Genomic DNA, 72,089 nt, shown 5'->3' on the forward strand with positions numbered 1-72,089 from the left:
AAATATGTAACCAAAAACTATTAGAAATTGCAACTTTTTATAGATCAAAAACTACTGAATATTGATAATTTTATTTGGCTCAGTCTAATAGGTCATTCTTTCTATCAGCCATCTTGTGTTTTATTACTTATATATACATTAATCAATTTAGCCTGTTTTTGTAAGGCATATTACCTTAGTTACAAGATTTTATTATGATAAAAGTCTGCATTGATAATCCTCTGCTCATTTGTTTTAATATAGTATTATTTGAGGAGGGAATTTAACTTTTTAGTCCACCTCCACCCCCCCCCCCACTTCTTTGATAATGGACAATTGAGAAAGGGCAAAGGTATATAAAAAACATGCAAATGAAACTTTAAGATTATTTCCTTAGCTTCCTATCCTCGGAATTATATTTTTCCAAGCTACACAAATGTCTAAGTTTTGGATTTACCAATGCCTTTGTTACATCTGCAGGTGGGATATTATTAGCTTAAAAATCATACGTTTGTCCATTAGTATTGTATGAAAGTGCCTATTTCCCCCCACTCTAGCTATTACTGGTAAAAATTTAAATGTATCCAAATTTAATAGACAATTTAGATTTTAGGTAGGGATCTAACTTCATATATTTATTTTACAGTAATTGAATTTCCAATTTTACTAATTGAATATAAATTCTTTTCTTTTTATTTCAAAGTATTAAAGGGATACAAATGTTTTACATTACATGAATTGTTTTTGTAATGTTCGAGTCCTGACTGTAGGTATACCTGTCACCCAAATAGTTTTCATATTACTCATTGAGTTGTTTTATTCTGCTACCCTGCCCTCCCCTCCCCCCCTTCCCGGTTAATTTCCACTGAAGTTTTACTTCCCTCTGTGAAAATGTGTGCTCTTTGGTTAGTTCCAATTTAATAGCGAGTACACGTGGTATTTGTTTTTCTATTCTTGAGATACTTCACTTAGGAGAATGGTCTCCAGTTTCATCCAGATTGTTGCAAAATATAGTGTTTAATCTTTTTTATGGCTGAGTAGTACTCTATCATATGCATATGCCACATTTTATTAATCCACTCATGAATTGATGGACGCTTGGGTTGATTGTGCATCTTTGCAATTGTGAATTGTGCTATAATAAACATTCAAGTGCAGGTGTCTTTTCAATGAAAAGTCGTCTTTTCCTTTGAGTAGATACCCAAAAGTGGGATTGCTGGATCCAGTGGTAAGTCTACTTTTAGTTCATTGACGAATCTCCATTCTGTTTTCCATAGAGGTCGTAATAATTTGCAGTCCCACCAACAGTATATAAGCATTCCTTTCTGTCTGTATCCATGCCAGCATCTGCTGTTCTTGGACTTTTTAATAAAAGCCATTCTACATAGGGTAAGGTGTTATCTCACTGTGGTTTTAATTTGCATTTTCCCTGATGATTAGTGACTTCTTGGAGGGCTTACTTATAGTCTTTTGGAGAATAATTTTCACAATTTGCCCCATAAAACGATAGAAAGTAGAAAATGGGAAAATAAATCCCACCAAATTTCAACAATGTATCATCTTAGGGATATTTTCTCCTGGAAGGATTTCAAGTATCTGGCATATTTGCATTGACTGTGGTTTCGATCAAATTAAACTTTCATAATCCAGCTTTTCCATATCGCATTTAGGAAGACCAAAAGGTGATTGTATATCAGGATTGCTTGGCCAGTGACACCTGCAAAAATTTCTTGGGGAACTATTAATAAGAAGTATTTCCTAAATATCTTACATGTATTTAAAAATAAGGGGCTGCGTACATTGACCTCCAGTTGCTGGTGGTTTCTGGAGTCCCTCACTCTACATGCCAGTACTAGGGGTCCAGTAGTCCCCTACCACCAGGTCATTCCGGTCAGAGCGGACGCTGGGCCCCCTGCACTGCGGCAAACCACCGCGCGTGCGCGGCCGTAGGTGAGGCCTGGCGCACATGCGTGGTTGGAGCAAGTGCTAAGTCTGCTTTTGCGGCGGCGACTCCTGCGCAGAGCCGTGTTGCCGCAGGAGATGCCTGACGCCTCACCCTGAGGATCGGTCAGTGACGCGATGGAGCGAGCAAGGTCAGCTGTGTGGTGGCTTTTCTGAAAAGATAACCTGGGGAGCGGTCATTTTTGTTCATCAGATATTCCAAGTTTTCAGGTTTTAGAGTATTGTGTAAAGAGGGAATTCGGGGCCCTAAAGTCCTTTGTTCCGGACAACTAGATCTGACAGGGTTTGGAGACTTGGGGACTCTGCCATCTCTACCCTGTGATATTCTGTCCACCTTGCATCACATCCCCCAATCTGTTCCATCCTATTGTAACAGGTTCTTTTACGAGTAGATCTTTGCCCTTCAAATCAAGGTGACTGCGGCCGGGAGGGGTCTTCGGCGTGATGGCGGCAGTGGGGTGACCGCTGCGCGGTGGGGCGATGGTATATCGGGTAATCGCGGGGGTGGGGGATTTGTTCTAGTGACTTCGGTGAGGAGGCTGTGGTAGCGGTCTGGAGGAGTACGTGGGTGTGACGGCCTGACTGTGGTCAGGGGTTTCCATAGCGGTGGCCTCGGCGGGAAGAGGGGTAGTTCGTGTGGCGGTAGTGATGGTGGGGCCTGTGGGGTGTCCGAGAGGGCAGCGGAATGATAGCTGTGGTGGGGAGGGGTCGGTGGAGAGGCAGTAGTGCAGTCCACAGCTTTTAATTTAAAGAAAAATGAGAACGTTAATTTTTCTGACCTGCAGTGGCCGTCAAGTTTGCATATTGTGGCGATTGTGTTTTTTTTTTTTTTTAAGCTGTCCAACACCTACAATGAAGCAATGTAAATATTTGGTTTTTTGTATTTTCTACGCCTTTATGATTCCTCACTATGGTATAAAATAGGGAAATGATGTGCAGACGTTACTTTTATGGATCTCCTGACAGAAATGCGAAGTGATGGTGGAGAGGGCTCTTGTTTTCCCCTGCGTTGAGAATTGGGTGTTTGAAGGCTTTTTGGGTTTAGTACAGGGGTCCGTTCCGCGTCACAGCCATTGTGCGGCACCCCAAAGATGGCCGCCACTGCAGCAGCAAAGGTCTGCGCAGGCGTGGCAGTGTGGGGGCAGTCGCCCCCTCCCCACAAAGCTGCAGGTGGGGAGGGGGGCTCTGTGTTGGTCTGCCAAGAATTTGAGCCACACCCTCTCCAAGGTGCAGTGGCGAGAAGAGGAGGCTGGCTAGAGTGGGTGGCTGCCCCCCTCCCCAAAGTGCCATAGTTGGGAAGGGTACAGGGTGCGCAGACGCAGCAGGGTGACAGCAGCCTCCGCTTCTGGTAGGGTGGCCAGCGGGGAGGGGGTTGTGCAGTCTCTGCCTGGAAGAGATGGCAGCCATTCTTTCACCTGGCTGCTACAGCAGCTGCTCCTTTCTGGATGTGGCGCTGTGGAGGGGGGTGGGGAGTAGGGAAGGAGATGGGTTGGCATAGGCTTTGCGTAGCCGGTTTGACAGCTGCCCACTCCCCATATTTCCGCAGTGGAGGACAGGAGCGGAATGAGAACGTGGCCAGGGATTTGTACAGCCCCTGCTTTTGTGGGATGGCAGCTGTGCTGCGCTTTTCAGTTCTGCAGTGGACTGTAGTGGTGGGTGTGTGGAGGTTAACAAATACGCAGCCACCCCAGGACCTGCTGTGTTGTTTCAGACGGCCTCCATCACTGGTAGAGAGTTTAAATTTGTTTTCTGGCTCTCTAGAAAATCCTATATTTTTGTTTTTCTAGATTCCCCCTTGGTTGTATTGTGCATAATTTATTTTTCCATTTTCAGAATGGAATCAGTAACCCGTTATTTAACTCTTCTTTCTGTTGCCTTTGATTCTCACTTTGTAGATTTGATAAATTAACATTTACGTCACCATTGAGAGCCAATTACCCTTCTTAATCTTGGGATATTCCATTTGGGCCCACCACATAGATGCTGTCCTTAAACAAGGGGTGAGGGGATCAGGTTACCATCCTGCCATGGTGAAGGGGTATGCAAAACACTGGACCCTGCTGGACTTCCAGGAGCTGAAAGCAGTAATTTCCATTTGTCTAATAAAGAGAAAAAAAGATAATCAAAATTGTGGGGAGAATCCTATTGGGCTGGGGTCGGAGTTACTGCCTTTAGTTGAATTTTTAAATTAATGCTTTTGATCATTTATAAAGTTGGAGCTACCATGAAGCTTGGTGAGAAAGGATAGTGAATGAAGTAGCTGAATTTCTGTATTCCAATACTTTTTTCCCTAAGAATTTTACGTTAAGAATTTTGTTTTCCTTTGCAGGATTTTAATGTTTGCCTTTTTATTTTTACATTTTTTCTCTTATAACCATTATGTCTGGTTGTGCTGAGTTGTAATTAATGGAAAGGTAAATCTAAGAAGCTTGAAAAACTTTGCTCTGGAATTGTCTCTTTCCGTGTAGTTTCAAAAATAAAAGGAGTCTGGGATTTTGTGTGATGTTTATCACTTACCCATTTTTGTCCTTTCTTGTATAAAGGGACATATATTTGGTTTAACTTCTGATTATTTGGCTATTTGCAAGCTGATTATTTATCCTGGTCCGCCATTTTGTAGATTTTCACTCAGGCTCAGGATCCCAATATGGCTGATCCCTTTGGAAACGCCTCATGAAGTTTCAGGGTCTCTGTCCTACCCTGTGAACTGGCTCAGTACTAGGGCTTTTTGAAAATGGGGAGTATAAGCCCTTCCTATGATTTAGAGCGAGGAAGGAAGGACCTTTCTGTTGTTCCCTGAGGCAGGGTGGTATCTGGTTTGGGTGTATTCACATAATTTATTTTGCTTTATCTTGATTGCCCTATTCTGACAATTGTTTTATTGCTGAAATATTTCCCCCACTTATGGTTATTCTGCATCTTTCTCTCTTACCCTCTTCCTTTTACTAATGAATAATTTTTTAAAGCGTTCCAGCAAATTTCACTTTTAAGATGTTAAAGCTTCTAAGTTAATTTCTTATATTTGTCACTGCACTCTGTTCATATAGCTATTATTAGGAAGAATCCTTGAAGTAAGCAGGTTATGAGTGCTGCCCTTCACACAACTGAGATGGTGAGGTTTTTAAAAATCTTCTTTGCTCCCTGTAGGACTATCACTGGTCCTATCTCTCTCCTCTACTTTGTGGCCCAGAGCCAGAAAGCTTGAATGAAAGTTGTTACTGGTTAAGGCAGTTTGACTCAATTATTCTTTATTTCTTTTTCTTTTTCTTTTTTCAAGAGATGGGATCTCTCTATGTTGCCCTAGGCTGGACCGGACTTGAACTCCTGGTCTAAAGTGATCCTCCTGGGTCAGGCTCACAAGTAGCTAAGAATACTGGCATACTCCATTATGCCAGGCTAATTTTTCTATTTTTTTTTTTAAGAGACAGAGTCTACAGGGTCTCACTGTGTTCCTCAGGCTGGGCTCGAACTCCTGGCTTCCAGCAGTCCTCCCACCTTGGCTTACACCCCGAATGCTAGGATTATGGGCATGAGCCATTGCACCCATCCAGAATTCTATTTTTGGTGATTCTCCCCAGGTTTTGTTTAGGAGGCACTGATTTTTCTTACATTTTTGGGGTGTAGACTTGCAGTATCTTATATTAACTTTTTGGTTTTTTAAAAATAATTTTAATTTCTAACATATTAGTTCAATTTTTATTAAGTTGTTTTTTGATATAAAGCATATTACTTTATAGAAAGGCAGTTAGGAATAAAAATGTAGTATCCTATTGTTTTCTGCTTTTCAGTGTATTCCCAGGTTATTATACCTTTTCATAAAAGTGATATTAGAGCAAAAAATTAACATTGTGTACATATTAACTAAATTTTTCCCCTTAAATGCTTAATTTTCTGAAATGTTGGTCTCTGGGTTGGGAATGCAGCTAGTAAGATTATAAATAAGTGTGGGAATGTGAATGTATCAAGAACATTCAGGAAACTTCAATGTTTTGATAAAAAGGCTCATAGATGATTTTTCTATGTAGTTTAAGAATAAGTAGATTCAGAAAATTGAACTAATAAATTTTTGTATGTTGGCTGTTTTCTTAACTGTACTCTGACCTTTCATCCTGAGCTACTGCTGCTGAAGGGGTAAAGCAACTGAGGATTTTTTTTTTTTGGTAGTGTTTGCGATTATGCAATATTAGATTAATTATGATCTTGATAGCTCTTTTTATTGTATTAAATTAATATAATTATTATGTTATCAACTATATGTATTCACCATTATGTATAGCATGAATCAGTACTTCATTTCTTTTTATGTCTGAATGACTTTTCCTTTGTATGGATATACCATACTATAACATATTTTATCCATTTATCATTTAATAGACATTTGAGTTATTCCCACTTTGGGGGAATTATGAATAATGCTTCTAGGGACATGTACAAGTTTATGTATTTTAATATCACTCCATCTGGGAGTGGAATTGCTGGGTCATGTGTTAAATTCGTAGTTAACATTTTTAAGAAGTGCTGGAAGCTATTACCATTTTACATTCCCACTAGCAGTTTGTCCACATCCTCCCCAACTTCTGTGGTGTCAGATAGTATCTTACTGTGGTTTTGATTTGTATTTCTCTAATGACTAATGATATTGAGCATCTTTTCATGTGCTGTCTGGCCATTTGTATATGGCTGGAGAACTGGGTATTCCTTTACCCATTTTTAAAATAGGTATTATCTTTTTATTGTTGAATTGTAAGAGTTCTTTACATGTTTTAAATACAAGACTTTAAAAAAAAACTTTATTGAGGTATGATTTACATACAAAAAGCTGTATGTACTTAATGTTACAAATTGTGTTAGGAGAGAAGTATAGACCCTTGGAACCATTATCACAGTAAGTGACATAAACTTATCCATCACCTCCAAAAGTTTCTTTCCTCTCCCTTTTTTTGTAGTTACTTTTTGATTGTTTTGGATGTTAAGACTATATGGTTTGAAAATATTTTCTCCTATTCTGCTAGTTGTCTTCACTTTCTTAGTGTCTTTTGGAGCAAGGACTTTGTTTTTACTTTTGATGAGATCCAGCTTATCCATTTATTTCTTACACTACTTGTACTTTAGGTGTCATATTTAAGAAACCATTGCCTCATCAAAGGTCACAAAAATAACAATGTATACAATTTTATCATTAATTTAATATATATATATTTGATTTTTAAATCATTTTATATGACTTGATTAGAACATTTAAATTCTTGAAGGAATAAAGCAATTGTGAGTTATTAGTAAGCTATTTTACCAATCTTAACCTAACATGGCTTTAAAATAGCTAGAGTTCAAAGAATTAGCTTTTGGAATGTGTCCTTTTAATTCTGCCTTTGAAATATTACTTGCATCACTTTTCTGAAAGCCTTTTTTTTCTTTCTGACTTAGCATTTTTAAATTGTAGGTTTAAGTGATTTCTGCAGACTCTGACATGGCCAGCCCAAGTTGTGGGGGTGGTTCATGCTCAGATCCTTTGAGCAGCCATTTTGTGAGGTGTTTTGCAGATCATAACCTGGTGGGTGGTATGTGTGTTTGTGTGTGTGTACTTGTATATATATATATATTAATATATGTTTTTGCTAAGTTGATAGTTTTTCACCTAAGCAATCCTCGGATTTTTTTCTTTTGGAAATTGTAAGAAAGCATTTTCATGAGGTTTTTAAAGTAGATATTTTGTAATTTAAACTTTATGTTCTACCATTCTACTGTACAAAAGCATCTCTCTATTATATTGTAAAAAATATTTTCCGAAATCATTTTTAGAATCAGCTTTGCTACTTTTAGGGGGAAGGGTGAGTAGGCAGTGGTGGTATGTTGTGTATGTGTTTGTGTGTGTATGTATGTATCTGTGATGGGCTCTTAAAAGGAAAAAGTGGTTGTAGCATAGATCCTGACTGGAAGATAAAGATCTTCTAATGTTTTAATTATAACTTGTTTTAATTAGATTGTAGATACTTTTAAAGACCATTATATTAAATATAAATATAACCTTTACACAGATAGTTGTTTCATATTTTGATGAAGTCTATAAACCAAATCTTTCTGTTTCAGGGATCGCTTACACCTGAGACGGACTACAGAACAGCACGTGCCAGAGGTGGAAGTTCAAGTCAAACGCAGAAGGACAGCCTCACTGAGCAACCAAGAGTGAGTATAGTTTGAGTTGAGGACCAGTTCAGGTCAGAAACTGTTTCAGTTGGGACAAAGTATCATGCAATGAGGGGATTAAAATGGACTTAATTAATTGAAGATCACATGTATATAATAAAAAAGACACAGGAAAAAAGCAATGAAATCCTTGTTTGTGTTGTTCTAATGTAACTCAAACTCTTAAAATACTAGTATTTTTGTCTTTTCTCACATACATGTGTAAGTGGGTTTTTATCTTTATAAAATTCTATATTTATCCTTCAACATATGCATACTTAAGTTATTTCTGCTATTAATCACTTTGTATACTTGCACAATGTTCTGTGCATTGAAATAATATTAATTTACGTACTCATTCTTGCTCTGAAATATTTAGGCTTTTATTTTTGGTTAGTACATTTATCCAGTTAAAAATTTAAAGTATATGTAGTTTTTCCTCTGTATTTAGGAGATATATACCTGTCACCCAGGATGATAGATGTGTGGAAACAGACACACACAGACACAAAAATTTTAATTTAGGTTTCTAGAAGGGCAATTTTAATTAAAAATATATGAACATTTTTAATGACATGATACATATTGAGTGTACATTGAATCTTTGGTATTTTTTCATTATCACCAAAATTTTGACAGAATCAGTAAGTAGGTGGCATTTTTTTCTTTCCTACGGTTATTTCATTATGTTATTTCTAAAAAAAATACAAGTATTAACAATGCTTGAATATGATCTCTTGTAAAACACCTATTTTTACATGAAAGGTTAATCTCTTCTTGAAGCTACCATCAATTAATTCCCTTTTCCTCTCCAGACATAATTCCTAAGTACTTTGGTCTCTACCTTTTCAGACTTGTCCTATGCTTTCTCCTGTGTGTTAGTGTGTGTGTGTGAGTGTGTGCGTGTCTGTCTCTGGTAGGGGGAGAGAGAAAGGAAGAAGGTGAGACACATTTGAGATTTATTTGCATATATGACACTGTGCTGTATGCTGTATGCATTGTAACGATATGTGATATGGGGGATATTTCCCTATTAGTTCATATAATTTTACTTTATTTTATAGATTACAGAATATGGGTGGTATAATAACATAATTATTTTAATCATTAGCCCACTGTTGGATATTAAGTTTGTTTGCATTTCTCAGCTATTAACAATAAAGATAAGAATGGTCACCTTGAAATTGCAGTGTGTTGATACTAATTATTTCACTTTTGCATATTTCAAGTTTTTTCCTCATTGCAAAGTGGGTAGCATTTCTAGTCTTGTTTTTTATATGTGAAAAAATGGTAAAATACCGGCACATTTTAAATTACTGATGAGGGTAAAGATTTTTCCTTGTTTAGTTTTTCTTTGTAAACTCTTGGTGTTATTATTTAATTACATTTTCAGAATTGCTTTGAAAGGGACATTTTATAAATGTTTTCTTTATATCATTTATTTATCTGTTTTATTGATAAGTATTTTATGGATATTTTGGGTAATATAATTTGTTTTTTATAATATGCTATTTTATTATGCATTGTATTTGCTATGGTATTATAATATCTTTTTCTCCTTTCAGTCTTTTGAAACTCCAAGGTTTTAACTTAATTACTTAATTAAATTTTTGGAGACAAGGTCTTGCTCTGTTGCCAAGGCTGGAGTACAGTGGCCCTGTCATAGCTCATTGTAACCACCAACTCCTGGGCCCAAGCGACCCTCCTATTTCAGCTTGCCATGAGTCATCGCACCCAGCTCCAAGGTTTTTAAAAGTGCCATTGGTATTCCCAGAGGGATAGTTTGGAGATTGTGGTGGAGGTAGGGTTGGGGTATATCTCTCAGGGGAAGATCGTGTTAGTGGGTGAAGTTTCCATCATATTTATCGTATTTTGTTAAGAGCTTTCATCCTATACAGCATCAGTGTGGACTAAAAACAACAGGTGATGTCATCCTCATCTTGTTTGGGGATGAGGTAAGCCTTCTTTAGGTGTCTGTCTTGTCCATATCTATGGAAACATTTAGATACTTTTGAAGAATAAATAACTTGAATTTTTCTGACCTCCACTATATATACATTGTGTATAAATAGCAAGGTCTTGAATTGGTGGAAAGATCTGAGGGGAGTGTTGAGTTAGGGATATAGTATAATTTCCCCACTCCTGCCTGTTCATTTTGAGAGAAGGTGCATTATAGAAACAGGTATCCAGGATTGACAGACCCTGCCACATGGTTCATGTGCTCAGAATTGTCAAAATTGGGATACTTACTAGTTACATTATTTATGTTTTACTATGAGTGTTTAGTGTTTATCCATTTATCTCCCACCTTCTCCCAGACCATAAGTACTGGGAGTCAATCTTACTGGAGGAGTTGTGTGGATAGTACTGGTCCAAATGATAAATAAAGGATTATCGTTAGTATTCTTTCCAGAAAATTCAAAGCAAATTAAATAAAAGTCAACATGAGATGCAAGCAAAATATTCTACACACCAACAATGAATATTAATTGAAATTCATTTATTGATTGATTTTTTCATTGATTTTTTTTTTCTACTCCTGGAATTGATGGCCGGATGTCACCCCTGTTTTTTGATGTATTGTGGGTTTGAAGGGAAATTAGAAAATGGGTCTGTAGAGTCTTCTTAATTTATTTTATGCACACATTCAAATGTCTTTCCAAATCAACATTCTGCATTTTATTTATTAAATTGTGTATAGGGTGCATCTTATTTTCTCAGTCTTTTCTTAGTCTTCTGTTGGGTTGTAGGTTAAATCCAAGAGGGATACTGCAATAGGAAATTCTATTAAGACAAGTTTCAAGAAGCAGACTTTTTCTTTGAAACACTTTTTAGGATTTTATTAGATTAGAGAAAGTGGCCATTCGCTAACAAAGAGGTTGGAATGGAGAATGCCCAAACTAAAATTTTATTTTTCATTAAGGAGTATGAAGATTCAAAGGTATGTGTAATGCAATTATGATGCTAACTACTTGGAGTTAGCGCAGATTTCACAGATTAAGTGCATAGTCTCTCCATAAGATTCTCCTCGGTTCAGACACTAAATGCAAGCTCCAGGGTTCCCGTGCCACCCACACTTCTGACTAGCTGGTTATAGATTCTGGGGTTCCTGTGACCCTCTTAGGTTTTATAATTTGTTAAAATGACTGACTCACAGAACTCAAGAAAGTGGTTATACTTGTTAGTTTTATTATAAAGGATACAGATGAACAGACTCATAAAGCAAGGTCTGGGAGGGTTCCAAGTGTCCCTGTGCTCATGTGCATTACCTGCACATCAGTGGCTATCACCAACCAAGAAGCTCACCAGAGCTTTGGATGTCCAGGATTTTTGTTCTGGTTTCATTATGTAGACATGATTGAATCATTGGCCATGCGATTGAACTCATCTAGCTCCCATCCCTTCTCAGGAGATCTGGCTGAGAGCCCTAACCCTTTACTCTTTAGTCTTCTGCAGTTTTTGTAGCCTATTCTGAGCCATCTCATTAGCATAAATTCAGGTGTGATCCTAGGGACCTACCTTGAATAACTAAAACACTCCTATCACTTGGTAAATTCCGAGTATTTACCAATTACATTCTAGGAACCAGAGACAAAGGCCAGCTAGATTAATTCTTTATTATACAAAAGCATGGTAAAAGTGTTTTTGAATAACTGCAGAAGAGGGTCCCATTTCTAAGTCCTTATTTGTCAATAAGGGCAGAATTGTTAGTGATACCACCCCCACCCCAAGTAAATGCAGTTTCCTTTATCTCTTCATGTTCATGATCAGATTTTACATCCGGGTTACTGATTCATAGGTATATGTTGAGGGCTTGTCTCTTGAATTCCCTGTTACTAATAGTTGGTTGGTTTACATAGTTTCAGAGTCCTTAAACAGCCTTGGCCCTGGAAGTTCCTTGATTCAGGTAGTTACTTTTCAGGAGATCAGTATGAATGACAGCCTTAACATCTCACTGAAAAAGCTTTAGCAAATCCCTTCCCCAACCCCAAGGGAGAAAGGACTGTTTCACATAGGATATTTGTAAAGTGAGTGAGTGTATATGATACTGATAATGTTTCTGTAGGGCTAATAGCTCTTGGGTTTTTAGTTGTTTAGAAATGGTAAATGTCCACTAGTTCCTTGCATATCTGTGTACAAAGACTCCTGTTTTGTTGTATTGTTTCCACATAAGGTGATGACATACTCTGATCCTAAAGGAGGATCTTCTTAAATGTAAGGGTCTCTTTGTTTTCTTTCATCAGGTTACCTATATACACAAATGTCTGTTTATCAATTTGTATATATTGTGCTCTTGTCCTAGGTGTCAGTTGTACCGGAGGCGTTCTCAGCAGCAGCAAGCACCTGTGGTGGATTTCCAGGCTGAACTGAGACAGGCATTCTTAGCTGAGACGCCAAGAGGTGGTTAAAGCAGTACTGGAACAGCAAGGAAGCTGATTCCAAGCAAAAACCAGGTTAGAGCTGATGAAGTAATGATCAAAAACAAAGAAACCATTACAGAATAGGGTGTTTGGGGCTTACTTAATTATCAGGGGCACATTACATTCTTTATCCTTAAAAGTTTCATGCAATAAGCACATTGCATAAAATTAAAAAAAGTAAAAGCAGGTCCTTAATTTTCCTGCTCTGACACTTTTCTCATGTTTCTGTATTGCGTCCAAATTTTGTAGTTCATGCATTTTAGGTAGTTTTATTGTTATTTTATTTTACATTGATTTTCACTTTTATATGAGGTAAAAAATATTTCATATAAATGTTGAATATCATGGTAGTGAATGTTTTATAATTTGCCTTTGTGGGAGACTTGATTTTTTTTTTTTTTCCCTGCTGGTAGTTTGAACAAAGATTCAGCGAATAGTTTTGCATAAAATGTTTGACAGGATAATTTTCTCAGATATGCATGTGTGAAAGTAAATGGATTCAAAATACATTTTCTAAATTGAATTGCAAAGTATTGTATTAGTTTTCATTGCCTTCAAAAAATAATGTGCCAATTATAATACACTTTCACCAACATTCATTATTTCAATTAGAATATCATTTATGCCTACGAATTATAAATATACATCACATTCATTAGCAGTGAGTGTTAGAGAATCTAAATATTTCTCATGCTTATTTACTAATTCCTTTTTATTGTTTTGTCTTTTTCTCACTTTTCTGTTTTACCAATGTATTTCCATTTGAATCAGCAATGTAATAAAGATACTATCCATAATTTTTCAATGTGATGTAGATTTATTTAGTCTGTCTTTTTATGTTGATTGTTTTCATTTTTTAGGAAAAAGTCAGTGCAAAGTTGATTTTGATTTAGTACTTCGTGTTTTTCCATAATTTTTCCTTTTTTAAGATTATAACGCCCTAATTCTTGAAGGTTTATTATATACCTTTTTAGAAAATGAGAGAGGAAGAGGTTTTATGGATGAGTTATCTTATAGATTTTCTTTATTTCCCTTTTTGAAATATTACCACCTCTTAACTTGAATTAATTAGGTCACCATTTTGAGTTTAAATCGAAGAAGAAAAACAGAAATTTTCTGAGAAATACTCCCTTTTTGAGCCCTTTATACTCAGTTTTCTCTGGTAATTGCATGGACTTGGTTGCAAGTGGATCATTGTCTCTAGCTGTTCCCCAGAGTAAGGGCATTTGTCAATGAATAGGTGTGCATAATTGATTTTTTTAACCCAGAAATGTTTTGGCTTCGCAATTCAGTTCAAAGTCTTAAAAATTTCTAAGTAAAATAGTATTTAGATTATAAATTATCTGTAAGTAGGATCATCTGAATTTCTTATATTTAAATTATGAATTATTCTAGTCTCAATTGCTAGTTATACCTAAATAGTACTAGTTACTAGGATTTCTTTAGAGCAGGGGTTGGTAGAGTAATTGGCCCAATACTTGTTTTCGTAAATAAAATTTTATTGGAACACAACCATGTTCATTTATTTATGTGTGGTCTATTGCTGCATTTGTGCTCCAGTGGCAGCTTTGAGTAATTGTGACAGATAAGATGAGAGGCATAGATTTAATACCTTGCACCTTTAAAGAAAAGGTTGGCTGCCTTTGTTTTAGAGAATCTGTTTCAAAGTAGAAACATCAAGGTGGGACCAATGGGGGTGGAGGTGATGCTACAGAAAGTAGTGAAAAAAAGGTTACAGAAGAAGTGTATATATATAAAGTATACACTATCCTATTACAGGATAGACAACCAGATGAATTTATGGAGTAAGGGAGAGGTGTAAGAATCATGTTAAAGTCTGATATACAGTTAGATGGGTAGTTTTTAAAGATGTTTTAACAATTGATACCGTTCTTCTTTCATTATTAAATTTTAAAGCACATGAGAGCCAGGAAAAATGGAAATATATACCATTATGTTATGAATGTTCTATTTTTATTTGTTACCTAAAAATTTAGTAAGATAAATATCTCATTGGATACTTAACCCATTTGGGATGCAGGGTATACATATTAGTATAATTCTTAGATATTTTGTTGTTTTGTGTATTTTTTTTCCTTTTTCTTTTTCTTGTTGGTAGAGACAGGTTCTCACTCTTGCTCAGGCTGGTGTCAAATTCCTGAGCTCAAGCTATCCTCCTAGAGTGCTAGGATTACAGGCGTGAGCCACAGTGCCCGGGCGACTCTTAGATATTTTGTTATATAACTTTCTATAAGCATCACAAGAAGTGTTGATTGCTATTAAAAATGAATAGATCATTAGTTTTTCAGTACTATCCCTTGTGTTCTTTTTCGTTTTGGTTAAACATTTCCATTAAAGGAAAAATTTTTTCTAGTGGTTTTAATTGGCATTGTGTTTTGGATTAATATTTTCCATTTAGTTTTCTCCTGTTACTTAATTGCTAATCATTTTTGCATATTTTCCTATGGAGGGTTTTTATGGAGCATTTTAAATTTTAACAGATTTGAATGAACATTAATGCAATACTATTATTCCATGATCTCTCATTTGTTGTAAGTGCCTTGACCAAGTCTGCTTATTTTACTTTTGATGTAAAGTAGGTTTACATTTTTATGCTATTTAACCATTTGAAAGTCCACACTTTACTAAAATTTGAGAATTTACTTGCTTATGTAAGAGATCTCAGATCATTTATTTGCTTATGTGGCCTTTGAGAAGATACACCATGAGTGCTCATCCATCAGTGCTGTGTGATGTTGCAGCTCTTCCTGTCCTGTTTCTCAGGAAGCATTTTATTCTCTTGTGCTGTAGTGATAATTTTTAACATCCTACAAAGTGATTTGTTTTCTGCTTTCCCTCAGAAGGCTTCATGATTATGGCATGCTAAAATTAGCGATGAGAGAAAACTTTCTAAATTTCAAATCTGTCTCAAGGGAATCCTCTTTTAACCTCTCCAGGCAGTCAACCCTTATTTGAAGTTCTGAGTGAAACATGTCTCTTCTATTTATACAGATTATTTTATGTATATATTATGTATATATATATATATATATACATAATATATATTTGTGTATATATATATATATAACATACTCATGCCCCACTTCTAGGTCTTCAGTTCTTTAGGCCATGACTCAAATCCCCAGATATGTTTTCATACTTAATCACTGGATAAAAAAACATGTAGTGGATAATGGGGCGGATTGGTGAGCCTCAAATAGTTTGGATGGTGGACAGACACAGGACAGTGAGCGTCCTTCGCTTTTTACTCTAATCCCATACAAGGATATCTTGTATAGATCTGTTGGATTCCTACATCAAAAATTTAGGCACCAGGACTGATAGGTGTGTGTTCACCTAAATATCTAATGGTGTAGAACATTTGAAACCGAGGCTAGATGGGGAAATCTGTACTCTCAAATCTTTTGGTACCTGAAGGTAAAAGCTTTGTCTCTGAACTTTAAACTGATCAAACTTTCTAGAAAGAAGTTTATAAATGCAGTTTTCCTATTTTTTTTAAGACAGGGTCTCGTTCTGTGACCCACGCTGGAGGGTAGTGGCATCATCATAGCTCACTGAAACCTCAAACTCTTGGGTTCAAGCAATCCTTCTGCCCCAGCTTCCCCAGCTATGCAGCTAGGACTACAGGCACGCATCACCACTCCTGCCTAATTTTTCTATTTTTTGTAGAGATGTGGTCTTTGTCATGTTGCTCAGTCTGATCTAGAACTCCTGAGCTCAAACAATCTTCCTGCCTTCGCCTCCCAGAGTGCTAGGATTGTAGACATGAGCCACCGTGCCCAGCCAGTTCTGTTAATTTTTAAATGCCATGTGCTTTGCTCAGTATGAAGCAGAGCTTGCCTTGTTTTTTGTTCATTTTTCTCCACCAATGGCAATATAAAAACCATCTTGAGAACTCTGCACGTTATTTGAAGTTCCTGACTTTTTACTCTTTAAAAACAGTGTTATTGATTTATAGTTGTCATGCCATGAAATCCACCAATTTGAAGTACATGAATCAGTCATTTAAATAAATTTACATAACTGCAATCATTGCCACAAGCTATTCTGAGAACATTTGTATGGCCCCAGTAAGATCTCTCATGCTCATTTACAGTCACTCACTATTTCTAGGCTGCAGCTGATCTGCTTTGTCCCTATGAATAGCTGAAAGTCCCAAGTCCTAATAGATACAATGATATAAAAAGGGAAATTGCCAATGAGGCACATGCAAACTAAGCATTTATACTGCTATATAAAAAACCCTATGAATGTTTATAACCTAAGTTACTGGCTTTGAACTTAGTCATTTTAGTTTGGGTCAGAAATTGCATTTATATGGGAAGGAGGTGGTCTGTTTATTTGGAGTTTTGCTGAAATCTTTATGTATACGAACATAGGATCTGTGGCCATTGGATTCTAGGCATTGTATCCCCAGTGTCATTCTTGTGCTCTTAAAAGCATTATTTAAATACTAGAGTCAGTTATTACTAATGTTAAAGGACTGTGGTATTGAGGACATGGTTAGATTGTCTCCAGGGAAAAGCTGCACAAAAGATGCGTGGCAGTTCTCATGTAGAAAACGAAGGTTGGGAGATATGCTGAGTAATGATCAGGAATGTTTTAATACAATCTGCTACCTTCCAAGTTCTCATAAAATGTGTTCAACTGCTATCAAATTTTGGGAATGACAGGGAAACATCTATTCTACATCTTATACCTTTACCGAATAAACTGTTGTAATACTTTTGTACCATTTTGTTCTCTTTTAGTCAAGTGACATACAGTTCCACATGGATACAGTATCTGAAAACTTTCTTTCATTTTATTGTTTTGATGAACCTGTAGGTCATAACCATTATTTTATTGATTTCATTTTCATATGTTGAAGTAGATAATTCAGAATTTGCCTAAACAGTTTACTTTGCTGTTTACAAATTTTCTCTATTAGAAACAGTGGAGAAAAAGCTTATTGGAAATTTTTCCATTATTAAATGTGTGATTACATCAGTTTTTAAAATTACTCCTTTTATTCCTAAATACAAATTCCTGTTCAAAACTAATGTAATTCATGTTTCAGTTTTTAATTAATATGATCAGTACTTTGAGGCCCTTAACAATTCTATCTACATTTGGTTGCTATAATTAGCATTTTTAAAAAGTAATAGGGAAAATGAAAGCTTATTGTTACTATGCATGTTTGATTATAGTCTCTTGTTGCATAACAATTTTTCAGTCAATGACAGGCCACATATATAATGGTGATCCCATAAGATTATTATATCTGCTTGCATTATTTCAGGACAGGAGAAAAAAGATTATAGTATCATATCTTTGTTGTGCCTTTTCTGTGTTTAGATATGTTCAGATACACAAATACCATTATGTTATAGTTGTCTACAGTATTCAGTACAGTAACATGCTGTACAGCTTTGTAGCCTAGGAACAATTTATATATATATATACACACACACACATAAATACACACACACACACATATGCCATATAGCCCAGGTGTGTAATAAGTTGTTCTACCTAGGTTTGTGCAAGTACACTGATGTGCACACAATGACTAAAACACCTAACACATTTCTTATAGTGTATCCCCATTGTTAAGCAATGCAAGACTAGTGTAAATGCCTGTATATATGTTTAGTAGTTGTGTGTTCTCTTCTGATATAGGAATTCTTAAGCAGGTTTATAATACAATTGGTTCTTGGTGAGGAAAGATTACTTAGCAACATTTTGAAGGGGCTTTAGGGGGAAGAAAGAAAACATTACAGTTGGAAATATTTAAATGGTTTAGCCAAAAAGGAAAAAGTTTGAAGTAAGGAGTAATTGAGGTGTTGGTGTAGAGATGAATTGGTATTAACTTTGAGGAAGTTAAGCACTACCTTAAATAAGAATGGAAAGGAAGATATTAAATTTTGGGAAGTGAAACTTATTTTTTGATATTTTTTGAAACACTTAAGAATTACTAGGTAAAATGAAATATAATAAATTTCATCAATCCTAGGTGTGTCAAATGTGGGAGTTAAGATGAGGGACTAGTAAAATTTGGGATATGTTTGGTGTGGGTATGGGGACATGAAAGGAAGGATGTTTATAAACATGTCTGTTGTGCTTTTTGTGCCACATTGTCTGCCTGTTTTAAAACATGGTAGATTGCAGTGCAGCTATAACATGCTTTCCTCTGCAGGCTCCCTCTACTGTTTGAAGCTTCTGTCCAGCTTGCATTGTTTCTAGGAGAATCTGCGTCATACCTTTATCTATAGCCTTCCCTTAGGTCTTAAAGATCAAGAAATTTTAACTGTGGACATCAGATTTGGTGGAACAGCAATCATGGTAAGATGTACATTAAGGCAGAGGGGTGGGAAACTGCTGTAAAGGTCCAAAAGAATATTTAGCCAGTATGTGGGGTGATTTTGAGTTCTGAATGTTAGAAATAAGGATATATTTGTGGAGATGGATTCTCACTGTATTGAGTAACAACTGAGGATAAGCAATGTCTGGTGCGCTGTTAAGAGAGGTTTGGAAACCATCCTGAAAGATGTTTTATGATGTGAGAAATTACAGAAGGAGTTTTTAGTCATTATTATAGTTGCAAGGGACCATCCTGCAGATGGGAGACCCAATGACCACTTTGAAAATTGAGGGGTTCGGGCTTGAGTAGGAAAACAGTCTGGAGAGAGAGATAGCATCCTAAATAGAGATTATTTGGTTTAAGTTTAGTTGAGTAAGAAGAGTGGTTAATCTAGCAGAGGTCCCCATCCTATGGTGAGTTATATAATTATTTCATTATAACAATGTAATAATAATAGAAGTAAAGTACACAATAAATGTAATGTGCTTGGATCATCCTGAAACCGTCCCTTCCCGGTCAGAGGAACAAATGTCTTCCAAGAAAACAGTTCCTGGTGTCAAAAAGGTTGAGGACTACTGATCTAGGGCATGCTTTCCCAAAGAGAAGGATAAATGCTCCCACAAGGGTGAAAATTGGTTCTTGAGATGTGAAGAAAACATCTTAGGCTTTATAATGCTTTGTGGACCTTTAAAGGGTCACATTATATAAAAAGACACATCATGGATGCATATTAAAATTTCATAAGTATGGGTGATTAGGATAAAAATCTAGAATGATGCCTAAGGGGAACAAATGAAAGAGGAAGAAGGTAGAGAAAAACTGATCCAAAGTTCTGAGTAATAGGGTTGTGGGTATGATGGAACTGACAGTCCTTAGGAGAACTAAGAATTAGTGTGTTCTACTTCTATTGAGTTGACAAGAGTTGTAAAGATTTTAAGGGATGTAGGAATTTGTCCAGGGGTAAAATAAAATAGTCCACATGGTCAAGTGGATTAGAAAGTGGGATTTAGGATTAGAATTGGGAAAGGAAAAGACGGGGATTAAAATTACAGATCTAAAAGGGAACTGAGCTCAGGGATCACTATTTGGGAGGAATTTTAATTTTTTATCGTGATGGGAATACTGCCCAGGGTTTTGAGAAGTACAGAGTTTCACATTTAGAGAAGTATAGTGTTTCTGGGTCCAAATTTGGTCCAGTATTTGAGTTAAGTTTGGAGGAATGTTGGATAAAAGGAGAGGAGATTTGTTTAGTTACGGAAACCAGATTTGGATTGGTATAGGAGTGGGTACAAAATGGGAGGAGTTTAGAAGAGGAGGCTGCAGACAAGCTTATCATTGACTCTCATCTTACTACTTCCAGACTGTGGGCAAGAGTAGCAAGATGCTGCAGCACATTGACTATAGAATGAGATGTATCCTGCAAGATGGCCGAATCTTCATTGGTACCTTTAAGGCTTTTGACAAGCATATGAATTTGATCCTCTGTGATTGTGATGAGTTCAGGAAGATCAAGTAAGGCCAGGTTGGGTTTGGGTAATGGGGGGTAGAAGCAGTGGGAAGGGAAGGCCAGAGCTGGAATTAGGTCAGAATCTTTGCTTCTAAACTATTTGAAGTTTGTAAAAACAATCATGGATTTAGTAGGAATAAAACTGTAATATGATAGGAAGTTATATTTATTTTACAAATTGAGAAACTTGTTATTAATTGGTTTGCTTCTGTTACAGTCTTAGACTAAAGAAATCTTGGTTTTAATAGAGAATTGTTCTTGTGGTACAGGAGTTGGGATACGATTATCATTTCATATCCCTTTCTGCTTATTACTGTTCTTATTTCCTTATTTCAGTTCTGGATCCACCATGATTAAGATTTACTTATTTATGGCCGGGCGCGGTGGCTCACACCTGTAATCCTAGCTCTCTGGGAGGCCGAGGCGGGTGGATTGTTTGAGCTCAGGGAGTTCAAAACCAGCCTGAGCAAGAGTGAGACCCCGTCTCTACTAAAAATAGAAAGAAATTAATCGGACAACTAAAAATACATAGAAAAAATTAGCCGGGCATGGTGGCGCATGCCTGTAGTCCCAGCTACTTGGGAGGCTGAGGCAGAAGGATTGCTTGAGCCCAGGAGTTTGAGGTTTCCATGAGCTAGGATGATGCCACGGCACTCTAGCCTGGGCAACACAGTGAGACTCTGTCTCAAAAAAAAAAAAAAAAGATTTAGTTATTTAGTTAAATATTTTTTAAAAAATTTATCTCCCATCCCAATATGAAAAGTAAGGTTTCAATTTTTACTATCTTAAAAGGTGTAGACATGTCATTTTACAAAATAAATTAGTTCTGCTATGGTGTAACATCAAGGGAACATTATAAAAAAGATTGAAGTTAGATAGGAAGAGAGCTTTTACTATTTATCCTTGTATGTTACATGAGTCTAGAGGTGTTTTTATTTTTATTGTTTGGTCACAACTCAGTTACTAGTTTAAATGGCATCAGTTAGTGTCTTCATTGATACTTCATGATGTTCTATAAATATTCTGGTGAGGGAGTGATCTAAAGATCACTAAAATATATGTGACTAAAATTTACTTCTGATTTATAGGCCAAAGAATGCGAAGCAGCCAGAGCGTGAAGAAAAGCGGGTTTTGGGTCTGGTGTTGCTGCGTGGGGAGAACTTGGTATCCATGACTGTGGAGGGGCCACCCCCAAAAGATGTAAGGAAGATGTAGGGCAGGAAAGAACTTAAATGTAGAAGGACATTTTTATTATTCGATATGTCTGAAATCAGGGCAGAATGGAGGAACAGCATAGTATACATTTGTCAAAGAAAATGTGTATAGCATTTGATGTCGGTTCTTGGTTGTCTGTACTTTTAGGGATTAAGGGTTTTTGATGAGTTATTCTATATGCTGGGCATTACATAGATAAGGGTAAAATTGCTGATTTATTTTTGCTTGGTATGGCTATAAAAATATATGTCCTCACAATATGGCAATGGAGGGGGGCATTTTGGGAATCTGCAGGGTACTTCCATGCTACTACATACATTTGCTTATTTAATAATTTGAATACTGAACTATTATATAATATGAGATAGGTGTGGCATGGAAAATGGTGGGGAGGAGTAACCTTTGACGAATAAAACTACTGAGAGCTTGGATAAATTGTTTGGTTTTAAGCTATAAATTTTCTTGTTTCAGACTGGTATTGCTCGGGTACCACTTGCCGGAGCTGCAGGAGGCCCTGGAGTTGGTAGGGCAGCTGGCAGAGGAGTACCAGCCGGTGTACCAATTCCACAGGCTCCTGCTGGATTAGCAGGCCCGGTCCGAGGAGTAGGGGGACCATCTCAGCAGGTGAGGACCCAGGAGAGTGTTTTATTTTATTGGCAGAATGTGACTAGAGCCTAAGGAGATATATTTATTTTTTTATTTCAGAATATTATGGGGGTACAAACATTTTGGTTACATAAATTTGTTTTCGTACAATTTGAGTCAAAGTTGTAAGTCTGCCCATCATCCAGATAGTGTGCTTTGTACCAGTTAGGTGTGAATTTCCCCATCTCCTCCACTCCCCTCCCACCTACGTAATTTTCTTGAGTTTTATTTACTTGCATATCTGCTCTTAAGTGTGGATCGATTAGTTCCAACTTAATATTGAGTACCTGTGGTGTTTGTTTTGCCATTCTTGTGATACTTAGAAGTATGGTCTCCAGTTCCATCCAGGTTGTTAACAAAAGATATTAGTTCACCATTATTTTTAATGGTTGAGTAGTACTCCATGGTATACATTATACCACATTTTATTAATCCACTCATGCATTGATGAGTACTTGGGTTGTTTCCACATCTTTGCAACTGAATTGTGCTGGTATAAACATTCAAGTACAAGTGTCATTTTTATAAAATGTCTTTTTTTCCTTTGCATAAATACCTAGTAGTGGGATTGCTGGATCAAATGGTAGGTCTACTTTTAGTTCTTTGAGGTTCTCTCTATATTACTTTCTAGAGATTGTACTAGTTTGCAGTCCCACCAACAGTGTGTGAGTGTTCCTTTCTCTCTGAATCCATGCCAGCATCTGTTGTTTTGGGACTTTTTGATAAGAGCCATTCTCACTGGAGTTAGGTGATATCTCATTGTGGTTTTAATTTACATTTCCCCCAATGATTAGAGATATTGAGCAATTTTTTTTTTTTTTTTTGAGACAGAGTCTTACCGTGTTGCTCGGGCTAGAGTGAGTGCCGTGGCATCATCCTAGCTCAGGGAAACCTCAAACTCCTGGGCTCAAGCAATCCTCCTGCCTCAGCCTCCTGAGTAGCTGGGACTACAGGCATGTGCCACCATGCCCGGCTAATTTTTTTTTCTATGTATTTTTAGTTGTCCAATTAATTTCTTTCTATTTTTAGTAGAGACGGGGTCTCGCTCTTGCTCAGGCTGGTTTTGAACTCCTGAGCTCAAACAATCCGCCCGCCTCGGCCTCCCAGAGAGCTAGGATTACAGGCGTGAGCCACCGCGCCCAGCCTGAGCAATTTTTTGATGTGTTTGTTGGCCATTAGTCTATCTTCATTTGAAAAGTTTCTGTTCATGTCTTTTGCTCAGTTTTTAATGAAGTTATTTGATTTTTTTTTTCTCGCTGATTTGCTTGAGTTCTTTGTAGATTCTTATCAGATATATCAGATATATAGTATGCAAATATTTACTCCCATTCTGTAGGTTGTCTGTTCGCTTTATTGATTGTCTCCTTGGCTGTGCAGAAGCTTTTTAGTTTGAACAGGTCCCATTTATTTTTGCTGTTGCTGTGATTGCTTTTCGAGTCTTCTTCATAAATTCTTTTCCTAGGCTGATATCTATAACAGCTTTTCCAACATTTTCTTCTAGAATTCTTGTAGTTTCCTGCCTTAGATAATAGACTTAAATCTATGTGAGGATGGTTTTATATCTGGGTTCTCTGTTCTGATCCATTGGTCTATGTCTCTGTTCTTGTGCCAAAACTATGCTGTTTTGGTTACTATAATCTTGTAGTACAGCTTGAAGTCTGGTAAATTGATGCCTCACAATTTGTTCTTTTTGCTTAAGGTTGCTTTGGCTATACAGGGTCTTTTCTAGTTCCATATGAGGTGTAGAATTAGTTTTTCTAGACCTGAGAAAAATGACATTGGTATTTTAATGGGGATTGCATTGAATCTGTAAATCACTCTGGGTAGTATAGACCTTTTAACAATGTTGATTCTGCTGATCCATGAGTGTGCTATTTTTTTTTCATTTGTTTATGTCCTCTAAAGTGTATTTCCTCAGTATTGTGTAGTTCTCCCTGTAGATGTCTTTTACCTCTTTTGTTAAATATATTCCTAGGTATTTTATTTTTTGTTGTTGCTATTGTGAAGGGTTTTGAGTCTTCAATTTGATTCTCAGCTTGACTGTTGGTGTATAGGAATGCTACTGATTTGTGTACATTGATAGTGTAACCTCTGACTTTGCTGAATTTGTTTACCAATTCCAGCAGTCTCTTGGCAGAATCTTTGGGGTTTTCTACATATAAGATCATATCGTCAGAAAAGAGCAATAGGTTGACCTCTTCTTTCCCCATTTGGATACCCTTGATTTCCTTCTCTTGCCTGATTGCTCTGGCTAGAACTTCCAGCACTATGTTGAGTAGAAGTGGTGACAGTGGGAAACCTTGTCTGGTCGTGTTCTAAACAGGAATGCTCCCAATTGTTCCCCATTCAGTATAATGTTGAAATACCTAAGTGTACATGTCATAATACGTAAGCAGCATATGGTCACTGGGGGGACTAAAGGGACTTTGATAAGATTAACTTGCCACTCTTACTTGGTAACTAAAGAGAATTTGGATGGATATGCCAGAGCTGAGAAAAGGCAAAAGGGCTTGTTAAATAGTATTGTGCCGAGATTTTTTTTTTTAAATATGGGAAACTGAATGAAATGCAAAATTGCAATAATTATTCATATCTAATAGGGTCATATATACTACTTATTTTCTGTGTTTGAAAAATGTGAGGGTGTTACTCACTTTCACTGTTTTTATGGCTATGCCTCCTCAGGTAATGACTCCACAGGGAAGAGGCACTGTAGCAGCTGCTGCCGTTGCTGCTACTGCCAGCATTGCTGGAGCCCCAACCCAGTACCCACCAGGACGAGGGACCCCACCCCCACCTGTAGGCAGAGCAACACCACCTCCGGGTAAGGGATTAGTGAACAAGAAGAATTTGAGTCTCTGGTGAGAGATTATATCATCTTGAGCAAGTGATGATTAAAAAGACATTGACTGAGAAAATAAGGAATGAAGCTACAGCCTAAGTGCCTGACAAGGAATTTGGGGAATATGTTTCTCTCTTTCAGACACTGATTTTTAATTAAAGTCTATGGACTATTTTGAGCTGGGGATGTTATACAGAAGTAATGGTCAAAGAGAAATGATTTGACCTTTTCATTGTTGTCTGGGCTTATTTTTATAAGGATTATTTGGGCTAAATTCTAACAACTTTCCTGAGTCAATTTACGAGGCCTTATTTCTGTCATTTTTTTTTGTAGGCATTATGGCTCCTCCACCTGGTATGAGACCACCCATGGGCCCACCAATTGGGCTTCCCCCCGCTCGAGGGACACCAATAGGTATGCCCCCTCCAGGAATGAGACCCCCTCCACCAGGAATTAGAGGTAAGTGGAAGCATAGGGCTCAATGGGTCAGCCAGGCTCCTGAATGCTTTCATGATCTTTTTCTAACTTTTTCTGTTTCCTTTTCAGGTCCACCTCCCCCTGGAATGCGTCCTCCTAGACCCTAGGATACTGATACTATTCATCTCAGTCACTTTTTTCCCTGCAATGTGTCTTGTGAAATTGTGTAGAGTGTTTGTGAGCTTTCTGTCCCCTCTCTGCATTAATAATAGCTAATAATAAATGCATAGAGCAATTAAACTGTGAGGGACTGTTGTACATTTTCTTTTCTTTTGCCTATTGTGTTGAGGTCAGTATGAAAACTGGGATTTTTCTGGTCTTGAAGATAATTGTGGATGAGGGAAATCCTATTAAGCAATTCATTCAAATTGTTTTCTCTTTAATTCTTAGGATTAAATGATTGTTATACTTGTTCCTGCTTCCTAACCTTCACTTTGTGCTTTGACTGATGTTGTTTAATAACCCTTACAAATAAGGCAACTGATGACCAGGGGATTTAAGTGGTTGTGCTGCTTCACAAATGGTCTCCTGCCTCTCACTTAACTGTGCAAATTATTTGAAGGGAAGGGGGATGGGATGAAAGGCCTTCTTTGTAAGGCCATTTATATACTTAGGAAATTGTGGTACTGAATCAGACTTATGCTCATTAAATCAAAGCATTTGGAACTTGGAATTGTTCCTTTCCATGGAACTTGGAACTTCAGTTGATCAGCTTTTACAGTGCCCTCTGAACAGAATAGAGGACCCTGATACTGTAATAAACATTCTCTAACAGTGAGTAAGTATTCATTTATTAATTACTAAATGAGTGGCAGAGCCTGGGTACTGGGAGGCAGGGGGTTGCATATTTGAGATTATACATTGTGTTACTTATAATAAAGATAACATAGACCCTGAAATACATTTGGCACATTAAAGTACAAATTATGATTATACCTGACTACATCACTTGGTATGTATTGGGAGTGCTGGGGAGTAGACAAACCCTGTGAGCTAAACAGTTAAGGATTCCTGAGTATCTAGGTCCAGTTTAAGTTAGTTATTGAACAAAGAAGTAATTTTTAGAAGAGGAAAGGGAGGAGATTTTTAGGTTTTGCTGCTAAAGCAGTGAATGAATTATCCATATTGATTATAGGAGTTAGCTTGTCAAGTACTACTATTAGAGGTTGGTGTTAGCTCCATAATAAAATACTGGTAGACTGATTATAATTTTGTTTTTTCTTTTGAATTTATCAAAGTGGTTGTATATATGTTGCATTTTCCATCTTTTAGGTCATGTCCTTGCAAGTGGTAGTCATACAAAGGAAAGGAATTATCAAAGTGATTATAGTTGCTGTCACCAACTTTATATGGTCTCTTCCAGAGTTTCCAGAATTGATGGCCCTTTTCAGGTAAGGAGCATAAAGTAGCCAAATGACATCACTTTTTTCAGATATATGTGGGTGGTATGTAAAGACCTCTATTTTCTACCCAGTCTGCTCTTGGGGCTAATATTAATTGTGGCACTTTTTGTTTTTGGTAGGGAAGCATTTTTCCTTGAGTAGGTCTGCTGATATGGATGGCTCTGAGATTTTGGCATGAGTGATCATGTAGCACATTTGAGGAAAAACTGTTTTTAATGCTTCTTTAACTAAAGATGACCTGTTTTGGAAATTGAAGGAGAGTATAAAAACTGTAGATTCTGTAAGATGCCTGCTTCTAATAGCTGTTTTGGTTGGTGATAATACCATTATCTTATGCCCGAAAGTTACTGGACTTTTTGAGAACCTTGATTGTTTGTGAGTTATATAATAGAAGACAACTTGAGACATAGATTTTAATACAGTTGAGTGGGGTTTAAGATAGGTGTGTGAATCTTTTGTTACATATTGATAGATCTAAGCTTCTATAGGATTCCATTAGGAACACATCAACATAACATTCTTCATAGTAAATGCTTGGTGTTACCTAGAAATCATCCTATATTCTGATATTCAAATCTGGAATGTTCTTCTCATCTAGAACATGGTTTATTAACTCTTGAATCCATAAATACATTCATGTGACATATCATATTTGGTATACATTTTCATTGTGGTTTGCAGAACAGTTTGAAATGGAATTCTGGTATTTAATAGTTATGCTGCCTTAACATAGGTTATGAAGTATTTGAGGTGTTCTGTGTTTATATGATAGGTAAGCTGGTTTGGGTATTAAAAGGATTTCAGAAGTTACTTGAGAAGCTCCTGCTTTTGTGAACTCATTAGTTCTTAATTATATTATGATGTCAAATTATAGAAATCTTCTAATTAATATACTGGTGTTTTGTTTCTTACAAGCTCTTGTAATAGAATATTGTAAGTAGAAACTGATTTAAATAATTATGTGATAATAGTCCTACTTATCTAGAAATTTTCATAATCACTTATCAAAGATTAGTGAAAACACACTTTAACCTAGTATGTTTATCTCAGATATCACCTTGACTGATTTCAGCAAGTAGTTAGTTATAGTCTCTGTGAGGTGAAATTTTCAAATGTGTTTTAGCCAGTTGCTGATATATTGCTAGGTTCAGTTTTACTCATACTTATGTTCTAATTCCCTTCATCCTGTCCATATACATAATAATGCTCAGTATATTAATTTTATGAAATAAAGCAAGGTATATTTTCATAAGTTTTTTTTTTGTATTGGGAGGGTATCTGAACCTGAAATGCAATATTTGTATGTTGCAACTTTTTCAGACTCATGTAATACTCTTTTGCCCACTTAGTTGATGATTCAGAAAGGAAGAGAGAATTCGATCCTGAATTTTCTGACATGTGGATCCTAAGCAGTAATGTCACAACGAGGCTGAAAATCATATTAGCTGCTTTTAGGACAGAAACATAAACCACTCAGGTAAAATAACCTTGTAATGAAAAGTAAGAGTATATTGCAGAGGCCTTGGCTAGGTTCATGATGACATAGGACCTTGTCTGAACATAATGATTTCAAAACTTGAGCTTCAGATGACACTGAAATCCAGTCATTGTGCCTCACTAGACTTTCAGGTTTCAAGATTTTCAACAGAAAATCTTAGCTTGACATGTGAAAGCATTGAATACTTAGAAATGGCAGGTGTAGTATTGCACTTTGACAGTTCCTCAAATATCCTTTATCTTTACGGATACGCTGAGTATTTATTTTTTTTCTTTTTTCTATACTTTGTGTGTTGTTGAAAGCTAAAAGGAAACTTACCTTTGGATCACAGAAGGCAAAGGCACCTGGTGAGACAGACATAAACAAGGACATGTTAAAATGAGACTACACCTCTTGGATAAAAAAAAGTGCCAGAGTTCTAGGGTTCTAAGTGATGTGCAGGAAGAAGGAAGAATAGTATTTATGGAGCATATACTATGGAACACAGTGAGTATGGTATATGCCTTCACGTGAACATTGTTGGCATTTAGGATAGTTGATTTTGTGTGTTTTTCTTCCTTAAGTTATCTGTAGTCGATCAACTTGTACAGAGCCTATTACACAGTAGATGTTTAAGAAATACTAAATGAATGAATGCGGCAGCATTATTAAATTTTTTATGTTAGATAACAAGTTTGTAGGTATTTTACAGTTACTTCCTTGTGATGGAATATCTGATTAGAATCTAGGCCTATCTGAAGTCTGACTCTATTCTCTTACACACTAAAGTAGCCAGCCATTCCTAGATAGAGGTTGATTGAATTATTTAGTATTTACCAGCACTTTGCTTGATACCGTGCCATGATATTTATAGTTTATTTTGAGGCATGTCTTTGTAAGTGCCACTTGAGATTACAGGAGTGAGAAGTCCTCTGTTGCATAGTGAGATGAGTAGCACTTAAAGAGCAATATTTGAGATAAAGTTCTGAGGGTATATTTGTTAAGCTAACAGAAAGTAAAGTGGGGAGTTTTTTAAATGTATGTATTGATAAAGGGATGATGTGGTCTTAGAGCAAGGAGGGGGATGTAGACAAGAAGAAACAGTTCTAGTCTACTTTTGGCATCATCTCTCTTGGGCATTGAAATCAACTTTTTTAATATAATGCCTACTTTCCTATGATTTTAAGAGCTAATGTGGAATAGAAATAGTTACCAGGAGAAGATTTACTGAATTAATTTCCTTAACTGAGCATAATTAAATGTAAAAAGTGAGTTCCATACTAAGTGCCCATTGAAGAAGGTTTCCTCATAGCTCAACTGGATGTTTCTTTAATGTGAATCATTCTGTATTTCATGACTGATGAGGATAATATCGTAGTGACCTAGAGGGGTAGGTAATTGTACATCTGAGTTGTTTGGACTGTTTCCCTTCTTATATATAATTTATTTGTATAGCTATTTCCAAAGTTCATTTTATGTTAGATCATTTGTTCCTTAGTGGGAAAAATAGAGTTGAAAGGATACAGTTCCAGCAATCAGTAATTTCATGTCTACCAGGAGATATGCTTCAGGAAAAGTAATGTGAGTTCTGTTATTTTCATAAAATTTGGATTGTGTTACCCTATAACCTTGGTTCCTTGTGTCAGAGATGCTAGAACTTAGCTTGGATCTCCTTCAGAATCTGTTTGTTGGACTTTATGTTTCATCTGTTCAGCCTTGATTTTGTTAGCTCATCCTCCTCCTTTATCCTTCTATACTATTTGTTTATACTTAACTCTCGAATATTTTGCTGGAAATTTTCTATTTACTCTATGTCCTTAAATTAATCCATATTAAGTTATTGGAGAGAATAGCAAGTTGTTGGTAATATATCTCTCTGTGGTGACATTAGGATATTTCCATTTCATTTCATCGGACAATTTGCTTATGGAAATGAATTATATTTCCTTCACATTTTCTCCCTACTTTTGTGTCACTTGAATGATTTTTGCTGTTTCATACCCATTGTCATATTGTCTCCCAGGCCAGAGACTGTCCCCTGGGTAGAGGTGTACTGTTTGCAGGTATTAATCCTTTTACATAGTTGTATTAGTCGTTGGGAAAGACCTTGGGAAATACCTTGGCTGGATTTATGATGAGCTGTGTTTAATGAGCATGATGAAATAAGGCTCAATGTGATTACTCTGAAGTCCAGCCTAAGTATTAATCTAAGGTTTCAGGACACAAATATTCTGAATGTCAGTACTTAGTAAATTTCACAAGGTTTTCCCCATCAGTACTGTGCAGGTTAAGGAGAATGACACTGTAGGTTTTTCCAGTGCAATAAGAAAAGTTGGTTCTAGACCTGCTAGTTCAGTTTCATTTTGTAGAGTGTCTATGTTCATAGCATTGGCATATCTCACCTTTGTTTTTTCCACTATGCACTTCGAGTGATAACTTCAAAAGTGTAAGGACTTAGAAGCTAGTATGGATTTTCCCTCCATTATTGTCATCACCCTGTCCAACCTTGTATGGAAGTTTCTTGATCATATTTCCTACCATTATGAGGAAGCTTCTCCATTTATCACATAAATGAGAAATTGTTAGTGTGTTGGTGAGACATTGCTTTGGTCTAAGATGAGACTTAATTTATATTTTTAGCTGAATGCTAGAGTTACATTTAGAGAGATTACTTTACTTCTACTCTTAAGTTACCATTTTCTGTATCTTGCCAAAACATAGGTGAAGATTTAAAGGTTTTGACTCCATGTGATTAATTTAAGGGAGTGAAATTGGCATCTTGCAGTTTCTGATGCTAAGCCCAGATGAAATGATATACTAAATACCATGCATTCCTTGAATGATGTCTCTGATCTCACAGTATTCTATACTATTTATTTTTGCTTGTATGAGTCATAGGTCTTTTGTTATCTGTAATTGGCATTCTATGATTTTGTGCTTCTATTTTGCTTTTATGAGGGAGGTTTAGTGAGTAAACAGGCAATTTAGAAAAAGCCTGTGTAAAAATATACCATCAACAGCTGAATATAGCAAAATATTATCCTCAAGTAGTCATCTTAACTAGTTCAAAGGTCTGTATGTGTGTTATGTGTTTGTGTATGTACATAATATGTATGTATGTATTAATAAATGATATGGGTGTTGATACTGTGTGACCACATAAGAATTGACTTGTTTACACTGAAAAGCTGTTGGGGTTCAGAAAAAATGAACATTCTTTTAAAAAATAAGGTAGACATGTTCTTTTGTAATTTTTTCCTTATAAAGTCCCTGTTTTCGTGCTAGAAACATTAGTGTATTTATAACCTCACATTGCTTTGGTTTCTCTTAGTGTTCTTGATCCAGGCAGATAGCAATAAACAGAATGAATTGAGAAAAGTGAGCTACCCACTTCATACTAAATTAATTAGATTAGAAGCAAACAGTTGAATGAGAAAGGGAAGAAATATATGTGGGATCTATTGAGGTATAGTGTTGACATGGGATCTTTGACCTTGAGATGTTTGGTGCAGTCTAGTGTATTTAGTCCAAATAACCCCGTTTGTGGGGTGATATTTCACAGATGGCTGAAAGAAAATACCCTGTAAATAAAAATTCCTGGAAGAGATGACTGTTTTGTATTTTCTTTTTTTTTACAGGGTGGGGGCAGAGTGGTAGGGGAAGGGTTGCTTCATGATGAGACTCATTATTTCTTGAACGAGATGATAACAGTTTCCATTTCTGCAAATGGAATCTGAGGTCAAAGGGAGTCTGAGGTCCAGCCAAGCTAATTTGTGATAGAAGTGATTTAGTGAGAGGAATGAAAGCAATAGATAGCTAAATGCATTGGTGAATGGGAAGAAGAAAATATGGAAAGAAACCAAGTTTAAAGTAGTTGGGACATGTCCTTGAGTTGTATGAAGGGAAACATATAAATTGGGAGTAATGTCAAGATTGTGTCATTTGTTGTCAGTAAGAAAGCTTGTACTGCTTAAATTTTGGAAGACTTGGAGGTAGGTTAGGAGTCAGAATTATCATTTACATGCCAATTTGTATTTTCTTTCAGAGTATGAGTCTCAGCCAGATTTTCCATGTTAGTTTCTGTTCCCATTCTTGAGGTAACCATATGTAGATTGTATTATGTCTTGAGATTGCTATGATTAGCAAGCAAATGGCTGTTCTTGCTAAATTATTAGAATGAGTAAAGAGCTGTACATTTCTAGGCAGCTTTGGTTAAGTTGGTGGTTATTAAAATTTAGTGTACATCAGAAACTCATGGAGGGGAGTTAAACAGTCCAGTCTAGTGGATCCTAACCTTAGAGTTAATTGGCTTAGTAAATCTGTGTGTGAAAAGTTGATTTTTTTTTAACAAGTCCTAGTTACTGCCGGTCTAGGAACCACACTTAGAGAACAAAACTGGGTTGTTATATTCAGGATGTTGAAACACTGATTTTTCTGAAAGTGCTATTGTATTAATATGACTACCAATTTATATGGACATGAAAAACAAAATGAAGTGTCATAGTACAGCATATACATAAATGGGAAAATGACCAGGGAATTTTTGAGGGGAAGTTGTTATCTATAATAATCAAAATCAATGCAGAATACTATTAAATATATTAATTTGTATTTTTTATTGCAAGGCTTTAAGAAATAGGAATGATTGATAGTAACCATTGTGGCCAAATGCATGGGAGGACATAAACAGTCCTATAAATTCCTTAGGAATATGAATCCATATATCATTTATAAGAGCAAATTGCCAGTATTCATTATGCACCTCGTTTGAAGAAACAAGCTTATTTTTTATAATTTCTCTAAAAGTCAATCAACTATACCAATTCTAAAATCAAATTCAACTAAATTTGACTAAGTTTGACTAAGTTCAACTAATTCTGAATTTAATTCATCTAAATTCACTTAGGATAAAAGAAGAGAAATAAATAAGAATTCCAAGAAATAATAAATTAAAAAATAACATTTTAAGAGTATATGTGATCTCAATGAATAATGTGTTGATTTTCTAGACATGGTAATTTCTGCCTAATACCATTTTAGTGATAGGTAATCTGGTGTTTAACATTAGTTACTTAGCTCTTTAAAACTTGCATTACTTAGCAAGTAGACATTTTTTGTTTTGTTTTACATTAAGCATCTACTTCTGGATCATTTTAAGTGGGTTATAAACTGGCAATATGAATGAATTTCTGTATGTTGGGTTTGGAAAATACTGTTTCTTGAGGAATTTCAGCATATATATTATAATGTGGCCACAGATGCTCCAATGACTGTATTTGGTTTTTGAAATTTAGTAGTGTTTTCTGATGATGGTATTCTTTGGAAATAGTGTTATAATAGACTATCCACTTTTACTTAGAAACTTTGTAAAATTAGACACATTAATTGGCATTCCTCCAGGTTTGGAAGTGCTGAATAACATGGATATATTCAGGACAAGTCAGAGTCATGCCCCATGATGCAGCAGCTGAACAAAAAACCGAGACTTCAAATAAGAAGACTTCTTTCTTTGGATGGACTGAATAAAATGAGAAGAAATCACAGAGGGTTTAAAAAACTTGTCGCTTACAGTTTTTCTGACAATGAGTTATTACAGTTATATTGAAAGTTAGCAGCAAATTTGGGACATTGTACTTTTTATTTTAATTATCTATTGTATAATGTGTAACCTTCTCTAATGAGCTCGGCTGGACATTGTGGCATCTCATTATTTTAGATAGGCCAGATATTTTATCTATTGAGTGAATTATGACTCTAAGCAATATCAAGGTAACAACAAAAAAAAATCCATTGCTAAGAAATTTAGGTAGAATCACAGTGATGATACTTTTATAAAAGCCTTGACTTGCTGAATAATGCTTCATTGCAAAATTTGAAAATGTTCCAAGAGGCTGTAGACTAACTTTTCTGATATTTTCCTTTATATAGAGGGAAAAAAAAAAACATTAATGCTTTACTAGGTGCCTCAGTGTTCTTTTTACTACTCTATCTTCAAGGACTAGCATAGTAATTGGCATCTAGTATATGCGTAGGGGCTAGTTGATTTTTGTTCCATTGATATATTGTTATTAAAATTATTGGTAGAAACAACACATGAATGATTAGAAGATACAAGAAATTTGCCTTCTAATAGAGTAGAGGCAAAGTTTGGCCTCTAGTTTCACCCTTTGATTTTTTTTTCCCATTCTTCCTTAGGGTTTAGGTCAAGAACAATGGCATTTCATTGTGCCATATTGCTGGGAGCAGACAATTGGGGAATTGTCTTCCATTTAATTAAAGTTGTCTATTTCATCAGTTAAGGAGATTCTTACAAGAGGAGTTTGTTGAAAAGAGAAAAGGGTATCCCTAAAGTTTTTTTATTATTGGATGTCTCCACTTGATTCAGGCCAGCTCACTGGAGAGTAAATCTGACAAGTTAAAAAAAAAAAAAGCCTGTGTGCACTTGAACTTGCTCTTTGTGTACTAAATCAAGAAGGCATTGTTATTGGAGAGTATAAGACAGGGTTTACTTGTTAGTGAGCAAGAGTAACTGACCACATAAAAACAAGTGAAAATGCATCTATCCTGTTTTTGGATTGGCAAAATATATTGGCTGTTTATTCTGTTGATTCCTTTAATATACATAAATATGATCCACAACTCAATGTAAAATGAAAACTTTGAATTTTTTCCTGAAAATGGACAAACATGAATAGATAATTCAATAGGAAAATGATCAGAAAGTAAACATGTAAAATATTTGGAACTCATTTATATTCATAAACATGTTATACATGTGACTGTCAATTTTGAAGAGGAGTAAAAAGATAATGCTAGCTAGGAGGCAAGTAAGCAGCTCCCTTTCACGGACTCAAATGCAGCATTAAAAAGATGGACCAGGATATTTCCTCTAGAAACTTATTACACAGAAAAGACGCTGTTCTTTTTATTAGATGACTGATTTGGAGCTACTTCTCCAGCTGAGGGCTTTGTCATCTTGGTTGTATTCACAAACTTTGAACCAGTCCTCTTGCTTCTAACCTCAGATTTATCTGTCTGGCAGAGCAGTTTTTTGGAAGATGTGATGAACTTCATGCGGTTTTCTTCATAAATCTGCAGTTGGCGTGTTTCGGGAGTGTTAAGAATAAGCAATAATAGAGAAGCAGACAGAGATACTATTTAAAGCATATTTGCCACAATAAAAACTGGAAGCCTCACGTTTGGATTATTACCTTCTGTGCTTTATTCTCATCCTGTGGTCCTTAGGAATCTCCAGGAATTTGTTCAGAAGGAAACATTGATTGCAGTACACGATGGTTTAGGGTAGATTTGCAAGCTTTTTTTTACCCCCATTGACATAGATAAGCAGGATTTATCTTCCTTTTTTTTTTTTTTTTTTTTTTGAGACAGAGTCTTGCCCTGTTCCCTGGGCTAGAGTGCTGTGGCATCAGGCTAGCTCACAGTAACCTCAAACTCCTGGGCTCAAGCAATCCTTCTGCCTCAGCCTCCCGAGTAGCTGGGACTACAGGCATGTGCCACCATGCCCGGCTAGTTTTTTCTATATATTTTTAGTTGTCCAGCTAATTTCTTTCTATTTTTAGTGGAGACGGGGTCTTGCTCTTGCTCAGAGCTGGTCTCGAACTCCTGGGCTTAAATGATCCACCTGCCTCGGCCTCCCAGAGTGCTAGGATTACAGGCGTGAGCCACCACGCCCTGCCGGATTTATCTTCCTGAGTGACTGCCCCTGCATTGATAAAATTGTAGTTTATAAATCCCTCTGGAGCTTCCAGAGCACTTTTATTTCTATACTGGTATGGAAGTCTAAACCCCTGTCCAGAAATCTGCTTTAAGACACATCTGGCCTGGGCTCCACTGTAGAACAATTGTCCAAATCATCTACTCTATTCATTTGCCTGCTCCTACAGTGTCAAGACAACTCTCACTCTACATTCCTCCCAAAAATGCCGTCTGAGTCACAGCTCGGCAAGTGTATAAAGAGTTATTTGGCTGATCTTCACAAATTCAAGTAGACAAGCCAATCCTGCAGGATATGTGGAAAGAAGAGGAAGGATGACACTTCTTAAATTCAGCTAGACAATTCATCAGCTATAAAAATCTATGAAAAAAGAAATGTAGGTTGATACTATCCTGGACTTCATCTTACCTTTAAAATATTTATATTTTATTGTGTTATCTTTGGACTTGGAAAGAAAAAAAATTTTTTTTTTTTCTCGCTGTGGAGTGTCTATTTGCCTTTGAAAGATTTACTGGTAAAAACTTTGTGTTTGTGACACGTAATGTGCATATGCAGTAAACAGATCATTTTTTTTTTTCTGACTGCGTTGTGTAACAACTCTGAATCTTCAAATTAAATTCTTTTCTGGATATATTTAGCTTATGAGTTTGTTTAAACACTTGGGAAAATTGTGTTTGGATAATGGTATTGCATGAAAGTATAAGATACTCATTGAGCGATGAATGTGTATGAATTGTTGATTGTGCCTTAGGAGAGCCAGAGAATGAAATTAGACATGTGATAGTTTTATTGTGTATATTTTTCCTTAACCTTTGTTGAAATCTAATTAGTCAAAGATAGCTAGATTTTTGAACATGAATCTATTAGCTTTTTTTTTTGTTGTGATAAAATAGCTGGTTTCCTAGGGAAGTTTCTACACACACATTTGATAAGATTTTCTTCTGCAATAGATTTTAGAAAGGAATTATTTGGTCATCTTTCTAAGTTATACACAACTCTATTCATTTTTTTGAGTACTTAAGGGGATGTGTCTTTTTAAGGTCTTCTAAAAGAAGACATGGGGAAATATATGTTAATCAGAAAAAAATAAGTCATTCTTGTTTATGTGCATTTGATACTACAGTGTAGGAAGTTTCCAAATATAATTTGTAGAAATTTTTTGATAATAGATATCGCTAACAATGAGTTTGCTAAGATATGTAGAAATATTTTAATATATGATTATAGAAACAGAATAGTTAGAATACCTCAGAGTGATGTACATTAAAAATCCTTTGGATTATTGTTAGGGTTTTTTCCTAGGGGAACTTATATATACAATTGTTAAATAAGTAATCTTGTTAAGGCTGCTCTATGTATGGAAGTCATGGATGTAGATGTTATTTTGTCAATGGTCTTTATGTTAAAATTTGTATAGCATAAGATTTCCTTTTCATGATAGAATTGCAGAAGAGGCCAACCTATATAAACACTGGCATGCTAAGGGTTGGGTGGGCTTTTGTATTGCTCTATATATAAGAGACAAAGGGACTATGTTACTAAATCTAAACAAGAATAGAATGATAGCTGACATTTTGCATTTTGAGGTAGGGGATTAAATTATTAGACTATGATTTTGTTTGTTGATGAGAAAAGTAACTAGACTCTAGACAGCTTTGTCTAGATGAGGCAAATATGAGGTTTTAGGCGATAAGAGCATGGGGGTGTTGAGATACTGTGTGCGTATTTGCAGAGGCAGTTTTTGTATACCCGCCAGGCTTTACTCCACACAAAGATGTTGGAGGTCTTACATATATTTTGTAAATATCCTGATTTAAGTAGGTAGACTTGTCTCCTATTGCCAGTGTGATTGTTAAATTGACATCCAACAATTCATTATCACCTCCCAATATTAATTCATTGCTGGTGGATGTTGCTATAGAAAGTAATGTTACAGTGTTAAATACTTTGAACATCTAATTTTCTAGATGTATAAACATTGTAAAGACCTATAAATTATTAGAGTAGAACTGGTTTTGTTTGCAAAATGCAATGGAATGGGCTCAATTTTTATGTCGTGGTATATATAATAGAAAATGATCTTATGGTAAAATATCTGATATAATACTATATATCCATCTCTCTCTCTCTCGCTCTCTCTCTATATATATATTAAAATCGTATGTCAGTGTTTTTCTGACATGCAGTATGGTAGAAATGTTGGTCTTTATTTGTGATTTTCAGATGGGTTTATATACAAATACAATTTGAATAACAGAAAAATCTCCATGTGGTTAAATAGGTTAGAGACGTTTCCATTTGTCAATGGAAGTTGACTTTAAAAGTGAATTGTTTTTGATTTAAGATATTTCTGTTTGTAGAGGCAATTTATAAATTTGTATGGGGATGCTGGCAATGGTGTATCAAACTTGAGTTTTTTTGAACATGGTTTGATCACTGTAATGCTTCTGTACTATGTGTATATAGGAGGTATGGTTATTATGTTTTTTGAAGCATAGGAGCTATTACTTCTGCATGTTTTATAAATATATATGCAATGAAAGCTATTGTCCTCTCCCATATTCAGATCACATGTGTATAGAAATAATTGAGGAGCTGAAGGGAGATTTTGTTAGAATAGCGTATAAAATTGTCACTGTGTGTGACTTTTTGCTTTAAATTAATGTTGGTCTTTCACTTATAGAGATTGTTGACACGTGTATATATACAGGTTTATATACAGGTAATATCTCTGTGTATGAAGCAACACTTATTAAGTCATAGGATAGAAATATTAAGTTGCTGGAGGATATTATATGGCTTCTAGATATATGGAAATAAATGTTACTTTTTGCTTTATAGCATCTGTGTACAGATTGTTGATAGACATACTGTGTTAATAATGAACTACTAGACAAGGGCATAAACACTTTGTTAAATTGGATTGCTAGGCCATGTTTATTTGGGATTTGTTTGGTTATGCAGTGTATATTATTACATTGCTTTGTATATAGAAGATAAATGTCATTGTATAAAGTAATTTTGAATATGCCATTTCTGTCAGTAATATTTTTGGAAATATATTTTCATTGTAAAGGACAGAATCATCATTTGCCCATAGAGTAACATCTTTGTGCATTTGTTAGGTTTGGATTTGAGGGTTCTTGTTTGTTTGTTTTGGGGTTCTTGTAGTTTTAAAATTGGCTATTCTTTGTCAAAGTGTAGAAAACACCGCTGATCATATTTGTAAATATGTTATATGATTTTTTTCTTATTGCATTCTAATTGGTGCCTTGTCTCTGCCTGTGTTTATTGGGTTGTTGGGTGGGAAGGCAGAGATAAAGAGCATTTGACTGCAGTGTCAATAATAGACAAACATCTTGTATAATACCTAAGTTTTCTAGGTATGTAGAAACACCCACCATACACACTATATATGATGGTGAAAAAGATCTTCTACCACTAGAAATATTAACCCCAGTGGTTTTTTTTTTTCATTTGGTGTACACGGTGAAGTTTATTCAGCTTCTGGTGTGTACATATACATACGTCATCTACCTTTCAAATATGCAGACATTTCTGTTATATTTTGTGAATATATTGTACTTAAAAATATAGGGCACAAGCTTTTTATGTTTCTTGAAATGAGATGGTTGACAAAATCTGTATTGTTGAGGGGGATTTTTACACTGCTGTGTATATATTCAAGTTTTATTTTTAAAATATAGTTTCTTTATATTCAGTATATATGTGTATATATAAATATAGACATTGCTGATATGCATATTTTTAAAAATCAGAACCATTTTTAATAATATAGAGATTAGCTTCTTTACATATTTACTTGTTTTTCGGGAGGGATATGGAGAAGGATGTTGGCTATTTTGTAATGTACGGTTGACCTTTGAACAATGTAGGTTTAAACCCTTCTTTGTAGTGGGGTTCCGCATCCCCAACCAAATGGGGATGGAAAATACAGTATGGGCAGGATGGGAAACCTCATAAACGGAGCTCCTAGTTTTCATATCCATGGGTTCTTCAGGGCTGAGTGAGAGACTTGAGTATGTTTGAATTCATATAATCCTTGGGGATTCCTGGAAACAATCCCCCATGGATACTGAGGGACGACTGTACAGTCCTCTTCATTTTTATTGTTTGGTTTTATAGACATTATTGCCATGTATATATTGCAATCATCACTTTTTTAAACTGTACTTAATAAGTTGAAATGTTTAACTTTTTCAAATGACTTGCGAGCTCTATGTGGGTATCTCCCTGGGGTTTATTATTAAACCAATTTATTTATCATAGATGCTCTATAACATTTTAACTTAAAAAATATATATATACATATATATATATAGTTGACAAATTGAATGATAGAGGCTAGAAACATTTTTCTTTTGATGGTAGATTGTTATTTCCCCTTTGTATAAGTTTTCATTTTATTGTTGGGATTGTTAAAGACAAATTACTTGCACATCTTCGAGCTTTTATGTTTGTTAGTGCATATATACTGTCGTTAAAGAGGGACATAGAGTGTTTTTTTGTCACACATTTTTATTTAGAAAACTAATTTGTAATTATTAAACTGTTCAGGCCCATTTTATGTTAAAATAGCTTCTCTATTGAAGGGTATATCTTATTTTCTCTGATGTACTAAGGTTAACGATGCAATTCATTTTTCTTAAGAACATTTTATAGAATCTCTATGTTATATGGTTGTGTTCATTTGTTGCATGGCAATGACAAAGACAACTTTGTAAATAATGTGCACATGAAATATTTAATTTTAAACAGTATTTCTTAGATGTATTGAGAGTCTCACAGAGTATACTTTTGTATATACCTTATTGTAAATTTTTTAGTACTATTGTCTTTGACAATTATCGTGGCAACAAAATCATTGATAAACAGGCTTATGAGCAATATAGAACTTAATCATATATTAATTTGGATATTAGAAGGAGAAAATGACATGACTATGCATTTACCCCATTCTCATAGGAAGAATAGTTTGTCACTGTATGAATTAGGAATAGCATATATAATGAAATGCCATGTAAATTCATTTTGTCTTTCTGTAGAGGTACTGAGTTTCCTAATAGCATAATTATTTTTTTCCTTTCTCTTTTCTTTTTTTCTTGCCTTTTCCTTTTATTTTTCCCTTTTTTTCTTTTTCCTCCTCTTTTTCTTTTTTTCTTTTTCTTTTCCCTCTTTTCTTTTTGCTGTTAACACTTAAGATATAAATGACTTCCTTAAAGAGATTTTATACTACCTCTTGGAACTATACAAAGTTCTGTATGTGTTCCCTTGGTTGCATGACAATACTCAAGACAACTTTGTAAATAGATATAAAATTTTAATTTTTAACATCTAGTCTTTCTAGATGTATAGAGTCTCACAAAGTATACTTTTGTAAATAAGTCATTGTAAAATATCATGGTTTCATTGTGTTTTGAGATGTCTTCACAATGAAATTGATAAAATTGTGGGCTTCTTATTGTATACATATTTTGGCATCTGTTTATTGGGTTGTTAGGGTAAGAAAAAAGTTAAGGGTATGTATTTTTAACTTCAAATTCTCATAAGAAAGAAAAATTATATTTTACCCATTGTTTAGTGATTGTATTACACATAAAAAACCTAATTCATAATTTTATAGTTATATTGATTGACAGGGCATTATATAAATAATTTTATAGTCATTGTAGCAAATGTCTTTTATAAGCAAAATTTTCTTCTACCTCTTTGAATGATAGAGTTTTATATTTAATTGGACTGCATGACAACATTCAAGACACTTTGTAAATAACAAATACATATGTCATTTTTTTAAGCTCTAACTTTTCTTGATGCATGGAGTCTCAACAAAGTATAAATCTGTAAATGTTTCATTGTAACATATTTGGCTCCTCTAAATGTTTTGGTGTCACACAAGTAATTAATAATTGGCCGTGTTTGTGAGTTTTTGTGGCAGCAATAGATTGCCTCTATGTCTTCCCAAATGTTAGAGTCTCATGTATAAGAACAGCCACCATTATTCTTTGTGTGCATTGTATCCTTACACAAATAAGGAAACAAAAACCCTTGCATATATTTTTATTAATGTCTTTAAAAAGAATGAGGAAAACATGAGAGGGAAAGGGAACTGTCATTTTAATTCAGAGATACATTGAGTATTAGAAGATTGCTAAAGTCATTGTTATTTTGCTATATCTACTTTTTGCCAATTTATTTATATGAATGCATATATATTATAAATGTATGTTCACATACACATCTAAAATTAGTTTTAATGGTATATATATATAGCTTTTTCGAGGGTATTAACCTCATTTCTTGGTTACGGCTTTACATTTATTTTTATTTTATAAATTATGGAAAAGAGGCTTTTAAGCTTGAATGTATTTCTAGAACATTGTTATATCTAAATGTATGCTAATTTCATGTTAAATAATGATCAGTCCCATACCATTTGTTTTCTAATATTTTTTCCATATTTATACATCCATATGAGAACAGAACAATTGTGGTTATAAATATTTTTGTTTTTCTGATTGTTTATAAAAACTTGCCTGTAATACTTATTTTTATGTTATGTGATAATCAGAGATACATTGTCACTTATAATGTAAATGAAGAAAATTTCTCATAAAGATCCTATCCACTTACATCTGAACTGAGCAGTATAATATAATGAAAAAAAAAAAAGATCCTATCCACTATTGATCAAATTACTAATCAGTACATCTTTTTAAATGGGAATTTGGCAATGACAATAAAATTGAATGTAAATTTTTTAGGTGTTATAGTTTAATACTGGGATTTTATCTATTCCAATTGTTCATATTTACAAAGAAGAAATACATTATGGGTTGAGTATAAAAACATAATGTGGATATCTGAAATATCCATTACTAAAGAAACGATTGTAATGATTATAGCTTATGCAACACAAATGTAATTCTAATGGTGAAAAAATACACCTATATAGAAGGGTGTTTTGTTGTCTTCTAAATTGATATTTAAAATTATGTCATTTTTCTATAAAAAAAACTAATTGCCAGTTTACAGAGGTGTGTGTATATGCCTCGTTTTTCTAATTGAAATTTAATGGTTAATTACAAAAATATGACTTATACATGGAGAATACATTCTAATGATTAATACTTCTTAATATCATGATGAGAATGGTGATTATTTGAACATTTTCTTTTGAATTTTTTATACGTGAGTAAAAATTAAAAGAGTGTACGTATTTGTATATTGCTATGTGACAAAAATCTAGAATGAATATATGATTTATATGAAAAGAAAATTGTCTGGAAGAAGATGGCAAAGTTTTAACAGTCTTATATAGAGAAATGAAGATAGGACTGCTTCTACTTTCTGCATTTGAAATTTTAAAAAGGTATTTCAAAAATGAACATTTAGACAATAGAGGAAATTTTAAAGAGAACCAATTTGTGCCTGTCTTCATCCTTGCCCATCAGCATCGTGGGAGTATTGGCCTGTTGTATCCAATTTTTTATTCCCAGTGGCCATCGTGAATGGTTTTTGAATGATCTCACGAAGAACATATGATTTATATGCTAGTTCAACTGAGTTTTACAATGAATGCAACAAAGAGTACTGGATTACCCATGGGAAGAAGGTAGAAGATGGAATTGCAGGTAGGTGCCAAACGTTTGTATTTTGGTTGAGAAACAAATGAATAAAGTGATAATAAGGGAAACATTCTATGAAGAAAGTACATTTTCATAGTTATAGTGCTATATTTGTGGATACCGACTAGATCAAGATGTTGCAGGAGGTATTTCTTGGGATGAGTTGGAAGTTATCCTTAATTGCATTAGATATAAATAGAGAATAGATTGTTATCTTCCTTTTACAGTGGTTGAGTCTGTCTGAAGGATTTCAAGTAGGTCTTCAGGGTTTTATAAATCATTCAAGATTAGCATAGAAAAAATTGTAATATTCTCAGTATTTGTCTGAAAAGTATGGCTTAAAATGGTAAGAAAATGTGAAAAGGTTGCTGTTGAACTTATTATAATGTTCCCTATTCACTATGCCTGACCAGCCTGAAGTTATTCTAATTTATATGTTCTGGTGCTTAAGTTGTATGTAAATATTGCTATATTAGATACTGTTTTTTTCTGCTGATAATGATGAGAGAAAGACACACACACACACACACACACACACACACACACACACACACACACACACACACACACACACACACACACACAGCTTTCCTGAATACAATGGAAATCATCAGGACCATCCCCCTTCCTGTGGAGTCCCTTAATTTGTATGTCTTATCTGCCTACCATATGTAAGAAGATTCTGGTGCTGTTTTGGGGTGAGGCTTTGCCTAAGATCGGGAAAATAATACCGATACAGACATTGTTCTTGGTTACCTTGGAATTAGTGAATGAATTAGTTATTTCAAAAGATATTTTACCAAAGTAAAGATGCAGCATATATAGAGAATATGTTATTTTAATTGATTTACTTATTTATGAACAAAAATGATAGCATAATTAATAAAGGAAATGTGACCAAGTATCTAATTATTGGAAATTATGAAATTGACATATGTATATTTTCACAAATACAGTTTTTTGCTATGATAAAGGAAGAAGTTTATGGAAACACAAAAGATACAGTTATTGAAAAGTAGTAGTCATTACTGAGGTTGTAGAGTTGACTTTGCTGCAGGTTTGAAAATGAGGAATTGTTTCATGGTGTTAACAGAAATTTGGATGTTCACGTACCTGCTAACCTTAGCTGTTTCATCAGATTGGTGTGTATCTCACCTTATAGTGGTTTTTTTTTCTTTTTTTTTCCCTTTACAGAAGGTGATAGTTCCAAGAAGGGACACTTATGTCATCTTTGTTTTTAATCCCAAGAGAATGGTACCTGCAATCAGTGAATGATCTGTTGCAGTATTCTTATTCAAGTGTTCTTCATTCCCTCAGCAGTATGATTGTAAGGGCAGTTGAATACACATTTGATTGGGGGAGGGGCACTTTGTTTACTTAGGAGTTGATATATCCTGTTTTTCTTAAGGTTGTTGGCTTTTTGGTGGTAGCTAGTTGATAAATTGGGATCTGGTTTGGTTACATATTGCTATGTAACAAATTATCTTGAAACAGTGGTAAAAATAATGACCATCGTGTTATATCCATGGGTTCTGTTGGTCAGACTTCTGTTAATACCCAGGATAGGTTAGGAGCTGTATCCTCTCCAGAGTTTCATTATATCCTTTCCATTTTTAGTATAGTTACTATGTTTTCTCAGTAGGTGGATTGAGCTTCTTTTGTTATTTTTCATTGAAATGTTTAGGCATTGTTCACATTTCTTGTGCAGAAATGCATATAGACTACATGTAATTCTGTATATGAATGAATAACATGAAGATAATAAGCAAACAAGACAGACAACATAACATGTGAGGATAATTTTGGAGAGATCAGTGTTAGCAAAGTGTACAAAGGAAAGAGGCTAATACCTGGCTACCTTACTGTTAGAAAATTCCAAAAGTAATTTTGATCCACATGCTGTTTCTTCATAACAGAATGGTTGTCGTATTTCATTTCACAAATTTTATTAGTCCTTATTGATGATATAAAGTTTGCTTCTAATCTTTTCTCATTTTCCCTACTATGTTCTCTTAGGTGATGACTGAAAAGAATGCATGCCATTATTTCTACTGCCAGCGTCACCAAAAGCAAAGTATGGTCTTCATAATGTACAGAGATGGCTCCTCATTTATGTGTGTTGCAGTGAACACTCCTTGCGAATCAAAAACAACAAAACAAAACCTAGATGAGAAACCTCATTTTTGGAAAGTGACCTAAAGAGTCTCGTGGAAGTGAATTTTAACTAGGCATAATGGTCTTCATCGTTGCTGTTGGACTAAGTCTCAGGAGCTGGAATGACTCAGACATTATTGTACAAAAAAGCTCAGGATGGTGGAATTAAAAGGGCTTCATCTCAGTGCTTTCATAAGTATGAAGTGTATATATTTATAATTTTCACTAATCACAGGGTAAATTTAAAACTGATTGACAAAAAAATCTTCAAGAACACAAAGGATATGGAATTTTATAAATTATAGTATTTTTACTTAAGTGCCTTTTTCTTTCTAATTCTATCACCAATCTATTTTTTTGTTAAAAAGTTGGTACATAAGTAGTTTTTTGGGGGATAATATATTAACTACAGATTTTCTATGTAGCGAACATGCTTCTGTAAGTTTGAATTCATCCAACCCCTGTGTTGGAATAATTGTTATGGATTGGATTTGTAGGGGCAAAGTATATACAAAATCTATTAATACATATCGAGTAAACTTCCCATACTTCCTAAAATTGTACAAGTGTCAGATGTCAGTATTTTTAATCATTGATAATGTAATATTATTATACAAAGAAATTGCTTTTTTCATCTATTAATGATGTTAAGCCACATCATCTTAATACAGCCTTATTACTCACTTGCGTTATTTAATTTTCCTCTATTCCTTTTATTTTCACTTCCCTTGTAATATTAGTCTCTCTGTTACTGATTTCTAAGAGCTCATTTATGATAAGGATGTTAACATTATGTCAAGCATTGCTAATGAAATACCATGTTTTTTCTTGTTTATTTTACTATGGTGTTTTATTTTTCTGATTGTACAGAAGTTATGTATTGAAATATAATTATGTTCTGTTTTATATCTTTTGAGTTTTGTGTTTTTCTTTCAATACATTTACATTAGTGTCATTAATTTATTTGTATTGTTTTCTGTCCTTCATCTATTATTTTTGTCATTTATTTTTCCATTCTGTGGTATTAATGCATTAAATATTCAAATTACTTTGGCTTGTAAAAATAACACTTAAGTCATAATCATAAAGACAATCCCTACATATAATTTGCTGCATTTGCCTTGCCTTCTACTGACACTTTACTGATAATTTTTACTGTCTTATCTATTCCATTGAGTTCTATCTCATTTCTCTTCTTTTTCAGAATATTCCCTGTCTATATTCGCATTTTTTTCTCTCAATTGATGCTTACAATAATTTTGCAAGTTGGAAAAAAATGCAGTTTTAATTTCATTTGCAGCAAATTTAATAGATTAATTAGGAGAGATTAAATCTCTTTAAAATTGAGTCTTCCTATCCAACTGCAAGGTATGTCTTTCTATTTTTTAATCAAATAATTATGTTGGTATACTGCTAGTAAAGTTTAAAATATTTTTTTAATTTCTAGGCATTTCATAGGAATTTGTTCATTTAGTGATTGGAAGCATTCACTCACCTTATTTTCTCATTGATACATGAAAGCCATTTCTGCATACCTTTTCTAGTAGCATTTCATTGAATTTCTAAATTAGGGTTTTCTTTCACAATTTGCAATCATTTTTATTATCTTGAATAAAGTACATTGGTAAGTATTTCTAGAACATGTGGTCGTATTAATAGAAAGTGCCCTTGGCATTTGAACTGTTAAAGTGAATCTCCTTAGTCTGAGGTTGTATTCTTATTCATGATTTTAGGAACCTTTCTTTTGTTAAAGATTTTTCACCAAATTTAATGACACGATTAATAAAATGTCTTTTTGTATTATAGTTTATAATAATTGTCCTTAAATTGTCAAACTAAAATTTAACTTTTTCTACACTTGAATATTTTTCTATACCATGAATGAATGAGCTAAATTTATTTTTAAACATACACCCCCTGATTATAGTTGTTATAATTTTATCTGTAATTTATGAAGTGATAGTCCTAAACAAACAGCTTTATATTTGTTCTGTTTTCAGGGTTTTATGTTGTTTTATTGTCTATCTGAAATAATTTTTGAGATTTATGACATAGGTAGGAAGCAAGTAACATTGGTATTATTTCTGAAAAATTTTATTTTTAAATAATGGATTGTTTACAAAGGTGTTGAAACTAAAGTAGTTATTTGTATATTGTTCTTCACCTTCCTCTCATATTAACATCTAATTTTCTAAAGCAGGAAATTAACATTGATGTTTCCCTGGTCTTTGATTTTCATGATCTTTAATTTTGAATAGTCTATAGAGTATCTGATTCTTAATGTTGCTCAGTATGGTTTTGTCTGATCTTTGTTCTTTAGATTTACATTATATATTTTTGGCAAGAACACTAGAGAAATGATTTTGTGCTCCTCTCAGTTCATCACCAGGGGAGCACATGATGTTAGTAGAGATGTTACTTTTATTACGTAAGTATCTTTTAGAGAAATACTGCAAACAATGTCATTTTATATATATATATATATATTTTTTTTTTTTTTTAAAAACAGTTTTGCTCTGTCTCTCAGATTAGAGTGGTCTAATAATAGCTCACTGCATCCTTAAATTTATAGGGCTTAGGTGATCCCTCTGCCTTTGCCTCCCACATGGCTAGGACTGCAGGGGCAAGCACCTGTATATTTTTTAAAATTTATTTTTCTTCTTTTGTAGAGTTGTTTTGCTATTTTTCCCAGACTGGTCTTGAACTCCTGGGCTCAAGTGATCCTACCTCAGCCTTCCAAAATGCTTGGATTTCAAACATGAGCCACCATGCTTGGCCTGTCATTATACTTTAGTCTACTCATTTTAGCATGCATTGATGCTTTGCCTGCAATTATAACTACTATGGTGGTTGCCAGATAATTATTTTTTAATTTCTAAGAATTTTGTTATGTATGTATGTATGTATGAATTTATGAGACAGAATCTTGCTTTGTTTCCCCGGGTTGAGTGCAATGGCGTCATCATAGCTCTCTGCAACCTTAAACTCCTGGGCTCAGCCTCCCAAGTAGCTGAGACTACAGGCACATGTCACCATGCCTAGCTAATTTATTTCTCTCTCTATTTTTTTTTTTTTTTTTTTTTTTAGTAGAGACAGAGGAGAAGGGGTTCTCGCTCTTGCTCAGGCTGGTCTCAAACTCCTGAGCTCAAGTAATCTTCCCGCCTTGGTCTCCCAGAGTGCTAGGATTACAGGCATGAGGCACCCAGCCATGATTTTATGTTTTATTAATCAGAGTAGGAATTTTGTACCCTAAGGAAGTATTGTCTCTTATTCCTTTATTCTCAATTATTTATTCATATAAATGTGGACATATGGGTGTTTGCTTTATACTAGGCATTAAATTCATCAATGTCATTTTTATTTTGATCAGATAGCTTTTTAGGGATTTCTTAAGTTGGCTGCTTTGTCTTTTCAACATTACCTTATTTTGTAGCCACACAACAGTGTTTGTTTTTATTTTTGTATTACCCTGCTCCAATTGTGGAACCAGCCATTTCTCCCTGGATACCTAGTTAATAATGGAGAATTGGTATTTAGAAAGAAAGAGATGAGTGCTAGGAATGTTCATTTCTATTAGATTGTCACTGTTTGTAAGCCCTCACAGAAAGTAGATGTATGTGTACTAGCATTTTCCCATTTTTTTATTTGTAGTTTAATATACATAAGAAGCATAACATTTATGATCTTGACCATTTTTACGTATACAGTTCAATGATATTAACTACATTGATGTTGTTGTCTAGTTATCACTACCATTTTTCTCGAGAACTCTTTCAGTCTTAAAAATCTGAATCTCTGTACCTGTTAAACACTTCCCATGTCCTCTTTCCCCAGACCATGGTAATCATAATTCTAATTTCTGTCTCTAATTTTGACTACTATAGGTATCTAAGTGGAAACTTTATATTTCTCTCTTTTTTTATTTTTCTCACTTTAAATCAAAAGCTATATATTTCTTTTTTTGTGACTTCCTTATTTTACTTAGCATAATATGCTGAAAGTGTTTCCATGTTGTAGCATTTGTCACATTTACCTTTTCTCAGTTGAATAATATTGCATGATATGTATATACCACAGTTTGCTTATCCATTCATTCATTGATGGGCACTTGTTGTTTCCTTTTTTTAGCTATTGGTATTAATGCTGCTGTGTACATGGGTGTACAGATTTCTTTTGGAGTCTTTGCTTTATCTGGAGTGGAATTGATGGATCATATGGTAATTTTATTGATTTTGTTAAGGAAAAATATATTATTATATTGTTTTTTTCACAGTAACTCTACCATTATACATTCTCACTTAACACCACAAGGGTGCCCATTGTTCCATATCCATAACATTTTTTTATTTTCTGTTTTCTTGGAAGTAGCTGTCCATGTAGCTATGAGGTGTAATCTTACTGTAGTTTTTACTTGAATTTCCCCAGCGATTAAGTGATTTTGAGCATATTTTCATATATTTACTAAAAATATGTACATATTTTTCCCCATTTTTTGTTTTATATTGGGAGAGGGTCTCAAGCAATTCTTTCTCCTGAGCCTCCTGAGTAGCTGGGAGTGTAGGTGTGTACCACTGTGCCTGGCTAGTTATATATCATTGGAGAAATGTTTATTTAAAGCCATTCCAATTTTTTATTTGTTTTGTTTTAATGTTTGTGAAATCCAGTTTGTTTACTTTTTCTGTCGTCGCTTGTATATTTTGTGTGATACTTAAGACATCATTGCCAAATAAAATGTCATGAAGCTTTTTGCCCTATATTTTCTTAGTTTCATAGTTTCAAGTATTACAAGGTCAGAGATACACATTGAGTTAGTTTTTGTGTACAATGTAAGGTAAAGGTCTAGCCTCATTCTTCTGTATGTTGATATCTACTCTTTCCTTCACCATTTGTGGAAAACTTTGTCTTTTCCCCTTTGAATGGTCCTCGCAAGTTGTTAAGAATAAATTGATCATTTATGTAAAGATGTGTTACTGAACCCCTTTATTCTATTTCCTTATACTATGTGTCTGCCTTTATATCAGTATATGTTTGCCTTTATGCCAATACCAAGTGTTTTTTTGTTTGTTTTTTGTTTTGTTTTGTTTTGTTTTTTTTGAGACAGAGTCTCACTGTGTTGCCTGGGCTAGAGTGCTGTGGCATCAGCCTAGCTCGCAGCAACCTCAAACTCCTGGGCTCAAGCGATCCTCCTGCCTCAGCCTCCCAGGTAGCTGGGACTACAGGCACGTGCCACCATGCCTGGCTAATTTTTCTATATATTTTTAGTTGTCCGATTAATTTCTTTCTATTTTTAGTAGAGATAGGGTCTCGCTCTTGCTCAGGCTGGTCTCGAACTCCTGAGCTCAATCTGCCTGCCTCGGCCTCCCAGAGTGCTAGGATTACAGGCGTGAGCCACCGCGCCAGGCCAATACCAAGTGTTTTGATTACCATAGCTTTGTAGTGAACATTCTGAAATTTGGAAGTGTAACTCCTCCAGTTTTGTTCTTTTTCAGGATTGTTTTGGTTGTTTGGGTCCTTTGATATGTCGCATGAATTTTAAGATTCTTTTTTCTATTTCTCTCAGAAATATGGGGAATTTAGTAGGGATTAAATCTGTATATTGCTATGGGTGGTGTTGATATGCTAATAATATTGTCTTTCAATCTATAAACATAGGATATCTTTTTGTCTTTGATTTCTTGCAGCAATGTACTTTTCATTGTACAAGTTGTTCACCTTCTTGGTTAAGTTAGTTTCTAACTTAACCAAGTTTCTAAGTATTCTATTGTTTTATGCTATTGTACATGGAATATTGTTCCTTTTTGAATTGTTCATTATTATTTTTTTAAAAAAATGGAACCAATTTTTACATGTTGAATACAGAGCCTTCTATTTCACTGAATTTCTTTATTAGTTGTAACTTTATTTTTGGTAGAATGTTATGGGTATTTTTAACCTGCAAAGCGTTACCAGCTGCCAACAGAGATACTTGTTGTTGAGACAGAGTCTTGCTCTTTCACCCGGGGTAGAGTGCAATGGCATCATCATAGCTCACTGTAACCTCCAACTCTTGGGCTAAAGCTGTACTCCTACCTTATCTTCCCCACTCCCAAATAGCTGGGACTACAGGCACTGGGACTACAGGCGTGCGTACCATAATGCCCAGCTAATTTTTCTATTTTTAGTAGAGATGGAGTCTCACTCTCGCTCAGGCTGGCCTTGAACTCTTGAGCTCAAAAGAAATCCTCCTGCCTTGGCCTCCCAGCGTTGCTAGTATTATAGACATGAGCCACTGTGCCCAGCCCAGAGATACTTATTTTACTTCTTTTCCAATTTGGATGCCATTTCTTTCTGTCGTTCTTTCTCTTTCTTTCTGTTCATTCTTTTTTTTAACATAATTTCTCTAGCTAGGATTTATAATATTATGTTGAATAGAAGTTGCAAAAACAAGCGTATTTGCTTTGTAGCTAATTTTAGAGGAAAAGCTTTTAGTATTTCACAATTGAGAATGATGCTCCTTCTGGATTTTTCACATATGGCTTTTACTGTGTTAATGGAGTTTCCCTCTTTTTTTTTTATTTCAGCGTATTATGGGGATACAAATGTTTAGGTTACGTATTGCCCTCAACTGCCCCCTCTCCCGGAGTTTCCTTCTATCCCTAATCTTTTTGAGTGTTTAATGTTTCATTTCTTAGTCTGTATCTTTCTGTGGTAATAGGCCTTATGAGGTTGTGACAATGCTTCCTCCTTAGGAAAATTTGTTAGAAAAGTTTGAGAAGGATTGGGGTTAGCTCTTAAAGTGTATGATGGAATTCTCCAGAGAAGCCATCTGGTCCAGAGTTTTCTTTGTTGGAAGATTTTTCATTACTGATTTGATCTCCTTACTATTTATGGATCTATTCAGAATTCAGATTTTCTCTTTTCTTCTATTTATTTTTTTTTGTGGTTTAGTTTTTGTAGGCTTTTGTTTTCTATGTTTCTGGGAATTTGTGCATTTTGTCTAAGCTATCCAATTTGTTCACATAAAAATGCCTATAGATCTCTTATAATTTCTATAGAATTAATGTATCGAGTTTCATTTCTTATTTTGGTAATTTGGGTCTGCTCTCATTTTTTAATTTGTTTTATTTTTTAGTCCATCTAGCCAAAGGTTTGTCAATTTTGTTGGTTTTTGTTTTTAAAGAACCAATTTGATTTTATGGATTTTCTCTTTTGTTTCTAATCGCTATTTTTTCATCTCTACTTCAATCTTTATTTTCTTGCTTTTTCCTCTCTTCATGTTTACTTTGTTGTTTTTCTAGTTCGTTGCCTTGTAAAGTTAGGTTGTTGAATTTTCTTTCTTTCTTTCTTATTTTCTTTCTTTCTTTCTTCCTTCCTTCCTTCCTTCCTTCCTTCCTTCCTTCCTTCCTTCCTTCCTTCCTTCCTTCCTTCCTTCCCCTCCCCTCTCCTCCCCTCCCCTCCCCTCTCACTCTGTTGGCCAGGCTAGAGTGCCATGGCGTCAGCCTAGCTCATAGCAACCTCAAACCCCTGGGCTCAAGCAATCCTCCTGCCTCAGCCTCCCAAGTAGCTGGGACTACAGGCATGCGCCACCATGCCTGGTTAATTTTTTCTATATATATTTTTAGTTGTACAGCTAATTTCTTTCTATTTTTGTATTAGAGACAGGGTCTCGCTCTTGCTCAGGCTGGTCTTGAACTCCTGAGCTCAAACAATCCACTCACCTTGGCCTCCCAGAGTGCTAGGATTATAGGCGTGAGCCACTGTACCCGGCCTATTTTTTTTTTTAAACTGATAGTGTTTATACGTATAAATTTCCCTCTTAGCAGTAGTTTCACTCTGTCCCCCATTTTTATTATTTTGTATTTTCATTTTATTTCATCTTTAAGCATTTTCTAATTTTCCTTTCAACTTCTTTGGTCTACCTGTTTGTGTTTTCTCATTTCCATAAATTTGGGAATTTTTCAGGGTTTTTCTTTTGTTACTGATTTCTAACTGCATCTTGTGGTCAGAGAAGATGCTTTGTCTTTCTATTTATCTTTTTAAATTTGTGTTATAACTAGGTATATTCTAGAAAATGTCCTATTTGCACTTGAGGGAATTGTGTATTTTTTTTGTTGATAGAGTGTATATTTTTTTTGTTGTGTTTATGTCTTCTAGATATGGTTGGTTTATTGTGATGTTCTGGGCCTCTGTTTTCTTTCTTATTTTCTGTGTGGATGCTGTGTCCATTATTAAGAGTAGACTTTACGTGTGTTATTAAGGAACTATTTCTCCTTTTTTCTGTCATTTTTTGTTTAATATATTTTGATGGTTTGTAGTTAGGTACCTAAATGTTTATAGTTTTTATCTACTTGTTATACATCCTTTTATTAATATATAATGTACATCTTTGTCCATTGTAACCATTTTATTTGAAGTCTTTTTGGTCTTATAGTATAGTCATGCCTTCTCTTATTATTACTTGCATTGTTTATCCTTTTTCTTCCTCTTACTTTTCAGCATACTTGTGGCTTTGGGCATAAGGTGAATCTGGTTAGACAGCATATAATTGGATCATTCGTTTTTTTTTTTTTTTTTTCTTCACATTTCTGTCTTTTGTTTGAAAGTTTAATATATTCATATTTAAAATAATTACCATAAAGACGACTTAATTTTTGTTTATAATGTGTCATATGGTGTTTTTTTTTTTTTTGGTCCCTCATTTTCTGCATGACTTTCTTCTTTTGTTAGTGAATTTCCTTTGTCATTTCCTATTGTGTATATTTTTTAGATCTTCATAGGTACTGTGGAGATTACCTTTAGTATCTAAAATTTGTAGCACCAATCTGAATTTACACCAGCTTAACTTCAATAATGTACAAAAATATCTGTTTCTTTAACACCTCCATCACTACTTTATCAGTTGATGTCACAAAATTATGTATTTAATATATTGTATATCCAAAAATTTTTTTTTTAATTCCATCTCTTAATGACAAATTGTGGGTATACAAAGTTACAATAATACTAGCTTTTATTCTATTTTTTAAAGATTTATTCTCTTAAGTCATGATAGAAACAAAAAGGGATGATGCACTATTGTTACAATAATACTACCTTTTATAATTGCCTAAGTATTAACATTTAATGACATCTTTATTTCTCCCTATGGCTTCTATTAGTATTTACTGTCCTTTGATTTTAACCTTCAGGAGTCTTTAGCATTTTTTGCCAGGCAGGTCTAGGGATAACAAAATCCTCAGTTGTTTTTTCCTCTGAAAATGTATTAACTCTCCATTTCTTTTAAAGGAAAGTTGTGTTGGATACAGGATTCATAGTTGAGTTAGCTTTTAGCACATTGAGTTTGTTAGTCTTCTTCCTTCAAGCCTTAAAAGTTTCTGATGAGGGCCGGGCACAGTGGCTCACGCCTGTAATCCTAGCACTCTGGGAGGCCGAGGTGGGCGGATTGTTTGAGTTCAGGAGTTCAAAACCAGCCTGAGCAAAAGCGAGACCCTGTCTCTACTAAAAATAGAAAGAAATTAATCGGACAACTAAAAATATATAGAAAAAAATTAGCCGGGCATGGTGGCGCGTGCCTATAGTCCCAGCTACTCGGGAGGCTGAGGCAGAAGGATTGCTTGAGCCCAGGAGTTTGAGGTTGCTGTGAGCTAGGCTGACACCATGGCACTCTAGCCCAGGCAAAAGGAGTGAGATTCTGTCTCAAAAAAAAAAAAAAAAAAAAAAGTTTCTGATGAGAAATCAATTGATAATCCCTTGTATGTGACAACTCATTTCTTTGTTGCTGCTTTTTTGAAATACATTGCATCTCAGTGCGAGTCTCTCTCATTTACTACTGTACAGTTTGTTGAGGTTCTTGGATGTTAATATTCATGTCTTTCATTGAATTAGAAAAGTTTTTGTCTAGTATGTCTTCTGATAGTCTCTTTACCTATTATCTTTTCCTTTTCTGGAAATTCCACAATATGTTCATTGACCCACTTGGGTAGAGCCCAGAGGTCCCTTAAACTCTCTTCACTATCTGTCTGTGTTTTCTCTTTTGGTTCTTCATACTTGATAGTTGATATGTTGTCATTACTTCAAGTTTACTGATATTTTTTGGTACCTGCTCAAATATTTTCTTAAGTCCCTCTAGTGAATTTTTCATGTCTGTTATTATACTTTTTATGCCCTAGAATTTGTTTATACAGATTTTAGTTATCAGCCCTTTATCAAATGTGTAGCATGCAATCATTTTCTTTCATTCTGTAGGTTGTTCACTCTAGTGATAGTTTCCTTGGCTATGCAGAAGCTTTTTAATTTGATCAGGTCCTATTATTGTTGCTTTGATTGCTTTTGTGGTCTTCTTCATAAGTTCTTTGCCTAGGCAGATGTCTGTAAGAGTTTTTCCAACATTTTCTTCTAAAATTTGTATGGTTTCCTGCTTTAGGTTATCCATTTTGTGTTAATTTTTGTGACAGGTCAGAGGTATGGATTCCGTTTCAGTCTTCTATATGTGGCTATTCAGTTTTCCCAGCACCATTCCGTAATTTAAAGTAACTGTTACTTATTATGAAAAATTTCAAAGACTCCAGAAATGAAAACAGTAATACAACTTTATAGACCTAGACCTAGAACTAATAATTGTCAACATTTTACCATATTTTGAGAAATTACAACTACCATGGTATTTAAATCCTGAATAGGTTTATATGTCTACAGATCACATTTTTAAAGAACTATGGCAGGCCTTGTAGAACCTTGTCAGGTTGGAAGTCCCCATTAATTTAGCTGTAAACAAATAAGAGTACATTCAAGAACCTCAATTAGATATACTTACAAATGTACATTATTTTATAAATCTATCTACTATGTACTTAATAATTTCAAAAAATTAACTGTTTGTTTAAAGTTAACCTTTTAATGACTTTGTTGTGTCTTCTTTCTGTCAGAAAGGATTTGAATATTTGGTTGCAGTATGGAGGTCTGCACTTTTACTTTGATCCTCTAGATGAGTATCAGTCATTTGTAACCTTAAGGGCATCTTGATTTAGGTTAGGTAGGAGAATGTAGATTCCCAGCAAGAAGTGGTTTAAAAGCAAGAAAACATTTTTTTGGGCATGGGCATGGGTATTCTACTGCATCTTTCCATATTTTAGTTGGATCTTTCTTAGCATCAAACAGTGACTTAAAATGTCACCTACTGAAAGCTGAATCAATCCCATCTTAGTTCTGTAGGTGCCTTGGTAATATCAACCAGGTTTTAATTAGGATGCTAATTGGAGTGTGATGTCATGACAAGTCATTGAACCTTTCATTGTATTTTCCAATTAATAGTTCTATAACAGCTGTGCATTCTTCAAACAGTTGACATATATCATCTTAATCATCAATGACCTTTTCTAACTGGGGAAAATGTTTATCCAAAATTTCCTTTTGAAGAAGAAGTGTTTTGAAAAAAGTTTTCTTTCTTTCTTTTTTTTTCTCCAAATGCTTGGATTTTTTGCCACATATCACATATAGACTTTGTTTTATCTTGCAAAGAAATATTCAAGTCGTTTTGATTTGACATGGTAGCACAAAGAAATGCTGCATTCCTATAGAAATCTTCTTTCAGTAATTCACATTGCTGATTCTATTCTTCATAAAATTTAATTATCTGTTTTTACAGAGGTAAAATTTTGGGTGACACTTGTCCCTGTGATAACCAAAACACTTTAGAATGATACGGCAAATCCACACTGAATACTTCATTGTTCAAGTTTAGCTTGTTATAAAACTGACTATGCCATGTTGCATTTGCACAAATATAGTTAATAATACTTACAAATTATTGCAAAGTACCACTTAAAATAGTAGCTTTAACACAGAGATGTTGCTGATGCAAGATACAATGAAAATAAATGAGGGCATCTGTATCTGTCAATACAGTTTTATCTGTGCAATAAACCCTTCATGTTTTCCTATCATGGAAGGTACACATCTGTACTTGGACCTTCCAACTTCACAACATTTATCTTGAAATTTGTTGAAGATATCTATCCCTGTATTCTATTCGCAAGAATGTCCAAAGCGAGTAACTCTTTGTAGCAAAGAAAATCTTCTGTTATTGACTGAATGAAGTATAAAACCTGCGCAGAGTCAGTAGTATCAGTTGATTCATCCAAAGTGATTGCATAATATACATTTCCCTTTTTAAGTGAAGTTCTGTTAAGGTGAAAGCTAGCTCATGTTGCCTATCAGTTATGTTTCTCTTTGAAAGAGGCAGTTGTTTGTACTTTTAAATGTTACTGAGGTCTAAGCATCCTACAACTCTGACAATGCATTCTTTCTCAATCTCTACATCACTGAATGGCTTCTCCTGTTTTCTGGATATATAAGCTACTTTATAAGTTGCTACAATGGCATTATTTCCAGGTCTTATTGGTTGTTTGAAGAATTTTCTTTGCTTTTGCTTTTCATCACTTAATTTCTGTAACACAACCTTTTGTGCCTCTCCCTCTAAGGTAAAATATTTGTTGTCCTTATGAGTGTTATAATACTGATGAGCATTAAATTTCTATAGTGCCAATATTGCAGTATCAGAAAACAAACAAATCATCAAATCTTCAGGAGAAACAAGATAATATTGCGATTCCTAAGCCTCATTAAAAAATCTGTTTTCTTCCTTCAGTGTTCTCTTGATCTCCTTTTGACATGATGGGCTGTTAAGCAGACAGAATTAAAAAATACTGTCAAACTGTGAAAATATTCACAAATTCCACTTTAAACAGAAACACAGTGCACTACTTGTCAAAAGCTGATAATGGATTGGCATACTCAACCCCCATAAACTTGCCAACCATACTCATGGGGTAGTGGTGCCAGTCAGGCAGGGGAAGTTAGAACTAAATCATGAGCATAGCAGCTGTCAATTTAGTCCTCATGGCTCACTAACATTCTAGTGAGGCCAGTCAATCTAGGAGGATTATTTTGTTGAAATTCTTTGTTATTTTAAATGTGTTTATTTTAAAATATAAAAGACGATCAAAAATGTATTAAGAAAAGTACACATTGTTGCAATTGTGAATTGTGCTGCAATGAAAATTTGAGTTTATTTGTCTTTCCTATGAAAAGTCTTCTTTTCCTTCGGGGTAGACACCTAATCCTGGGATTTCTGGATCAAATCATAGGTCTACCTTTAGTTCTTTGAGGAATCTCCATAAGGATTTTACTAATTTACAGTCCCACCAACAGTGTATAAGTGTTCTTTTCTCTTGGCATCCAGGCCAGCATCTATTCTTTTTAGACTTTTTATAAAAGCCACTCTAACTGGGGTAAGGTGATATCTCTGTGATTTTAATTTGCATTTCCCTGTCGCTTAATTATAAGCTTTTTAAAATATGCTTATTGGCCATTTGTCTGTTTTCTTTTGAGAAGCTTCTGTTCATGGCTTTTGCCCACGTTGTAATAGGGTTGTTTGGTTTTTTTTGTTGATTTGCTTGAATTCGTTGTAAATTCTAGATATTAGTCTTTTATCAGATATGTAATTTGCAAATGTTTTCTCCAATTCTGTAGGTTTTCTATTTGCTCTGTTGATTATTTTCTTAGCTGTGCAGAAGCTTTTTAGTTTAATCAAACCTAATTTTTAATTTTTATTGTTGGCATGATTGCCACTGGGATCTTAGTCATAAATTCTTTGCCTAGGCTGAGAGCTAGAAGAGTTTTTCCTACCTTTTCTTCTAAATTCTTATGGTTTCATGCCTTATATTTAAATCTTTTTATCCATCTTGAATTAATTTCTGTGAGTGGTGAGAGGTATGGGTCTTGTTTCACTTTTCTCCATGTGGCTATCTAATTTTCCTAGCACCATTTATTGAATAGGTCTTCTTTTCTCCAGTGTACATTGTTGTCTCCTTTGGTGAACATCAATTGGTTGTAAGTAGGTGGTTTTATATGTGGGTTTTCTGTTCTGTTCCATGGGTCTATGTCTCTATTTTTGTACCAATATCATGCTATTTTGATCTTTATAGTTTTTTAGTATAGTTTGAAGTCTGGTAATGTGATACCTCCAGATCTGTTCTTTTTGCTTAAGATTGCTTTGGTTATTTGGGCTCTTCTCTAGTTCCAAACAAAGCATAGAATTGTTTTTTCTAGATCTGTGTATTATGAAGTTGGTAATTTGATGTAGATTACATTGAATTGTAAATCACTTTCAGTAGAGTGGACATTTTAAAAATGTAGACTCTACCTATCCATGAGCGTGATATGTTTTTCCATGTGTTTATATCCTCTGTGATTTCTTTCCTCATGGTTTCATAGTTCTCATAGAGATCTTTCACCTCCTTGGTTAATTATAATCCTAGGTATTTTATTTTATTTGTAGCTATTGTGAATGGTATTAAATCTTTGATTTGACTCTGGGCTTTACACTGTGATTGGTATACAGAAATGCTACTGATTTTTGTATATTGATTTGTATCCTAAGACTTTGCTGACTTTATCAATTTATCAATTCCAGGAAACACTTAGTGGAATCTCTGGTGTTTTCTAGAAATAAGATCATATCATCAGAGAAAAGTGATAGTTTGACCTCCTCTTTCCCAGTTTGGATACCTTTTTTCCACTTGCCCAATTTCCCTGGCTAGGAATTCCAGCACTGTGTTGAATAGAAGTGGTGACAGTGGACATCCTTGTCTTTTTCCACATCTTAGGGAGAATGCTTTCAGCTTTTCCCCATTCAGTATGATATGGGTTATGGGTTTGTCTTATATGGCTTTTATAATTCTGAGCTATGTAACTTCTATGCCTAGTTTGTTGAGGGTTTTTATCATTAAAGCGTGCTGGATTTTGTTGAATGGCTTCCTGCATCTATTGAGATGATCATATAGTTTTTGTTTTTGCTTTTGTTTATGTGGTGAATCACATTTATTGATTTATGTATGTTTAACTACCTTTGCATCCTTGGGATGAAGCCTACTTGGTCCTGGTAGATTACTTTTTGATGTGCTGTTGAATTGAATTTGCTAATATTTTGTTGAGGATTTTTGCATCTGTATTCATAAGGAATATTGATTTTCAGTTTTTTGTTGTTATTGTTGTATCTTTTCCTGGCTTTGGTATCAAGGTGATACTGGCTTAATAGATGACTTGGGGAGGATTTCCTCCTTATCAGTTTTATGGAATAATTTCTGTTTTATGGGTACCAGCTATACTTTGTAGATCTGGTAGAATTTAGCTGTGAATCCATGTGGTCCAGGGCTGTTTTTACTTGGGAGGTTTTTAATTACTGTTTCGATCTCACTGTTCATTATTGGTCTGGTCAGGAGTTCTGTTTCTTCCTGGTTGAGTCTTGGGAGTTTGTGTATTTCCAGGAACTTGTCCATTTCCTCTATAGTCTCTAGTTATAAGCTAGAGATTTACATAGTATTCATTGATCATGCTTTTTATTTCTGGGGTATCAGTTGTAATGTCATCTTTTCGATTTCTGATTGAGTTTATTTGGGTTCATTTTCTTTCTAGCAAGCAGTCACTAAATTTTGTTTATCTTTTCAAAGAACCAATTTTTTGTTTCATTAATTCTTTGTATTTTTTATTTGTTTTTCAATTCATTTAGTTCTGCTCTGACTTTGATTATTTCCTTTCTTCTGCTGGCTGTGTGTTTGATTTGTTCTTTTCTATTTCCTTGAGATGTGACATTAGGTTGTTAATTTGTGATCTTTCTGTCTTTTTGATGTAGGAATGTAAGGAAGGCTATGCATTTTCCCCTGAGGAATGCTTTTGCTGTGTCTCATAGATTTTGATAGCTTGTGTCCCCTTTGTTGTTCCATTCAAAGAATTTTTTGATTTCCATCTTAATTTCATTGTTGACCCAATAATCATTCAACAGCAGGTTGTTTAATTTCCATGATTTTGTGTAGGTTTGAGTGTATTTCTTGTGATTGATTTCTAGTTTTATTCTACACTGAAGGAATTTGTGAATGACCAGACTGCCCTGCATAAAATACTCAGAATAACGTTACATAGAAATCAGCACAACAGATACCCACCAGGGTAAAATCACCTAAAAAAAAGAAACCCATACCTCATAATTCTTATAAAATAATAAAACAAGATTTAATACAGAGCTACAAGGGACTACCCAACAGGATGAACAGACCAATATCCCACATATCAATGCTATCAATTAATGTTAACAGACTGAATGCTCCTCTCAAAAGTCATAGGCTTGGTGAATGGATGAGAGAACACAACCCAAGAATCTGCTGTCTAAACCTCAAGGACAGACATTCAAAATTAAAGGGTGGAAATAAAATATTCCATGAACTCAAAAGAGAGCAGGTGTAGCCATTCTCATATCAGATAAAATCGACTTTAAGCCATCAAAGGTGAAGAAAAACAAAGAACATCATTGTATAATGTTAAAGGGGAGCAATTCAACAAGTAGTTTTAATATAACAATGATGATATTTTATTATGAGAATGCACACATATACTGTATAATACGTATGCATTCTCAGCAACAACAACAAAAAATTAGATGGGCATGGTGGTTCACGTCTGTAATCACAGCTACTTAGGAAGCTTAGACAGGAGGATCGCTTTAGCCCAGGAGTTCAAGGCTGCAGTGAGCTGCGATCAGGCCACTTCATTCTAGGCTGGGGGATAGTGTGTGGCCCTGTCTAGTTCCTCAAGGACAGTCTGTATGTTTACATGGGAAAAAAATGAGGCACAGATAAATTTTGTTCTTGCTGTATAACTGTGCCTCATGCCTGTCACAGCAAAAAGCATTGCATACTTAATATTTTTCAAAATTTATTTCTTAAAATTGGCAGTGATAATTTGACACCATTTAAGTTTGGTATGAATATTCAACATCATAAAAGTGTCAGTTCTTTATGAGTTTATTTATAATTTCATTTTTCCTAAAATTAATTTTCTACAACTAAACATTTTGATTATAATTTTCTTTGGAAGAGCAAATATTTAAGAATGCTAAAACTTTGTAAAGATTAGGAATGCTGATGGTGACTTGGTTAGGTATCACAGATGTTAGCTTTGTATGTAATTAGAATCATATTGATGGCACATTTATACACAGAGTTATGCAATAGAATAGAAAATCATTACGTTGACTCAATTTCATGAGAAATAGAAAGTGTTACAATGTTATCCGTAATTAATGGGGGGAATTGTTAGCCAAATGGAGAAATAATTTGATTGATTTCTCAGGATACACAGCAAGAAGAGTTTAAAGTTAATATACAGGCAGGATGTGATGGCTCATGCCTGTAATTCCGGCATTTTTGGAGGCTGAGGCAGGAGGATTGTTTCTGATCGGGAGCTTGAGACCAGCCTGAGCAAGAGTGATACCCCATCTCTACAAAAAATGGAAAAATTAGCCAGTCGTGGTGTTGTGTGCCTATAGTCCCCACTATTAGGGAGGCTGAGGCAGGAGGATTTCTGGAGCCCAAGATTTTGAGGTTGCAGTGAACTGTGATGATGCTACTGTAGTATAGCCCAGATGAGGGGGTGAGACTCTGTCTCAAAACAAAACAAAACAACAACAACAACAAAGTATTGCAAACTCATAATAAAGGATACCTGAGATTCTATGTTAACAATTTTAAAGTTAGGAGATAACAATGTCATTTGAAGTTAACCCTGTGGCCAGTCTTATTGGATCTCCATTAGCAGGAAAAAGATGAGTTAAGGCAAAGACTTAGGGTCTATGTAAAACTCAGAGCTGTACCAAGACCTCCCTGCCCAGCTAGGCAGTATATTTTTTTTCAATGAGTACAATTGGCAAATGATAAATTGCTTCCTTGTATGACTAAACAAATACCACAACGGATGAATAAATTAGTAGATACAACAATGAATGTATAAGTGGGTATCAGATGGGGAAGATTAATGGAGTCAAAAATGGATGATTCATAAGTAGATGACTGTATGTGTGGATTAATGGATGGATGGATAGATACAGAAATGTATTTTGGATGGAATTAAGAGATAAGGATAAATATAATATGGAAGATGGTGTATTTATATCAATGTGTAAGTGTATATGTATACATGCACACATATATATACACACACACATACACAAGAGGATTAAGGATTAAAATTTTTGACAGATAAATTGAGAATGCAAGATGAACAGAAGGTGGATATAAAATGGATTAATTGATAGATATACACTTGAAAGAATATATGGATAGGTCAGTTCAGGAAAGGATAATCCTAAATCTCAGGGCCTTAAAACTGTAAGTGTGTAATTCTCACAGTAACTGTTCAACAGATTGTTAAGGGTCCTATGGTCATGGCAGTAACTCATGGGCCTAATGTCACAAAAGGCAATAGTACTTCTTGCTGATTTTTTTTTTGTTTGTTTGTTTTTGGAGACAGAGTCTCACTGTGTTGCCTGGGCTAGAGTGCCGTGGCATCATCCTAGCTCACAGCAGCCTCAAACTCCTGGGCTCAAGCGATCCTCCTGCCTCAGCCTCCCGAGTAGCTGGGACTACAGGCATGCGCCACCATGCCCGGCTAATTTTTTCTATATATTTTTAGTTGTCTGATTAATTTCTTTCTAATTTTAGTAGAGACGGGGTCTCGCTCTTGCTCAGGCTGGTTTCGAACTCCTGAGCTCAAACAATCCGCCCGCCTCTGCCTGCCAGAGAGCTAGGATTACAGGCGTGAGCCACCGCGCCCGGCCAACTTCTTGCTGATTTTATCACAACATAAGGTGTTTGTGATTTTGTTTCTTTTTTTCTTTATTTTAAGAGACAGGTTCTCCCTCTGTTGCCCAGGTTGGATTTCAGTGGTGTGATCATAACTTAGTGTAGCCTTGAACTCCTGGGCTCAAACGATCCTCCTGCTTCAGCCTCCCAAGTAGCTGGGACTGCAGGTGTTCACCACCATGCCCAGCCAAGTTTTCTTATTTTTTTTAGAGATAGGGTTTCACTATGTTGCCCAGGCTGGGATCAAATTCCTGGCTTTAAGTGATCCTCTTGACTCAGCCTCCCATGTCAGTGTCATGTGAACCACTGCACTCATCTCTACAACATAAGGCTTTATTGTTCATTATCACTACAATAAAGTTCATTGAAAATCATGCAATAGCTCTTAAATGCCTAATGATAAGTTGGGCAAGGTAAATTAATCACATGGTCTTCTGAAACTTCGGGAGGTTTAGGAATTGCATTTCTTTCATGTTCTTGTAAAAGAAGGATAAAGAATATACTGAATGCTACTAACATCTACCATAAGGCACCTCTCTGGTCTCAAATACTGTATTTATTCCCCACTTGCATGGTAAACTTCACTTTGGGAACAACCAAAAGTGTTACCCAGGTAAAAGTCTAATATGTCTTGGCACTGTGATCGCCTCATCATGAGGTGATTTGCAGTAATCTGTACCTCAGGTCGCAGTGCGTTCCTACTCTTGTCCCAGAGATATGTGAACTTAAAAGGTAGATATTTGTACCATGTACAATGGCCCAGGGATAGGGCAACCATAATAAAACTCAACTCTAAGGTGTCAAATGTGATAGCGATCACCGTTACATAGAAATTTTGAAATCCCTCTGGAAAGACATTGTGAGGGCCCTGTATATTGTGTTAGAGAATGTTTTATTAGGCCTTGGGAGTTGCTTCCTTTTCCTTTGTCCCCCCCTTTTCCTTTGTTCTTGGTTTTCCTTTGCCCTCTGGGACATTTTCCCATTCTCCTTATCCTGCTTAATTATTTTTTAGGTAGGCATTATGAGATATATCCTGTAGGGGAACTACAGAATTTTTACTGTTCATGGAGAGATGGAGCCCAAACATCAATTTAAGTTTTAAAACAATTATGAGCTTTTATTTACTTTGGCAGTAAAACTAACTCATTTAAAAATGTAAAATGAGTATTATGTTTCGTAAGGTTTAGTGGCCTGTATGAGATTCTCCCTCATCTTTTACCTGTGGTTATCATGGAACCATGTGTCGAGGAGAATCCCCTTGAAATAATGAACTGTCATATAGAGCAAAGCTTCCCTGAGAGCTATTGTATCAGACCCACAGGGATCTTTCCATGAGTGAAAATTGTGTATTCAACCAGTGGGATTTTGAAGGTGCTGTGACTTCAAATTGACTACAGATGGAAAGCCACAAGTGAGAATTCAAGACTTGGTGGATTGGGTGCATTTAAGAAGGGAGGGTTGGATTTATGGTTTCAAGCTTGGTTGTTAGAGTGGATAGACAGAAGTATGGATTGATGGACAGATGCAAGATTGGTAAGTTAAATTTTCTATGTATTGTACAATTATGTGGATTTAATAATTAGTGGGTGAATTAATACAAGAGTGTATATTTAGAATGAAGGTTGGAAAGACGGTTGTGATAATCTATTGGTTTATGGACTTTAGGATACAATAATGGATGCATGCATGCTAAATTGGATATATGGAATAATGTAAGAATGGATAGAAACTAGAATATATGAGTAGATGACTGGATGGAAGTATCGAGAATAAATGTTTTGAAAAACATTTGTGATGTGTATAAGGGTATATGCATTAATGGAATCATTATTTAGTAAAGATGTAGATGGTTAAATGCCAATATGTTAGATTTGGAATGGATTCAAAATGAAGTATTACATGCATGGATTTTTAGATTGATGGATATAAGTATGACTGGCTAGAATACTGGAAAATTGTAGGGATCAAGGCATAGACACATTGGTTGCATGGATGTGATAATTACATGGTTGATGGTTTTAGAGTAGCTTGTTAGATACATTGATGCACAGATGGGTGGATTCAAAAAGGGATGATATAGTAATTTGATTAGTATGAGAATAGACTCATACAATAATAAAGTCACATATGTAATGTTGAAGGAAAAAAATGAAAGTTGAAGGATGATGGTGTATTCTTGTCATGGGCAAATTTATTATTTATGAAATCAAAAATTTTGTGTTTGAATTCTCAAATTGTTATGATAGTAAATAAGCAAAAAAAATAAAAACCAAATATAGTAAGTTCACAAAGTAGTTTTCTTTTTCTTTTCTATTATTTTCTCCTTTTGAGACAGGGTCTTGCTCTGTCACCCAGGCCAGAGTACAGTGGCCTCATTATAGCTAACTGCAATATCAAAATGAGTGGGCTCCAGCAATCCTTCTGCCTCAGCATCTCTAGTAGCTGGGACTACAGGCACACACCGCCATGACCAGCAAATTTTTCTATTTTTTGATAGATGGGGTCTCGCTCTCACTCAGGCTGGTCTCGAACTCCTGGCCTTCAAGCTATCCTCCTGCCTCACTCTCACAAAGTGCTAGGATTACAGCTGTGAGCCACCATGCTTTGCCACAAAGTATTAATAGTTTTATAATCAAAATGATTTTTTAATATTTTAATTATGTGGGGACTTTTTGGAGATTGATGAATGATCCAATTTCACCTTCTGTATAGTATGCTTGTTATGGTATGTATATTACAATTTTCCATATTTTCCACAGTTATGTCTGAGGTGGTCCAGTTTAAGAAGTGAGACCTTGTTTACTACATGACATTTTCATATCAATCCAAGTCATTGTACTTGTTTATCCTTTTCGTGGACTTCATTTTTCAAAAGTGCTGGTAAGAATCAGTAACTCTGCTGTACTGTTTCTTTTCTTTTTTTTTTTTTTTTTAGTAGGTGGGAGTCTTACTATGTTGCCCAGGCAGGTCTTGAACTCCTGGCCTCAAGCAATCCTCTTGTGTGAGCCTCCTGGGTCACTGAATCCAGTTTGTGGTAGTTTTGAATCCAAAACCATAGATGAATTCCATAAAACATAGAAGACCAACAGATTGTGGAGTGATTATTATTCACATGCAGTAAAAGATAAAAAAGCTCTTAAATATTTATGCAATATTGATATGTAGGCTGTGTAGATTGTGACTTACTAATCTTATCTACTCTCACCGTAGAATGTAATGTTATCTGGACAGAGGCTATAATTTCTTTTTGTCCATACACTCAGTAAATTTTACATTATCTGATCCAGATTAAATATTTGGAATAAATGAATCAGTGGTGGATGGATAGAGGGAGACAAGGAAGGAAGTCATGCTGGCTGGGGAATAAAAAGAGAGTGAAAGGAATGCAAAAAGATGTCAGAGAGCTAAGTCATTAGGAAGCAGAATTTGCTGCATATAATACGGATTGTAATGACAGCAGCAGGTTGAATTTTAGTTCCCTGTGCAGGATTTAGGACATTGCTAATACTCTCAGTGGGTACATAAGGTGAGCAGATAGGAGCTAAGGAATATTTTAACATCGGCATGGGAAAAGTAGATTTATAATATCCTTTTCATTTGATTAGTGAATGAAGAATCTTCATATATTTTCAAACATCCCTGTTTTTTTTTCCCCCTAAGCATATTACCCAAGCAAGGACCAAAGAGACTTTCTTACAGGTAAGAGCATTAAGGCCTATATTCTGATTTTTAACATATTTTTTTTAGCTATATTGATGATAGATTAGATTCTTGTTTGAGTTATCTTACATTAAATTTCTTTTCCTAAAAACCTACTTTGTGGCTTATATGATCATTTTGAGATAATATTTAATCAAAGACTTCATAGTTATCTCTTGTTAGTAAACACAATTTAACAAAATCAGGAGTTTTTTAACTTTAGTACCACCAGAAGTTGCTTAAGACTCATCCAGGAAAGCAGGGTGAATAAATATGTGGATATAATGGTAGTGAGTTTTGGTTTTTGGAAAGATTTCCACAAAATACTATGGGACATACAGAGTCTATTATTAGTGTTTCATTATAGCGCTGTTGTTTTTTGTGTTTTTTTTTTTCCTTAACCCCTGACCTGGTATATAAATTAGCACTAAGAAACTACATGGGAAATACTGGTTCAAAGAATGGATAGGTGCTTGAATGTCATGAAGATAATTTGGAATAGGAAATAATGTAGTGAAATCACAACATATAGGCAAAAGAAAGAAGGAAAATGACAGTTTCATCATTTTCATAAAGTAAGTATGCCTAGTTTTCATAGCTCGGGGATTATTTAACTTTAGGATTGTGGGAGTTGTTTTTTATGGAGTGCCAATAAACACTTCACTTGAAGATGATATCCTTCTGTCACCAAGCATGGCTGTGTCATAACCTGTTGTTTATTTCCATTTGCAGTATCTTCTGCATTCTCCCAGGTGATGACCATGTGGACAAGAGGATCATAGAACATCACTAGTGATTCAGTCTACAGCATCACCCAAATGCTGTTACTATTCATCCTTTGTGGAATTTAGTTGTATTTTGTACCTAAGGGGCACAGCTTTTATAGAAACCCAGGAATAGAAATGACCTACTTTACTGGCAAGTAATTGCCTAGAATGTTATTAAGTACTTCTCTGTGCTGTCAATATATTTTGTACCTTCCTTTATTGTAGTGTATTACCTCATTGTATTTTTTATTTATATTTTGCTTTACAAATGGAAGTGAAATTTGTGCTTGATAAATGTAATTAATTCATTTTATGGGCCCATTGACACCTTAGTCACTCTTCATAATAGCCAGGCTTTCTCAAAAGCTGAGTGTTTATGGTGGGCCAGGTTTGTTTTGTTTTTTCCATTTGTAAGATATTTTCTTCCTCATTTGAATCAGGAGCTCATAAGTTTTGCAACAGGCACCAAACAAGATTATCTTAAACATTTGTGTTATCAGTACTAGAGCTTCTGTGGTTGTCTTTTTTATTGAACCTAATGAGTCTCATTCTAGATCAGGTTCTGAGACTGCGTGTAGTTCACCTCTTTCCTAATGCCTAAACCTAGGATGTGGATTATATAACAAATGTAAGGGAGAGCCAGACCCTTTTGCTGACATTTTGAGCCAGGTTGATACCATTTTGTAGAACATGTTATCCCATGATTTTCTTGATACGACTAGTACGCTCTTCTTTGGGGTCGGAATGAAAATCTCAGTATACCAAAGAGATTTCCCTTTTACTCACATTACCCTGATTTTTTTATTGATTTTCTGCTTAACCTAAGTGGGCTTAATATAAAATGCTATTTATTTGAAATTTTTAATTGTTCACTTCTGAAACATAAACTGCATTGTCCATCAGGGAACTACTAATGTATTGCCTATAACCTGTCTTAATAGATAGGTTTATAGTATAGAGGGGTCCAATAATATACAGGCATCTCTAGACCAGTGTTAGCAATGTAAATAAATGCTAGAATTTTAAGATTATAGGATAAGCCCTTTCCTTGAATGTCAATTACTTTTACCAACACAAGACTTAATGGTTTAAAAATTTCATAATTTGTATGGCCATCAATATCTTTCTCACTATATTATTTTGTTCATTGCCAGCTAGATTCTGAGGTGGAATTTGTGTTCCTTTTGTAATACCCATTTATTTTATCTACAGAGAAGTTCCTTTTGTACATCCATAGTTAATTTACCTCAAACTATTTCTTGTATTAATATTTTCCAAGTTCAAAATGCTCTTCTGGATATGAGAAGAACATATGTCCTAATCACATATCTTCATGTTACATGAAACACAAGGTAATACCTAGTCAATATAGTATTTTGTAGTTTGTGCCAACAGTCAACAAACTTTTATCTGTATAGGACCAGACTTTGCAGGCCATACTGTTACGACTACTCAATTCTGCCATTGTAGTGTGAAAGTAGCTATAACCAGTTTATAAACCATTAAGTATGGCTATATTCTAGTAAAATTTATTTGCGAAAAATATGTGGTGAGCCAGATTTGTACCAAAGGCTGTAGTTTGCTGACCCTTGGACTTGCAGTATTGGCTCAATACAGAAACCAGAAGGGAGAGAATGTCTTCCCTTCTCATGTGATTTTTCTGAATCTTCAACATACAAATTTCAACTTAAAAATGGGGAAGAATCTGCAATTAAAATTTCAAATTCTTTGATTTTAAAGCTAGTTTGAGTGTTGTAACTTTTTTTTTCTTTTAAGTCTCCTTTCCACTTTGGCTTGGCACCTAGTTTATTGAAATAGAGCCACAAAGAATGAATGAGTCAGTGATATAAAGCAATCTATGATCATTCATACGCCATCTTCTATTCCTGCTTCCTGGGGGTGACAAGAGTTAACCATTTGTGGTATAGTGGTCAGTAACTTTTTTGAGCTCTTATAAGTTTATATTGAATTCATTTACAAATTTTTGGTTCTTATGGTAGATATTATTTTGTAACTTTCAGTTTTCTTTAATATATCATGGACATATTTCCAAATCAAAAATATACTTACCTGTAGACTTTTTATTGAACATAAAGTACATATTATAATGGATGAATCCATTTATTTTTGGGAAATTCAGGTTAACTTTTTTTCATTTGTTTTGTTGTTGTATATAATGTTGTAATATATATAATTATACATCTTTTCTAATGTACTTGGGCTCTTAATTCTATACAATAGATGTTTAGGTGTGGAATTTTTGGATCATGAGTTATGTATACTTTTGGTTTCAGTGGATATTGTGAAGTTGCCCTTAAAAATATTATCTAGGCCATGGTAGTGCTGATTTTTATAAAAACTTACTTATGATGGGTGTTAATGGTTCTTTATATTTGTAGTCAATCTAATAGGTGAAAATGGTATTTTTAACTTAAGTCTTATTTAAACAATAGATGGCCATGGATAAAAAAGACCAAATAGTGATGGATAATTTATAATACAAAGCAATACTTCACTTTTCCTCTAATCCGAAGAAACATCCTGTTTGTCAGAGCTAGAAAGCATTAACATTATCTAAATTTAGTGCTTCTTGGAGATTCTTAAAATCCCTAAGTAAATCTTATACCAGTGTTCTTTTAATTTTAATTTTTGAAATAATTTTAGAGTTGTAAGAATCATATAGAGAAACCTGATATAGATTCACCCAGATTGACTTTTCTTCTTTATTATTTTATCTCTTTGCCTCCCCCTCTCTTCTTTTCCCTTCCCTCTCCTCCACCCTGTCTTTTTATACAGTGTTATATGAACTATTTTTTAGTAATTGGCAGACATTATGTTCCTTTAACCCAAAATACTTCAGCATTTACTTTCTAGGGGCCATAACATCCTCTCACTTTAACCTTGATAAAAATTTCAAAATCATGGACTGTATCACTAAT

General features: G+C 34.8%; 2 protein-coding genes across 2 annotated transcripts; both read left to right on the top strand.

Annotated features, from left to right (window-relative positions):
• The first annotated feature begins 1,962 nt into the window (after window positions 1-1,962).
• On the top strand, window positions 1,963-25,579 carry SNURF (SNRPN upstream reading frame). The gene is made up of 9 exons (XM_012642706.1): window positions 1,963-2,072; window positions 8,029-8,124; window positions 12,428-12,578; window positions 18,745-18,890; window positions 20,270-20,421; window positions 21,505-21,616; window positions 22,103-22,255; window positions 24,962-25,100; window positions 25,452-25,579. The coding sequence occupies exons 1-3, from the start codon at window positions 2,059-2,061 to the stop codon at window positions 12,531-12,533; spliced, it is 216 nt and encodes a 71-aa protein (XP_012498160.1). The 5' UTR covers window positions 1,963-2,058; the 3' UTR covers window positions 12,534-12,578; window positions 18,745-18,890; window positions 20,270-20,421; window positions 21,505-21,616; window positions 22,103-22,255; window positions 24,962-25,100; window positions 25,452-25,579.
• Window positions 1,995-25,841, top strand: SNRPN (small nuclear ribonucleoprotein polypeptide N). Its single transcript, XM_012642704.1, has 10 exons — window positions 1,995-2,072; window positions 8,029-8,124; window positions 12,428-12,578; window positions 18,745-18,890; window positions 20,270-20,421; window positions 21,505-21,616; window positions 22,103-22,255; window positions 24,962-25,100; window positions 25,452-25,577; window positions 25,665-25,841. Exons 4-10 carry the CDS (start codon window positions 18,888-18,890, stop codon window positions 25,700-25,702), a joined length of 723 nt encoding a protein of 240 aa, XP_012498158.1. The 5' UTR covers window positions 1,995-2,072; window positions 8,029-8,124; window positions 12,428-12,578; window positions 18,745-18,887; the 3' UTR covers window positions 25,703-25,841.
• Window positions 25,842-72,089: the final 46,248 nt, after the last annotated feature.

The sequence above is a fragment of the Propithecus coquereli genome, unplaced genomic scaffold (assembly GCF_000956105.1).
Source record: "Propithecus coquereli isolate 6110/MARCELLA unplaced genomic scaffold, Pcoq_1.0 Scaffold184, whole genome shotgun sequence".
Taxonomy (NCBI): domain Eukaryota; kingdom Metazoa; phylum Chordata; class Mammalia; order Primates; family Indriidae; genus Propithecus; species Propithecus coquereli.

Excerpts from the sequence above, each read along its gene's own strand:
- SNURF (XM_012642706.1), top strand. Across the intron at positions 8,125-12,427 it reads GCCTCACTGAGCAACCAAGA|GTGTCAGTTGTACCGGAGGC; the intron begins GTGAGTATAGTT and ends CTCTTGTCCTAG.
- SNRPN (XM_012642704.1), top strand. Across the intron at positions 20,422-21,504 it reads GATGAGTTCAGGAAGATCAA|GCCAAAGAATGCGAAGCAGC; the intron begins GTAAGGCCAGGT and ends TCTGATTTATAG. Across the intron at positions 22,256-24,961 it reads TAGGGGGACCATCTCAGCAG|GTAATGACTCCACAGGGAAG; the intron begins GTGAGGACCCAG and ends ATGCCTCCTCAG.